This window comes from Moschus berezovskii, chromosome 23 (assembly GCF_049115385.1).
Source record: "Moschus berezovskii isolate FMDL1 chromosome 23, NW_MosBer_1.0, whole genome shotgun sequence".
Lineage (NCBI taxonomy): Eukaryota > Metazoa > Chordata > Mammalia > Artiodactyla > Moschidae > Moschus > Moschus berezovskii.
In genome coordinates, this window is record NC_142482.1 from 61133207 (window position 1) to 61203071 (window position 69865).

Sequence of the window (69865 nt, forward strand, 5' to 3'; positions counted from 1 at the left end):
TTTCTCTTGGTAAATGTCACATTGTACTTGAAAACATGTAGGTTACTTTCCAGTATCTTTTGATATTGATTTCTAACATAATTCCACAGTGATAAGAGGACATAGTCTGTATAATTTCAACACCTGTAGATCATGAAACTTTTGTACCTGGTTTAATGTCCCTGGTTAAGTTCCTGGGGCTCCTCGTTTATAGTCTATGGGAACTTGAATAGAATTTGTACCCTCCTGTGAAAATTGTACAAATCTTAATTATAAAGAAAAGATTGAAAATAGTGTACTTATTAATATTAAAAAGAATAAACATAAGAGAACTATAAACAGCAGTCACCAGGGCCACATCCATTACCACTAGTGATGCGTAACACATAGAGGAAATGTGACGGTTTGCAAGCCACCTCCCTGTCCGAGTTATAGCCCTGAGTTCCCAGAGCGGCAGCAGTCTTCTGGGTGAGTCAGTGTGAGTGATAACAGTAGCGAACGTCTGCGGAGCTCTCACAACCTTCTAATCACCCCGCGAAGTGCTGACCTGCATCCCTCCGTTCCTTCCTCCAATCCCTGCGACCACACCATGAGGGAGGCGCTGCTTCTCCTGTCTGTCCAAAGAGGAAATCGAAGCCTGAAGAATGCAAGCAGTGGCCCCCACGGTCACAGGGCTCTTAAATGTAGACTCCGGTTCAAACTCGCATCCGTCTATTCCAAAGTCTACAGACGGGCTCTTATTCTAGAGCCCTGATTGGTGTTTTCATTCAGCATCACTGTTACTCCAGTTCTGGGGTTGAGGAAGCTGATGTTCAATCACGATTGGTTCATCCAAGCCCACCAAGCTGGTAAAGGGGGAACCACACAAGGCTTCTTGTTCCATTACGCCAAAGGCTGAAGACGAGCAGCGACCGCTAAAAAGAGAACTTAGAGCGTGGGGTCCGTTGTTTAACTGCCTGATTCATCAGATGCCACCTCCTTATCCAAGCTCCCAAACACAGTTCAGTGTAGCTCGGCTGGAAGACCATCGTCTGGAAGGCAATAGATCTGGATCAGAATCTTGGTCAATTACTGAATCTCTCTGAGCCTCAGGCTCTCTGTTTGTGAAATACAACCTACTTCATGGAATTGTTGCAGGGATTACAAGAACCATTTCGTGAACTGTCTATAGTGCCTGACACTTAAATATACCCACCATCCTGTGCCGTCTCCACAGGCCATCTTTTCTTCCCGGTTTCCAGGAGGTTGGACTTCCTCCACCCTGACCCGGGAATGCTTCAGGAGGGCCGTGTGCTCTGGTTGTGGGCTTCCCACAGGGATTGACCAGAAGCCTTGGCACTTTTGATGTGTTTCACCAAATGCATCCGTAGAGCTTTGGGCCTTGTAAACAAAGATGTCTTACATCAGATGCCCAAGGCTTCATATCAGAGAGTAAATATTGATAGCATGGCTGAGCCAGCAATTTCACTTGTGTCTGGAAAGCAGAGATGGCTCCTTAAGTATCAGAGGGTCTCAAACCCAGGACTTTGCCTGATGGATAAAGACCAAAAGGCTAAGTGCCCGCTGACTCTTATTCACTTACTCTCTTGAAAGTGGATCCTGAAACTTTCAAATGACAGCAACAATTTGGTCATGTCTTCTTCCAAGTTGCTGGTGACCCAAGGCTGTGTCCCACATGGGAGTCTACAAGTAGGTGCATGGGCCCCTTCGTCAAGAGACTTGGGTGCCAACATCAACCTTCTAGACACCAGGTTCCCTGAGGGTGGGGCCCTGGTAGCCTGATACACAGGCCGTGTCCAGTAAATGTCCATGGGTGGATGGATGTTTCCAACTTCCTCAAAGTGGAGCTACCTTAGCGAGGAGACTTCCTTCCAGGCCTAAATGCCAAAGCTGCAAAAATAGGTGCCACTTCCTTCTGGGTTTTTTGGCAGAAACTTTCCCTCTCAAGTCATCTAAGCTGACTCATCAAACAAAAACCAGGAGACAGGAAGTGCGCTCCTTGGATGACATCAGTCCTGGCCACAGACCGGTCAGGGACTCTCCTGGGCTCCGGGGCTGGCCACAGCCATGGTGACAACAAGGCCACCTCGGCCATCTGAAGACTCCAGGTTTATGCCCCACCACCCATCGGGGGCTAAGAAGGAAGTGGCTCCAGAAGTCAAGACACCCACTTTAGGCTTTTCTTCTCTGACTGCCCAAGATGAATAAACACGAAGCAACATTTCCCTCAATTCTGCTGCAGCACTGGGCAGTTAGTTACAACTTCATTTCAAAATCCTGCAGACTTCAAACAAATCTGCTCTGGGAGTACTCAGCCACGGTTTGAGGACAGACAGGTGCAGTCCTTGACGGGGAACCTGCTGTGCGTCCAGAAACATGACTTTTCCTCACCCTCAAGACAGCCTGCAAGCTGGGCTTTATCTCCATGTTAGCAAAGGGCATTAAGACTCAGGTTTAAATAAGAAATATTCAGGTGAATTAAGACGGGCAGAGGGAAGGTGTGATGGGTTAGCTCACCTGCCTCTCGTGTAAACCACACACAAGAAAACACCAGCGCATCCATCTACACTTTCAATTATTATCTGCAGTCTTTTGATCACGTGTTTGGGGCTGCTTTTGTTTTTAGAACAGCAATAGATTTGTACCCACACATCCTCGTTGTTTCTGCTTGAGATCACCCTGCAGTGCTGGCCGTGACCTTTTCCATTCAGCAACTCCTGGACGGGTGCCTTGGAGAATATTTGTCAACCAGGTATTTCAAAATGGGACCCTACAAAGTCCTACTTAAACAAGTTTAAACTAAACATAACTAAAATTAAAGAGATTTATTGAATGCTTTTTTTCTTTGGGGGTCTTTAATCTGCCTGCTTAAGCGTCTGCCCCCAGTGCAGGAAACCCGGGTTCGATCCCTGGGTCGGGAAGATCCCCTGGAGAAGGAAACGGTAACCCACTCCAGTATTCTTGCCTGGAGAATCCCATGGACGGAGAAGCCTGGTAGGCTAGAGTCCACGGGGTCGCTTAGAGTCGGACACGACTGAGTGATGGAACAGAACAGAACAGAAATCTGCCTGCACATGTCATGAATTGTCCAGGGTATGTATGACCATATATAACATGTTCCAGTCATATTGGAGACCATCATCCACCCTGCCCCACTGTGATTTCTACCTTTCCTGAAAAGGAATATAGGACAGAGTTTGGGAAAGCAATGACTGAATGGATTTGTTGTTTGCAAGACCGGTCCTTAGAAGCCACTTCTATCTGGGAACTTGTCTACAATCCCAGAAGCTGCCATCAGATGAACCGTGAGCTGGATTTTGGTACCTCAGTGTTTCCCACTGGGACTAAATAAGCCTCTGAGAACCACTGTCCGGCACTACCGCCCAAGCTGTGGCCTCTCCGCAAATGTGCAGCAAGAATAACTTTCCATAGAAAGCAATTCAAGGTTTCACCGTTCTTTCCTCCAGGTACCCTGTCAGTTACCCACTACCTGTCTGACTTTCTACTGGAGCAAGGACCACATCTGCTTGCCTGTGCGCCTCCATCAGCAGCCCACTCAGGTCTGCTGGAAGAATCCTCATTTAGACACACACCCGACCCTCCAGGTGGACATGAAAAGGTGGGTTTGTAAGTGACGAAAGTCAGGAAGCAGCTCAGGGGGGACTAGGACTCAGGAAGAATCAGGAGCTGGATGATAAGACTATTCTGCTAAAGGCGCGCTCTCAATGGTTACTGGATAGTATCCTAGAGGGACAGAGGCTGAGACTCAGGGAGGGAGCAAATTGATGTGTAACTTGTGAACACAGACACAAAATACCCTGCAGAGAAGCACGCGCCCTCCTGCCAAACCCCTGTCTCTGCACAGACCTGAGGATTGTTGCCATCAGGCTGAACATGTTAACAGCAAAAAGAGGGAAACAAACTCACTCCAAGTAAGTGAGAACAGAAAGAGCCAGAACCATTCTGCCGCTCCCAGGGGAGGAAACAGACATACTGAAACCCCTGCCCTTGGGCAGGGAAGAGGCAGGACTTCCCTCTCACATCACATTTTCCAGAACTGAGACAGGGGGCTACCTGACCGGCCAAAATTCTACTCAATGACCGTCACTCCTTGGCCCCTCCGCTCAGTCCGGGGTGGAGGTGGGGTTAATATGGGACATAGGGAATCGTTTATAGATTTAATTTCAGTTCAGTTCAGTTCAGTCGCTCAGTCGTGTCCGACTCTCCGCGACCCCATGAATCACAGCACGCCAGGCCTCCCTGTCCATCACCAACTCCCGGAGTACACTCAAACTCATGTCCACAGAGTCGGTGATGCCATCCAGCCATCTCATTCTCCGTCGTCCCCTTCTCCTCCCGCCCCCAACCTTTCCCAGCATCAGAGTCTTTTCCAGTGAGTCAACTCGTCTCATGAGGTGGCCAAAGTATTGGAGTTTCAGCTTTAGCATCAGTCCCTCCAATGAACATCCAGGATTGATCTCCTTTAGAATGGACTGGTTGGATCTCCTTGCAGTATAAGGGACTCTCAAGAGTCTTCTCCAACACCACAGTTCAAAAGCATCGATTCTTCGGCGATCAGCTTTCTTCACAGTCCAACTCTCACATCCATACATGACCACGGGAAAAACCATTGCCTTGACTAGACGGACCTTGGTCGGCAAAGTAATGTCTCTGCTTTTTAATATACTATCAAGGTTGGTCATAACTTTCCTTCCAAGGAGCAAGCGTCTTTTAATTTCATGGCTGCAATCAGCATCTGCAGTGATTTTGGAGCCCAAAAAAACAAAGTCTGACACTGTTTCCACTGTTTTTCCATCTATTTCCCATGAAGTGATGGGACCAGATGCCATGATCTTTGTTTTCTGAATGTTGAGCTTCAAGCCAACCTTTTCACTCTCCTCTTTCACTTTCATCAAGAGGCTTTTGAGTTTATTTAGGGAGACTATTTATTCCATGTGCCTTGGCAGGCTAAAGGGACAGGCAGGGGACCTCTGCCTCCACTGTGGAGGGACTGTGAGGCGTGGAGGTGCCAAAGCCCCCAGGCTGGGCTGCGCAGGGGAGGGAAAGACCCTAACACTCCCAATCCTGCTCCTCCTCCCGGCGACGCGGGTCCGGGGTTACCTTTGATGACCCCAGCAGCAGTGTTAAGGTATCAAACGCATGATATAAGCGTACGTGTGTGTGTGCTCAGTTGCTAAGTCATGTCCGACTCTTTGCCACCCTGTGGACTGTAGCCCACCATGCTCCTCTGTCCATGGGATTTCCCGGGCAAGAATACTGGAGTGGGCTGCCATTTCCTCCTCCAGGAGATCTTCCCGAACCGGGGATTAAATCTACGTCTCTTGCATTGGTACATGGATTCTTTACCACTGAGCCACCTGGGCAGACTTAGGATTCTTTTTTTGTTTTTCAATTTCCAGCTGCCCTTCTTGGGGAAGGTGTACCAGAGGAAGATATTTGTTTGATTTATTTTTGGCTGTGCTGGGTCTTCACTGCTGCTCGAGGGCTTTCTCTAGTCGCAGACTAGTCGTGGTGAGCGGGGGCTTCTCTTTATCACAGTGTGCGGGCTTCTCATTGCGATGGCTTCTCCTGTTGCAGAGGACGGGCTCTAGGCATGAAGGCTTCAGCAGCTGCAGCCTGTAAGCTGGGTAGATGTGGCTCCCAGGGTCTAGAGTGTGGGTTCAATAGCCGTGGCGCACGGCTTCATTACTCCGAGGCATGTGGGATTCTCCCGGATCAGGGATCGAACCTGTGTCTCCTGAATTGGCAGGCGGATTCTTTATCACTGAGCCGCCAGGGAAGCCCTAGGGTTCTATCTGAAATGTCTGCTTGATGTCCATTAGTGTGGGTCTTGTTTCATCTAGAAACTGGACACTAAGTCTCTGCTTGCATTCTGTCTGTAAAATCATACTTTTTTTGGTTCTAAATTCTATGGAACTCAGTCCAAGTAAATAAAGCAGAAAATCTATAAGATACTGAAAGAGCCAAAAGAGGTAAACAGTGCGTTTTTGAAATTAGATTTTGAGACTGGAGTTAGATTTTTGACTGTGGTGGGTAATGAAACCAAGTGCAGCCCTGTGTGGCCCTCGGGCATGGAGGCATGGTGGGTGACTAGCCGTGCGCCCTGTTGGTGCCCTGGCCTCCCCGGCCCCTCCCCCAGCAACCCAGATCTCTCCATGGGCTCCAGCTAAAGGAGCTGGCCCAGCTAAGAGCCTCTGAACCCTCTGCAACTAGCATGCAGGCTGACCCCTGAGTGCCCCTGCCCTGCTTGCTGCCGTGTATTTAACATCTAAAGTTCCGTTTGCATTGATGGTTTCAGGTAAGAACAAACAGAAGAAGAGAAACTAATTGTAGCTGGGAGACCCACAGGGGACCAACATGCTGGCTGAGCCTCCCAGAGCCCTTCCACCAGCAGCCAGCAGGGCCCTGGGCCCCGGCAGGTGAGTTTCAGACGCTCACCTGCTGTGGCAGGGGGAGCCCACCCCAGCAGTAGGCGAACAGGGCCGGCGGCCCCTGGGCACCAAAGTGCTGCTGCCTCAGTGACAGCAGGCGACTCGCACAGGGCTTTGGGAAGCGTTCACCCACCGGGGGTGGGCAGCTTCGACAAGCACCATCTGGAAACAACACAAGCGCTGGAGGGAGCTCACCCCCGGGCCAGGGGCAGGCTTGTCCCGCCCGAGCGGACCCTGCAGAGAGGTGGCTCCGTTGCTGTGGTGCTTTTCAGGTCATTTCCAAGAGGTGAGCGGAAAAATGCTGCACACGCAGCACCGCTGTTTACCGTCAAATGCAGTCACCCACGGAAACCTCAGGCTGGTTAGGACACGCCGGGTTGGAGGCAGAGAACACTAAGGGCGGTTGACAGGATTCATTAGGACTGATATTGCCTTCCACGCCACGTTCTAAAGGGCAGAGGCGACTGGGGGCTGGGAACCACCGCTTGGGGGAGCAGAGCATCGTACCCAGATCTGCCCCACCCCCAGGGGGCGCTGTCCTGGGCCTCGCGCTGGCACCCAAAGCTTGGCTCATCCAGCAGGACGGGACTGCTGGTGTCCAGAGCTGAGTGCAGTGTGCGAGGGAGACTCTCTCTCTTACACACACACACACACACACCCTGTACTATACACACACAGAGACACTCACACCTATACACATACACACACTCACACACACCTGTACACATACACATTTACCTATATACATACACACCCATCTATACACACCCCTGTACATATACACACACTCAGAGACACTCACATCTATACACATACACACACTCAGAGATTCTCACACCTATACACGTACACACACTCAGAAATTCTCACATCAATACACATACACACACTCAGAGACACTCACATCTATACACATACACACATTCACACACACCTGTACACATACACACTCACTTATACACATACACACCCATCTACACACACACATCTATACACACACTCACACACCTGTACACATACACACTCACTTATACACATACACACCCATCTACACACACACATCTATACACATACACACACTCACACACACCTGTACACATACACACTCACTTACACACATACACACCCATCTACACACACACATCTATACACACACTCACACACACCTGTACACATACACACTCACTTATACACATACACACCCATCTACACACACACATCTATACACACACTCACACACCTGTACACATACACACTCACTTATACACATACACACCCATCTACACACACACATCTATACACATACACACACTCACACACACCTGTACACATACACACTCACTTACACACATACACACCCATCTACACACACACATCTATACACACACTCACACACACCTGTACACATACACACTCACTTATACTCATACACACCATCTACACACACACATCTATACACACACTCACACACACCTGTACACATACACACTCACTTGTACTCATACACACCCATCTACACACACACATCTATACACACACTCACACACACCTGTACACATACACACTCACTTATACACATACACACCCATCTACACACACACATCTATACACATACACACACTCACACACACCTGTACACATACACACTCACTTACACACATACACACCCATCTACACACACACATCTATACACATACACACACTCACACACACCTGTACACATACACACTCACTTACACACATACACACCCATCTACACACACACATCTATACACATACACACACTCACACACACCTGTACACATACACACTCACTTACACACATACACACCCATCTACACACACACATCTATACACACACTCACACACACCTGTACACATACACACTCACTTATACACATACACACCCATCTACACACACACATCTATACACACACACACACACCTGTACACATTCACACTCACTTACACACATACACACCCATCTACACACACACATCTATACACATACACACACTCACACACACCTGTACACATACACACTCACTTACACACATACACACCCATCTACACACACACATCTATACACGTACACACACACCTGTACACATACACACTCACTTATACTCATACACACCCATCTACACACACACATCTATACACACACTCACACACACCTGTACACATACACACTCACTTATACACATACACACCCATCTACACACACACATCTATACACACACACACTCACACACACCTGTACACATACACACTCACTTATACTCATACACACCCATCTACACACACACATCTATACACACACTCACACACACCTGTACACATTCACACACACTTATACTCATACACACCCATCTACACACACACATCTATACACATACACACACTCACACACACCTGTACACATACACACTCACTTATACTCATACACACCCATCTACACACACACATCTATACACACACTCACACACACCTGTACACATACACACTCACTTATACTCATACACACCCGTCTACACACACACATCTATACACACACACACGCACCTGTACACATTCACACTCACTTACACACATACACACCCATCTACACACACACATCTATACACACACTCACACACACACACACCTGTACACATACACACTCACTTATACTCATACACACCCATCTACACACACACATCTATACACATACACACACTCACACACACCTGTACACATACACACTCACTTACACACATACACACCCATCTACACACACACATCTATACACACACACACACACCTGTACACATTCACACTCACTTACACACATACACACCCATCTACACACACACATCTATACACATACACACACTCACACACACCTGTACATATACACACTCACTTATACTCATACACACCCATCTACACACACACATCTATACACACACTCACACACACCTGTACACATACACACTCACTTATACACATACACACCCATCTACACACACACATCTATACACACACACACACACCTGTACACATTCACACTCACTTACACACATACACACCCATCTACACACACACATCTATACACACACACACACACCTGTACACATACACACTCACTTACACACATACACACCCATCTACACACACACATCTATACACAAACTCACACACACCTGTACACATACACACTCACTTACACACATACACACCCATCTACACACACACATCTATGCACACACTCACACACACCTGTACACATACACACTCACTTGTACTCATACACAGCCATCTACACACACACATCTATACAGACACTCACACACACCTGTACACATACACACTCACTTATACTCATACACACCCATCTACACACACACATCTATACACACACTCACACACACCTGTACACATACACACTCACTTGTACTCATACACACCCATCTACACACACACATCTATACACACACTCACACACACCTGTACACATACACACTCACTTATACACATACACACCCATCTACACACACACATCTATACACACACTCACACACACCTGTACACATACACACTCACTTACACACATACACACCCATCTACACACACACATCTATACACACACTCACACACACCTGTACACATACACACTCACTTATACACATACACACCCATCTACACACACACATCTATACACATACACACACTCACACACACCTGTACACATACACACTCACTTATACACATACACACCCATCTACACACACACATCTATACACATACACACACTCACACACACCTGTACACATACACACTCACTTACACACATACACACCCATCTACACACACACATCTATACACACACTCACACACACCTGTACACATACACACTCACTTATACACATACACACCCATCTACACACACACATCTATACACACACTCACACACCTGTACACATACACACTCACTTATACACATACACACCCATCTACACACACACATCTATACACATACACACACTCACACACACCTGTACACATACACACTCACTTACACACATACACACCCATCTACACACACACATCTATACACACACTCACACACACCTGTACACATACACACTCACTTATACTCATACACACCCATCTACACACACACATCTATACACACACTCACACACACCTGTACACATACACACTCACTTGTACTCATACACACCCATCTACACACACACATCTATACACACACTCACACACACCTGTACACATACACACTCACTTATACACATACACACCCATCTACACACACACATCTATACACACACTCACACACACCTGTACACATACACACTCACTTATACACATACACACCCATCTACACACACACATCTATACACATACACACACTCACACACACCTGTACACATACACACTCACTTACACACATACACACCCATCTACACACACACATCTATACACATACACACACTCACACACACCTGTACACATACACACTCACTTACACACATACACACCCATCTACACACACACATCTATACACATACACACACTCACACACACCTGTACACATACACACTCACTTACACACATACACACCCATCTACACACACACATCTATACACACACTCACACACACCTGTACACATACACACTCACTTATACACATACACACCCATCTACACACACACATCTATACACACACACACACACCTGTACACATTCACACTCACTTACACACATACACACCCATCTACACACACACATCTATACACATACACACACTCACACACACCTGTACACATACACACTCACTTACACACATACACACCCATCTACACACACACATCTATACACGTACACACACACCTGTACACATACACACTCACTTATACTCATACACACCCATCTACACACACACATCTATACTCACACTCACACACACCTGTACACATACACACTCACTTATACACATACACACCCATCTACACACACACATCTATACACACACACACTCACACACACCTGTACACATACACACTCACTTATACTCATACACACCCATCTACACACACACATCTATACACACACTCACACACACCTGTACACATTCACACTCACTTATACTCATACACACCCATCTACACACACACATCTATACACACACTCACACACACACACACCTGTACACATACACACTCACTTATACTCATACACACCCATCTACACACACACATCTATACACATACACACACTCACACACACCTGTACACATACACACTCACTTACACACATACACACCCATCTACACACACACATCTATACACACACACACACACCTGTACACATTCACACTCACTTACACACATACACACCCATCTACACACACACATCTATACACATACACACACTCACACACACCTGTACATATACACACTCACTTATACTCATACACACCCATCTACACACACACATCTATACACACACTCACACACACCTGTACACATACACACTCACTTATACACATACACACCCATCTACACACACACATCTATACACACACACACACACCTGTACACATTCACACTCACTTACACACATACACACCCATCTACACACACACATCTATACACACACACACACACCTGTACACATACACACTCACTTACACACATACACACCCATCTACACACACACATCTATACACAAACTCACACACACCTGTACACATACACACTCACACACATACACACCCATCTACACACACACATCTATGCACACACTCACACACACCTGTACACATACACACTCACTTGTACTCATACACAGCCATCTACACACACACATCTATACAGACACTCACACACACCTGTACACATACACACTCACTTATACTCATACACACCCATCTACACACACACATCTATACACACACTCACACACACCTGTACACATACACACTCACTTGTACTCATACACACCCATCTACACACACACATCTATACACACACTCACACACACCTGTACACATACACACTCACTTATACACATACACACCCATCTACACACACACATCTATACACACACTCACACACACCTGTACACATACACACTCACTTACACACATACACACCCATCTACACACACACATCTATACACACACTCACACACACCTGTACACATACACACTCACTTATACACATACACACCCATCTACACACACACATCTATACACATACACACACTCACACACACCTGTACACATACACACTCACTTACACACATACACACCCATCTACACACACACATCTATACACACACTCACACACACCTGTACACATACACACTCACTTACACACATACACACCCATCTACACACACACATCTATACACACACACACACACCTGTACACATTCACACTCACTTACACACATACACACCCATCTACACACACACATCTATACACACACTCACACACACCTGTACACATACACACTCACTTATACACATACACACCCATCTACACACACACATGTATACACATACACACACTCACACACACCTGTACACATACACACTCACTTATACACATACACACCCATCTACACACACACATCTATACACATACACACACTCACACACACCTGTACACATACACACTCACTTATACACATACACACCCATCTACACACACACATCTATACACACACTCACACACACCTGTACACATTCACACTCACTTACACACATACACACCCATCTACACACACACATCTATACACATACACACACTCACACACACCTGTACACATTCACACTCACTTACACACATACACACCCATCTACACACACACATGTATACACATACACACACTCACACACACCTGTACACATACACACTCACTTACACACATACACACCCATCTACACACACACATCTATACACACACTCACACACACCTGTACACATTCACACTCACTTACACACATACACACCCATCTACACACACACATCTATACACATACACACACTCACACACACCTGTACACATACACACTCACTTATACACATACACACCCATCTACACACACACATCTATACACACACTCACACACACCTGTACACATTCACACTCACTTACACACATACACACCCATCTACACACACACATCTATACACATACACACACTCACACACACCTGTACACATTCACACTCACTTACACACATACACACCCATCTACACACACACATGTATACACATACACACACTCACACACACCTGTACACATACACACTCACTTACACACATACACACCCATCTACACACACACATCTATACACACACTCACACACACCTGTACACATACACACTCACTTACACACATACACACCCATCTACACACACACATCTATACACACACACACACACCTGTACACATTCACACTCACTTATACACATACACACCCATCTACACACACACATCTCTACACACACTCACACACACCTGTACACATACACACTCACTTACACACATACACACCCATCTACACACACACATCTATACACATACACACACTCACACACACCTGTACACATACACACTCACTTACACACATACACACCCATCTACACACACACATCTATACACACACTCACACACACCTGTACACACACACACTCACTTACACACATACACACCCATCTACACACACACATCTATACACATACACACACTCACACACACCTGTACACATTCACACTCACTTACACACATACACACCCATCTACACACACACATCTATACACACACTCACACACACCTGTACACATACACACTCACTTATACACATACACACCCATCTACACACACACATGTATACACATACACACACTCACACACACCTGTACACATACACACTCACTTATACACATACACACCCATCTACACACACACATCTATACACACACACACACACCTGTACACATTCACACTCACTTACACACATACACACCCATCTACACACACACATCTATACACATACACACACTCAGAGATTCTCACACCTATACACATACACACACTCACACTCACTTATACACATACACACCCATCTACACACACACATCTATACACACACACTCACACACACCTGTACACATTCACACTCACTTACACACATACACACCCATCCACACACACACATCTATACACACACTCACACACACCTGTACACATACACACTCACTTACACACATACACACCCATCCACACACACACATCTATACACACACTCACACACACCTGTACACATACACACTCACTTATACACATACACACCCATCTACACACACACATCTATACACACACTCACACACACCTGTACACATTCACACTCACTTACACACATACACACCCATCTACACACACACATCTATACACATACACACACTCACACACACCTGTACACATACACACTCACTTACACACATACACACCCATCTACACACACACATCTATACACACACTCACACACCTGTACACATTCACACTCACTTACACACATACACACCCATCTACACACACACATCTATACACACACACACTCACACACACCTGTACACATACACACTCACTTACACACATACACACCCATCTACACACACACATCTATACACACACTCACACACACCTGTACACATTCACACACGCTCTGCATGAGGCCAGGAGAGCTTCATACCTGGATGTCATATAGAAATAATAAATCACTGTGAGTGTGGATTAGGACATCACAATGGATTTCAGTTATGAATAAGGGGAGGAAAGCTGGCTGGACCGGGTTAACTCAGACTCGGGCTGCTTTTCTGGGAAAGAAAGGCTCCGCTTTCGAGCCAAGCGGGTGGCCTGGGCAGGGAGCTTCCTGGGGCTTTGGCGGCCCCGTCCCCCACACCACCACCCCTGCACCGGGCTCCCCACCCCCATGCCCGGTCCCCACCACCATGCCTGAGACCCCTCCCCCGTGCCCGACCCCCTCCCCCGTGCCTGACCCCCTCCCCCGTGCCTGGCTCCCTCCTAGGTCGTCTGTCTGGCAGCATCGAGCGTGCATGTCGTCACACGTCTTGCTGGCTCCATCTTGTTCTGTTTTCTTAGAAGGAACTTCAAGCTGCTGCATGAAAATTACACGTTGGTGGCGGGAAAAGAACCAAACCCCCAAAGCCACTTTCCTGAGCAGCTTTCCATGGAAGAGGGGGGCCTTATGGGAGGCTGAGGGCCGGGAAAGCTTTCTTCCTGCCCTGCTGGAGATTGGCCCTGAGAGGAGGTGCGGCCCTCGGGGCATGGCACCCACCCCCTGGGCCTGGAGGGTAGCTACTGCTGGGGGGCTGCGCCTGAGTGCCCTGGTGTGGGTCCCCCCATGGTGCAGAGCCCCAAGAAGCCCCAGCAGGCCCTGCTGGCCAGCTAGCCTACAGGCCCTGCTGTCCCAGGGCCCTGGGCTCTGGGCACCTTCCCTTAGTTTCTTGGCCACTGCGGGGTCCTGAGCGCTCCCTCTGGCACAGCCAAGGACCTGAGCTGGCGGTCGTCGGGCCGGCCCCGCAGTTCCCTCCCCGCTCTGTCCTCTCATCCCACGTCTGAACCTGAACCTCTGCTGCCACTCCAGTTTCCCTTGAGCGACGAGGGCACACGCATCCTCAGACTCAGCCTCACCCCAGGGCCTCCCCGCTCGGGCGGCCCTCCCCATCAGAGGCAGCATCGGGTGGGTGCGGCCCGCAGCCCCCACCCCTCCCAGGCCCGCGCCTGCTGGGGGCCAAACCCTGGCCTCAGCCCCTTCCCACGTTCCCTCTTGGGCCCTCTGCTACTTCTGTTTCCACAAGAACTTTCTGACTCACTGCCTGCCCCCCGCGCCCCAGACTGCCCCCCCACAGGGCTCAGGGTCCCAGAACTAGGGTACAGCCGCTACCAGAGGCCCCCCAGGGCGGGTCTGCCCCAGCCACACTTGCCCCCAACACACGCATGCCTAGGCAATGCACACACACCATCACACACACAACACACACCCAATACTCCTACCCAACTCATGCATACACAGCCACACACATCCCAACAGATGTCTACACAACACACACACATCCACACACACCCAACACCCAACATACCCAATACACCTACCCAACACACACACACACATCCACACACACCCAACACCCAACATACCCAATACACCTACCCAACACACACACACACACACACACACCACACACATCCACACACACCCAACATACCCAATACACCTACCCAACACACACACACATCCAATACACCTAACCAACACACACATACACAGCCACACACATCCCAACAGATGTCTACCCAACACACACACATCCACACACACCCAACACCCAACATATCCAATACTCCTACCCAACACACACACACACATCCGCACACACATGCTCTTCATAATACTTTGAATAAGACCTCTAAGCAATGCCCAGCCTGGCCTGCTAAGCTCCCACTGTTAACTCCAACCCACTCACCCAGCCTCCTCCCCCACGAGGCCCAGGCTCCACAGATGACACTTTTAGGGACTACTTGAATCATGGCTCGCAGCAGGAGAAGTTTCTGTGAACTAGTTTGCAGCTGCTGTTGTACAGACAACAACAAAAGCTGTGTGAGCATACACACATACACAAACACGCATGAAGGACCACACATCTATCACACATATTTTTGTATATTGTATATTTTCCCATGTAACATATCTGAGTGCACAGTGCAGGGGAAATGGCTCAAAGGCTATGCCCCGCTCTCGTCACCTTCGGCGGGGGCAGGGTGAGGACGCTGCCAGCAGCCGTCTCTGCTCTCAGCCTAGTGGCTGTGTCCCTGACCTACTTGCTGTCCTCAGGTGGGTGGAGGTGCCTGGAGGCAGGGCCACAGCTTTAGCTGTGTGTCCTGAGAGGTCAGTCCATTCTGCATGGGCTGGTGCAGAGCCAGCTCCCAGGAGAGGGTGTGAGTGGGGCTCGCAGCTCCTACAAGAGCCTGTCCTGAAGCAGGGCTGAGGAGCACCGCTGACCCGGGTCGGGGGCAGTGACGGTGTGCCCAGTGAGGCGGACGTGGCCTCCACAACCTGCATTTGCAAAGGTGTCACCTTTGGGACTTCCCTGGTGGCTCAGACGGTAAAGCGTCTGCCTGCAATGCGAGATATCCGGGTTCAATCCCTGGGTCAGGAAAATCTCCTGGAGAAGGAAATGGCAACCCACTCCAGTATTCTTGCCTGGAAAGTCCCATGGATAGAGGAACCTGGTAGGCTGCAGTCCATGGGATCACAAAGAATTGGACACGACTGAGTGACTTTACTCACCTTTACCAGTAACTTGCAGGCATATTTCCAAAACCCTTCGGGCAGGATACTTTTGTGGGTATGCGTGCCTCCCTTCAGCGTGCGGACTCCTTGAAGACGCAGAGCCCGGTGGAGATGGCCAGGATGCTGAAGAGGTCTCAGGTCTATGGTTTGATGGGCCCCAAACACCTTCCCCAACTAAGCCTGTCACAGAGTCTGATTCATCCCCTTGGGCTGCCTGTTTTCAGCCCAGCCACACCATAGATTCACCTGGGGAAGTATTCCTGACACTAGAAGCTTCCGCCTAAGAGCCTGGTTGAGGGGCTGGTCCTGGGTGTCCCACTCTGAAAAGCTGACCCAATGACACTGATGGGTGTCAGGACTGAGAACCGAGCTGAGGGAGCTGACTCTTCGCTGTTTCCAGGAGTGTCTCTGAATGCAAGAGGCTCATGTCATGGAGGTGCTGATGGCATCTGCTTCTGTTTTTTGGAAGATTTTATTTATTTTTTTATGTGGCCACTTTTTTAAAGTTTTTATTGGATTTGTTAACGTGTTGTTTCAGCTTTAGGCACATGGGATCTTAACTCCCCAGCCAGGGATGGAAGCCACGCCCTGTGCATTAGAAAAGCAGAGTCTTAACCACTGGGCCACCAGGGAAGTCCCCTTTACTTTCATTTTGAAATCATAAATGAACAAGATAACCACTCAGAGATTTCCCCTTTACTACCTGACAGCTTGAACTCAGGAGGCAAGCCGGAGGGGGGAGGTGGGGTGGGAGTTTGTTACCCGGTTTGCTGAGAACAGCTGGCCGTGTGGGCCCTCCTGACAGTCTCTCGGGTTTGTGCAAGTCTTCATCTTGGTTTTACACTGTTTAATTCACACTGGGTCATCAGGTAAACCAACAAAGCATTTGGGAAACTGACATTTAAATCCAAGTTTATGAAGAAAAATAACATCATCATTCCTCATATCAGCTTCAAAAACATTACTTTCAATGAATTGGAATTTTTTTTTTTGCTGATTCATGTTGATATATGGTAGAAAGTATCAATATTGTAGAACAATTATCCTTCAATTAAAAATAAAATAAAATTTAAAAAAAAATTGGAAATCTTATTGGAAGTCCATTCCAGTATCTCCAAATCATTGTCCAAAAGAGAAAAAACAGTAACTATTACATCCAATTACTTCTCCATTTACTGAAATTAAAATTTAACAAATGAAACACTCTCCCCATTGTCTTATCATTTTGAAACTAATCATAAAAATTCTTTAAAATTAGTCCATGGTCCATTTTTGATGCCCTTATCATGGTTAAATTTCCAACTTCATTGTAATATTTGTTGTTTGCCCAAACCAAACACAATACAAAAATCACTGTTAAAGTGAATTACTAAAAAATTGTGGGTTTTGGTATAAAATTATAGTGTTTACATAGCACAAGCCACCCATAAATTGAGAAAAAGTAAAAATGTATCTTACAAATTATAATCATCAATAATAATACATTCATGACATCCTTGCTATGATACTGATCTGAAATAAGATACTAAAATTAAAATAATAACTTTTGGCTAACACCATGTAACGGAGAAGGAAATAGCACCCCACTCTAGTACTCTTGCCTGGAAAATCCCATGGATGGAGAAGCCTGGTAGGCTGCAGTCCATGGGGCTGCTGAGGGTCGGACACGACTGAGCGACTTCACTTTTACTTTTCACTTTCATGCATTGGAGAAGGAAATGGCAACCCACTATAGTGTTCTTGCCTGGAGAATCCCAGGGATGGAGGAGCCTGGTGGGCTGCCGTCTATGGGGTCGCACAGAGTCGGACACGACTGAAGTGATTTAGCAGCAGCAGCAGCAGCAACACCATGTAAAAATATTTTTTCTTGATTTTGAAGGAGTTTTCAGGTTATACATGAAGTGTTTGTGGGTCTAAAACTTTGGGGAAATGGCATCTCCTTCCCAACTTGATTATCAGAATTACACAAAGAAACTTCTGGTCCCCTGCCTGCCCCCAGGGCCATGAATCGGTCTCCAAGAGACACTGAGGCACCTCTATTTTTTGGGGAGAGAATTTCTAGTTTTAATAAACACCTCCAGATGATTCTGGTGATGAGCCTGGTGTAGAAAACACCCTTCTTGTCAGAAAGCAGGTCCCTGAGGCAAAAATAAGGCCATAAAATGAAATGTCAGCTGGCAAAGCACACGGTCGGCAAAAGGAGGTTTGACAGGAGCGTGGCTGTGCCATGGGAGGTCTTAGAAACCTGGCATGAGGGCAGAAGACACCGAAGGGAGAGACCCAGGGCCGCTGACGATTGAGGCTGCACTTTATTGCAAGCCCACGACCCAGGGTCTTGTCTCTGATCCGTCTCTTCCCATGGGACTCTGCCTCTGATGCCTCATCAACCTCCAAGGATGGTTCAAAGAAATCATCTGGTCAAAGCATTGGGCCCCAAAGCAACTGAACCTACGTGAGAACCCAAGGAAATGGAAATGACTTGGAAGAGTGATTCTGACTCTATTTCAACCTGCCTTGGTGAAATTTTTATTTTCGTTTTTGTAGCTCTAACTTGTCTGTTGTCCTCTACTTCTAAGGATGGATGGTTTCTTCATGGATCCCGGCAATCTGGGGCCTCCTGCCATTTCCCTGAGCTGGCACTTGGCTCACTGAGCTGTCTCCAAGGCTGCAGGGGGGGAATCAAGTGAAAGCAGCTCGGTGAAGGGGGCTAAACGGTGCTGTCTTTGGAACATAGAGTCTGCAAGGTTCTCTGGGCAATGATGAATATTCTAGAGAAAGAGAATTTACTTGCCAGCCTCCACTGAGCAAGCAAAGCAGCCAGGCCGGCTTGGGGGGTGGGGTCACTCCTCCTGAGGTCTTTGATTTATTCTCCCCACAAAGTGCGCTTTCATTGAACATCTTTCAGAGATGAAAATGTAATTGTTAGCTCGGCTTACAAATCGGAGGTGCTGTTCTGAAGCCCAGAAAAATAACTCAGTGGAAGCACACAGGCTGGTAATGAGATTAGAGGTTCAACTTTCAGAAGTCGCACAGAATAAAATGCATATTCAGGAAGCTCGAGATGGGGTCCCATGCGGACCAAAAATATGTTATGCAAATATAGTGTGTCTGTATTAGTCAGGGAAGTGATGAAAAATACAAAGAAAGCCTTTCTGTTCCTTAAAGAAAAGACATGAAGGGTTCAGAAGAGACCCCCTCCCCGAGAGGGCATCTCCTCTCCAGGCTCCTGGCTGGTCTGGGAGGCACCTGGGAAAAACCCTGCATCCCCAACGTGCCCCCCCAACCTTGGCACTGAAGATGCAACCAAACCACACGCTAGGGTGAGAAGGAAGGGGAGGAACGAAACGATTATTTTCATCTTTATTCTCAGGGTTCACGCGTTTACTGTCCATCTATTGTGAGAGCTGACTTCCTATCTTTTCCTTCCTTTCAGACACAATGCTCTTAACTGCTGAAAATTATTAGTGCGGTTTTAGCAAAATTCTAACAGCAAATGTTTACCATGTGGGCCTCACTTCTTTTTTTTTTTTTTTTTCCATTGAAAGAATGAAATTGGAAGTTTGGGACATTCCTGTTCATCAAGTAACGTATCTATGGTGTCTCTCCTTGATGAGCTCTTCCCCTAGTCTAACGGGCTAACTAAATCCAGGACAAGACTTGTGTATGTGAATTTTATAAGGAGAACAGGAGGTGTCTGCTGTGACAATCTGAACGTGCTGTTTTAAATTTACTAGCGAGGTCTAAAACAGGGGCCCCTCAAGATGTCAGTCTGGTGAGTGAGCTCATTACCAGGGAGACGGTCCCCTGAAAATGGGGAGGAGACTGGTGTCTGCGCGTGGGGCGAACACCCCAGGCCTTATCTCCAGGGAGCATTCCACAGATGGTGCAGGCAGAATGGCCACTTCCTAAAAGCGAAACCGGGTTCCGAAGAGCTCACACCGACCACAGCCAGGGAGACGGCAGCTACGGCTTCCAGTCTACTACAAACCTCTACTGTGAAACTAACCCCTGTTGGCATTAAAAATTGATAGATGGGGCTTCCCTGGTGGCTCAGGGATAAAGAATCCCCCTGCCAATGCAGAAGACACAGGTTCGATCCCTGGTCCCAGAAGATCCCACATGCCGTGGAGCAGCTAAGCCCGCGCTCCACACCTGCTGAGCTTGCGCTGCAGAGCCCGGGAGCCGCATTGACTGGAGCCTGCGCCCTAGAGCCCGCGCTCGGCACCAAGAGGGGCCACCGCAACGGGAGGCTGGCGCCCCGCAACGGGAGAGTAGCCCCTGCCCCTCACGCCAGCGAGAGCCAGCACGTGGCAGCGAAGACCCAGCAAAGCCAAAATAAATACACAAAATTATCTTTTTAAAAAATTGATAGATGGAGTTGTCAGAGGTACCTGATCAGCTTCTAGAATGTCATCTTCCCTGCATCCCAGTCCTCAAGGGTCAGGAACTCCTATTTAAAAAACTAAAAGGAAGGTTTACATACAGAGAAAACAGACTTGTGGTGGCCAAGGTCAGGGCGGGGGGAGGAGGGAAGGACTGGGAGTCTGAGAGGAGCAGGTGTAAGCAATTACACACGGGATGGATAAGCAAAAAGGTCCTACTGCAGAGCACAGGGGACTGTAGTCAGTATCCTGTGATAAAAGCATAATAAAAATGAAAAAGAATATATGTGTATACATGTGTAACCGAGGTCTTTGCTGTACAGCAGAAATCAAGCGAAACATTGTAAGTCAGTCATATTTCAATAAAAGTTGAAAATAAATAAAAGTGAAAAACCTAAAGGAAAGCCCTGACCACTTGGTTACTTCTCAAGATCCAGAGAATTTTTATCTTCTATGAAGAACCTCCAAAAGCCAGAGGAGTTCCTGCTCACTTCTGTGCTGCTGCTCCCAGATCTCCCAGCAGGCAAGAAAAATCTGTGGGATGAATTAAGCAGTCAGTGGTGGCACTGCATGGACATGTGACAAGCGGGACCTTTCCAGGGAAGAGAGATCGTGTGGGACGAATACTTCAAAAACTTAAACTGAAGGGGTGAAAAAAATGACACTAAACGTGGCTGGCTCACTGGGTAAATAGTCACACGTTTTGAACCTGGATTCAGAGTCAGCGAACTGAAAAATGAAAAAGAACAAAACACACAAACGGAAAAACTCTCCTCTCGAGATCACCAGTAAAGTCACAGAGGCTTTTAGGAGTTTCATTTCCTTAGGAAGTCTGCTCATTCATACCAGGTTGTCATAGAAACATTTTTTAAGTGTTTTCCGGCCATTTTGTTGTTTCACTGAAGAACCTGGGCAACCACCAAGTACTGGATCCAGAGGAGAGAGGAGTCCCCTCCTGCCCACTCCCCCAGCTGAAAGAATCCTGGACCCGTTCTTACTTAAGAGTTCCTGGAAGTGCTTTTTGTTTGAAAACACTGATTGTCCCTCCCAGCTGGGGGCCAATTCAGAGGAAAAGTTGAGCTGTTAAGAACAAATCTTGCAGGGAGAGGAAGTGGACAGTGCATGCTTCCTGAACGAGGGGACATCTAATGTGGGATGTTCGCAATATGTGTAAATATTTTTACCCACCTTGTTAAAATGCTTTTAATTCTAAATTTGTAACAGTTAAATTGTGCAAAAAATGGTCTCAACAACACACTTAGACTGTTTTCCTGTGAGTCTGTGACTTAACCAGGGTATTTTGTTGTTGCTGTTCAGTCGCTAAGTTGTGTCTGACTTTTCTGACCCCGTGGACCGCAGCATGTCAGGCTCCTCTGTCCTCCACTATCTCCTGGAGTTTGTTCAAATTCATGTCCATTGAGTCAGTGATGCCATCCAACCATCTCATCCTCTGTCGTCCCCTTCTCCTCCTGCCTTCAATCTTTCCCAACATCAGGGCCTTTTCCAATGAGTCGACTTTTCACATCAGGTGGCCAAAGTATTGGAGCTTCCGCTTCGGCGTCAGTCCTTCCAATGAACACCCAGGACTGATTTCCTTTAAGATGTACTGGTTGGATATCCTTGCAGTCCAAGGGACTCTCAAGAGTCTTCTCCAGCACCACAGTTCAAAAGCATCAATTCTTCAGCACTCAGCCATCTTTTATGGTCCAACTCTCACATCCGTACATGACCACTGGAAAAACCATAGTTTTGACTCTATGGACCTTTGTCGGCAAAGTGATCTCTCTGCTTTTTAATATGCTGTCTAGGTTGGTCATAGCTTTTCTTCCAAGGAGCAAGCGTCCTTTAATTTCATGGCTGCAGTCACTGTCGGCAGTGATTTTGGAGCCCAAGAAAATGAAGTCTGTCACCGCTTCCAGGTTTTCTCAGATTCATTTTCCACGGACGGCCACTCTTCCTTTTTCCTGGTGCCCCTTGAGGTGAACTGAACAGCCAGAGCAATGGAAAGATGAGACGTCCTAGATAAGCTTGGTTTCTGCCCAATACCCTTAGCTGTCAATTTCATTCTTTTATTCATTGTTTTGGAAGACACTTCAAACCTTTTTTGGAATGAAAGGATTGTAATAAGCAATCAAACCATCCCTCTGTGTTTGTATTCTATGAAGAATTGCATTTCTTCTAACATAAGGCTTAAGATTGTTGGGTTTAATTGGAAAACGGTTTCCTCAATTCCATTTTCTCTCAATTTGAAAGACACTGACTACATGTCAAAAGCCGTTACCCTGAAAGCAACCCAAACCAGCAAAATTTGGAGAAGGAAACGGCAACCCACTCCAGTACTCTTGCCTGGAGAATCCCATGGACGGAGGAGCCTGGTGGACAACAGTCCATGGGGTCGCAAAGAGTCGGACACGACTGAGCGAATTCACTTTTCTTTCTATTATCATTGGATACTAGACAGTGCCTAACTCCAGGAGGGCACGGTTACAGCAGTGAACTGCATGGAGAGCATGTAGACCTTCTGTTTGCCTGGAGCAGGTCCACAGAGCCACCTGGGTAGACCAGTTCTCCCGGGGAAGTGGTCTTTAACAAATTCATCCTGCGAGGGGCTGTCTGGGCTCCGCCATGGCAGCTGCTTTGGATGGAATCTGACGTTCAAATGCAGTTCCCCAGCAAACCAAGACAGCAATCTCTCTGACTGTCAGAGCAGGATCTGCTGACAGTGAACTTGGAGGAGCTTTAGGAGTATAATCAGAATCAAAGGAGGTGCCGGTCTGCTGAACTTTAAATAGATTATTAACAAAAAGCAGAGCCTGACAGAGCACTCTGCAATGGTTTACCTTCTAAACTGCAGCTCAGCCCAGGGCTGGTCATCAAACTAGCCCTGGTTTTCTAGAATATGTATATCTGGGAAGGTGGTGGAAAGATCTCAAGTGTGAACTTTCCCGACATGCTCTCTCCTAGGTCGGAGGGTCTATATGAGCAACTTAAACAATTTTTTAACTAAGAAAGAAGCAAACATTCCATGTATCCTGGCTTGTCTTCAATCACTGGCCCGAATCAGAAAGCAGTGGTTCCTCCATCTCTTTAAAAATATATTTACTTATTTTTTCAATCTTATGACTTCTGCCCTTGGCCAGCTGAGGCCAGGTCATTTTGAATGTTTGAATTAAGGAGCCCTTGGGAAAAGAAACTTTCATTATTTTCCTGTCTGGGTGAGTGTCAGAACGATTCATCATAACAACTAATACAAATGTACTTATTTCTATAAAAGTCAACTCCCTGAACCGAGACGTGGGCATTTGTGCCGTTGCCCTGAGCTTTTTTCTGGTTTCAGTTCACTGAACGCTTTGTGTCTGTGTATGCCGCATTGGTGGGGTGCTCGCAGGCCCGAGACAATGAACGGAGGGCAGAAATTTGACAATTAGCTGGAATACTTGGGATGTGCAGACAACAGTGAAGTCACTGGGGCTGCCGCTTGGAAGCTAATACCAAGGCCAACCCGAGAGACAGAGAGAAGACTAAAATCGGAGGCTTTATGAGCACGGCCTGGCCTGCACGGAGCACATCTGGGAACAAGACGACAGATGTTCGCGAAAGCCAGAGAGGAAATCGGGAAGTGGCTATCCGCTCTAGAAAGGAGGGTCACCTGTGAGTCCTCTGTAAGACAGACACCTTCAGACATTATCTTGATGCACATTTCCCCCCATTTTCTCAGACTCAGCCTCAAGAACTAGGATCATCGTACCAAAAAGGAAAAGAGAAATAAACAACGGTTTCCCACCTCAGAAGGATGCGCTTGAGATTCCAAAGGAGGGACACAGAAGGGGCAAGTAAAAGAGTTCATCCTTTGGACACAGAGGAAAGGAAGACGCTGCCACCTGGGGGGCGGGCAGGGCGCGTGGGGCAGGGCTGCTGGGAAGTGAGTGGGGACGGAACAGGCATCGGGGTGGGGGGTGAACGGCAGCCACACACGCTGACCGGCAGAGGCTGAGCCACACGGGCGGGCAGGTTGGGGAGCTGCCCTTTCTGCCCTCTCTGGGCCGGGGCTCCCGGACCCCCGCCTGCCCTCTGTTGTGGACGGGGTGCCCACCTCTCCAAACACCCGCTGAGCCCCAGAACTGCCACTTATTTCCTTTCTTAAATAATTCAAATCATGTAATTCCCACCCCCCCCAAAAAAAAAAAAAACAGAAGTCATACTCAGCAAAGCTGCTGGGGACACATCAAGCTCCCTATGTGTGTGAGGCTGAATGGCCGAATACATCCCCCGATGGCAAATTTCTGTTCATTTTAATCAAATTTATAGAAACTTAGTCCACATATTACAGAGATGTCGGCTCCGTAAAGTGAGGGGCAGTGGAATTCAGCCTCGGTCTTAACCAGCAATTCTCGCTACCCTTGTGCTAGTGGCTGATGGTGAGTGTGGAGTCCGCGCCAAGTGGAGGGTGTGCTGGGTGTGTAGGTGTGAGCAGATGTTAAAGGAAGTGAACGCCGGCCCAAACCTCCCCCCACTGCCCGCCCTGATTTCTTGCACAAGCCCGGAGTACCTCCATCTCCATTTCATTCACCATGGGATGAAATGTTCCCTGGGTACCAACCCAGAGTCCGTGTTGTGGGATGCAGCTCATGCAAGTACATTCAGGACAGCATCTCTGCCCCAGGAGCACGAATAATTTTACAACCAACAAGCATTTTACAGTTAAATGATCATTATTTACTGAATGGCAGCACCTGAAGAGTATAGAACTCCAGCAGCCCTTCCCACTGGGGCTATTCAGTGCTGTGACGAAGGCTAACAGTCTTAAACAGTCAGGCTTGCATTCATTTTTTTCAGTGTCATGTTAAAAATGACGGTGACGAGCTGATGCACACACCTCAGCGGCAGCGGAGAAGTCTGCTACTGCTGCTGTTCATCACTAAGAGGTGTCCAACTCTTTGCGACCCCACGGACTGCGGCTCGTCAAGCTTCCCTGTCCTGCACTGTCTCCCAGAGTTTGCTCAGATTCATGTCCCCTGAGTCGGTGACACCATCCGACCATCTCATCCGCTGCTCCTCCCACCTCCAATCTTTCCCAGCATCAGGGTCTGTTCTTTGCATCAGGTGGCCGAAGTATTGGAGCTTCAGCTTCAGCAGTCTGCTACTCAGGCCTTAACTAACAAATTCCATCCTCTGAAAAGGGGCCTCCTGGAATGGTATTCAGGATGGCAAGAACCCACAGAGATGAGGTTGACAGGAATAGGGTCGGGGCTCCTCAGGAGTGACGGGGATGAGAAGGAACTCACAGAGAAGATTACAGATTCAGAGAGAATTCATGTCTGCGTGAGCCTCGGTGGTCACGCGCAGCCCTGCTTCCTTTCGAGGCTAGAAGTTGCGACACCAGACACACTGGCTGACCACAGCACGGCCACTTGGCTTCCGCAGTGACAGAGGAGGGGTGACCAAGAGAGTCTGCTTGGATGAGTGTTTACACATCCGTTGAATTACTGCAGGAGCGCTGGCTTTCCACATTAAATTCGGAAAACATGAAAAGTTCACAAAGGAAAATAAACTCTATAATCCTGTTCCTGAGAGATGATCTCTATGAATCCCTTCTAGATGGTTTGATGCCTGGGATTTGGATCTCCTGGAAGATCTGGGTTTGGTGATAAGATTAGAGTGATAAGAATAGAAAACTCTCCAAATGTCTCTTTTGGGGGGTTGGGGATGGATCACTTTGGTGGGAAGGACAGTGATGGCTCAGGCATTCGTGCCCCTTGCTCACTTTATTCTTTCAGCGGGTACTCAGCATTTATCACGTGCCAGGCCCCGGGTCAGGCGTTGGGGAGATAGATATGCAGGAGACAGTTACAGGGCCCATCCTCATGGAGATGAAACTCCAGCCAGGAAAATGTAATTAACACTTATTTACAGTCAGGAGATGAGGACACCCTGGGCGGGTACATCCTGGTCTCCTGACACTGTCCAGACTCTCTTGGGCTGAGGCTAGGATCAGCCTTGCTATTCAGAGCCGCCTGCAGAGAAGGGGCTCTGGGACCTTCTGGGGCCTTGTCAGAAATGCAGACCCTCCGGCCCCGCCCACCAAACTTGGATCTGCTCTTTCACAAGCTCCCAGGGGAGTCACAGGCCCATCAGGGCTTGAGAAGCACTGGTCTTAAGTGTGCGGGCATCAGGAGTCGCCAGGGGGCCCAATACCCATGGCCCCTACGGGATGACGGGAGCCAGGGAGGAAGCTGGTGCGGCTGTACCCCAGCCAGAGGAAGCTGTGCGATCAGCCGGGAGGCCTGGGTAGGGGGCAGCCCTGGGTTTGGGGGCACTTCGGCTCCTCCCCAAGACCCAGTTTCCTCTCCTGCAGGGGCAGTTGTTCTCCCCACCCCCGAGGGCCATCCTGAGGGCTGGACCAGTCAATGTGTCCGGCAGACTCACTGAGGCCCTGCCAAGACTATGCATTTGCAGAGAACAGAGAAGAGCTGTGTTTGCAGGAGGTGTCCTGAACTGCAACCCGTGTCCAGAATCACCCGTGAGGCGGAACTCGGAGTAAATTATTACCCAGCCATGGACAAGTATGAAATAGCGCCATCTGCAGCAGCATGGACAGACTCAGAGGACTGAAGCCAGACAGACACAAACACCAAGCGACACTGCTTATACGTGGGATCTGAACAAATGGTGCAAGCGAACTCACATGAAACAGAAACAGGGCCAGAGAGGGAGAAGACAGTTCCCGGGGTGTATGCGGGAACTGATAAATCGGGAGATTGCGGTTGCCATACACAGATGACTATTAAAGACCTACTGTATAGCATGAGAAACTTGACTCCGTGATGGCCCACATGGGAAAAGAGTCTGAAAAAGGGTGGAAACATGTGTATCATAACTGAGCCACTTACAGCATCCTCGAAACTAACACAACGTTATAAATCAACTATACTCCAACACTAATTTAACAAAAATAATGCTGCTGCTGCTAAGTCGCTTCAGTTGGGTCCGACTCTGCGCGACCCTGTAGACGGCAGCCCACCAGGCTCCCCTGTCCCTGGGATTCTCCAGGCAAGAACACCGGAGTGGGTTGCCATTTCCTTCTCCAATACAGGAAAGTGAAAAGTGAAAGTGAAGTCGCTCAGTCGTGTCCGACTCTTCGTGACCCCGTGGACTGCAGCCCACCAGCCTCCTCTGGCCATGGGATTTTCCAGTCAAGAGTACTGGAGTGGGGTGCCATTGCCTTCTCTGACAAAAATAATCATGTCCCCATACCTAGTTTATCCAATTCATTGCAAGCACAGGCAGTGATGAAAACAGCGCTTTAGCTCCAACTTTGCTTATGGCGGAGGCGGGAGGGGTGACAAACGGCAGAACAGTGGGGTTAGGGTCCTCCTGGGGCCAGGAGGGCTTCCCCAACCCCGGCTCACTTCCTGCCTAGAGCCTCCAGCTCCCCACCGTGCTGTCTGATGCAGGCCGGGAGGGACACGGAGGGTGGCCTGGAGTGACCACCAGCCTTTGCTCTTTCTTTTCTTAACTGCCAGGGTTTGGGAAAGGATAGAGCTTAACAAAATAATCTAAACCCAAACAAAACTGCCACCGAAGAAAAATAAACAGAGAAACGATCATCCCCTCAAGGGTAAAGGCCTTGCGTTTCATGCAGTCTTTTAGTCCCATTTTTCCCTCTTAAGAATCAGATTAAAGTGTCTGGTTTCCCAAGTGCTTGCCGACAACCAGGGCTCCTCAGACACACCTGTGCAATTCAAGCTGCCTTGGCAGCCCAGCGGGTGACCCAGAGAGCGGCTCTTTGTTCCCGCTTCACGTGTATTATGTGGCCCCAGGCGCCCAGCCACCCAATCAGCCCGATCCACAACCTGAAACCACCCCACCTCCTCCGTGCCTGTTCCTGACTTTATATAACATGGGTCCTCGGAGGTCTGACAGCACACTTTCTGCCCTTTACCACCCAGCTGGCCTCAGAGACGTGGGCTTCTTACATTTTCGAGTTCAATTCTTGGGCTTCCTTGGTGGCTCAGAAGGCAAAGAATCCGCCTGTGGGAGACCCGGGTTCAATCCCTGGGTTGGGAAGACTTCCTGGAGAAGGGAATGGCTACCCACTCTAGTACTCTGGCCTGGAGATTTCCATGGACCGTATAGTTCATGAGATTGCAAAGAGTCAGACACGATAGAGGGACTTTCACCTGATACCAGGAAAGGCAAATCCAGACCGAGGGCTCAGGTGAGCCATGAGATGACACACCGGACTTGGCGACTGGGCTGGACCAGGCTTGACTCTGGAAAGTGGGATGAGATCTGAGTGAGGTTTTCTTCTCAGGCTTTTTCTGTTACCTCACTAGGACCTCATCCCACTTTTCAGAGTCAAGCACTGGGTGCACTCCGGCTATTCATTAGGTTGGCCAAAAAGTTTGTCGTGACTGTTGATAGCACCATGCTGTACCCATCAGCCATTTCCACCTATAGCTTTTCCATTGACATGGTTTCCGGGGCTTCCCCTGGTGGCTTAGCAGTAAAGAATCTGCCTCCCAGTGCAGGAGACGCAGGTTCGATCCCTGAGTCAGGAAGATCCCCTGGAGGAGGCTATGGCAACCCGTTCCAGTATTCTTGCCTGGAGAATCCCATGGAGAGGAGCCTGGGGGTGGGGGTGAGGGCTACAGTCCATGGGGTCGCAAACAGCCAGACACAACTGAGAGACTAAACAGCAAACAACAGGTCCTCCTTTTTGGACTGATGCATTTTCTGGGCTGTATAGTATTCTGCCTCATGCACCCACCACTGTCTGTGGGGGAAGGTATTCATTCCACTTTCTTACCGCGTCAAACACTGTACGTTTCTCTTCGTGTTCATGTGGAAGTGTTTCTCTGGGTTGACTCTAAAAGAGGAACTGTTGGATCACGAGTGCTGCACGGTCTTCAGTTTTAACAACAATTGCCGAACTGCCTTCCAAAGAGCCCTTTCCAAATGGGATGCCCCAAATCAGTACTCAGGGAGGGTACATGTTTCTCCATACTGCTACTGCTAAGTCACTTCAGTCGTGTCCGACTCTGTGTGATCCCATAGACGGAAGCCCACCAGGCTCCTCCGTCCCTGGGATTCTCCAGGCAAGAACACTGGAGTGGGTTGCCATTTCCTTCTCCAATGTGTGAAAGTGAAAAGTGAAAGTGAAGTTGCTCAGTCGTGTCCGACCCTTAGCGACCCCACGGACTGCAGCCTACCAGGCTCCTCCATCCATGGGATTTTCTAGGCAATAGTGGTTCTCCATAACCTGGCAAAAACTCCCTTTCTTGTCAGACTTTCCCAGGTTTCCAAATTAAACACGACTCTCAAATCTTTCTACAAATATGGCATGCACAGGTGCCAAAAGTTTATTCAGCTCATTAATTTTTGAGGACATTTATAAGATGAAAAAGCTGATTCAAAGACCATTTGTGGAATGATTCGTAGAGTCAGATTATATTAAAATAAGATTGCAAGGCTAGATATAAAAATGGTCAGTGTCTTACAGAGCAGTACATTATAACCTTTGACATTAACTTTACTTTGGGACAAAATTTATTTGTATCTCTTCTGTACACAAATCAACAAGTTGGTATGCCTTTCATTAATAGTAAATAGCAGCATCAAACAACGGTACATTCGACTAGAAAAGGAAGTAATCCTTGGGCTTGAAAAATATCCTTTGATAGGACATTGAAATGATCACTGTTTTTCTGGTCTCATTTTCAGATTTTGGATAATTTTTCTTAATGGATTTTTAAAAATCTGTATCAAAGCAATGGATTAAAAAGTGTTTTACCACTGTGTTTTACCCAGAATTTCTGTAATGATTAGTAAGTTCTGGGCAGTTGCTATTTTTACTCTCTGGTTCCAGGTCTCTTTAAACAAACATGGCTGACAGGAAAAGGCTTCCTTTTCTTTAGTGACCAGAGTGCCTGGCTTAGGTCTCCTAGGCAACAGGGAAAGCAAGACCTGATTGCTCCCAGGAAAGATTTGGCTGGATGCCTAAAAGCTCCTGGGCTTCCCTGGTGGCTCAGAGGGTAAAGAATCTGCCCGCAACGCGGGAGACCCAAGTTCGATGCCTGGGTCTGGAAGATCCCCTGGAGAAAGAAATGGCACCCGCTCCAGTACTCTTGGCTAGAGAAGTCACTAAGAGTTGGATGTGACTGAGTTACTTGACTTCCTAAAAGCTCCTGCACTCTGGTGGGAGAGATGCTGCCCAGCGGCAGAGGGGGAAGGGGCAGAGGTGGGAGGCCTCAGTGGGGCTTTGGTGGGGGGGGACTCGGCCCTGCCCGCCTCCACCCTCTGGTCCCTCTTGCAGACCCGGCGGTCGGCCCTCAGTCACCAGCACCGACGGCTGCCCCCACTCTGGGGGGTCGCCAGCCTGTGGAAAACACCTTCTCTTCCCAGCTCACAAGGCAAGCGGGAGGCAAAGATAAACTTGGATGAAAACCTGGAGGAAAGCTGACGATCTGATATGGGCGAGTCACTGGAGCCGGCTGAGCAAAACTTGGAGATGGTGATCGTGTGTGAGGGTGTTTTGGGGGTGTGGGGGACACACCCCGCGGACAAGTTGCGTCACGTGACCGGCGACCGGCCCTCGGCGCCCACCGTTTCTGCTGAGCTTCTTGAGACTTTCTAGAAGCGCAGAGCCCTGGAGGGCCTCGCCCTGGGTCTGTCCACCCCGCCTCGCCCAAGACACTCTGCAGCCGAGTTCCAACGCCTGAACTAACTTCCGAGTCTTGAGTTCTGGCTTGAAGTTACCTCCCTGTGAGGACCACCCTGCGGCGCGAGCGGCCGCGACCCCCGGTTCTCCCCCGGGGCCACTCCCGAAACCCCGCGGCTCAGCTCGCGCCCGGCGCAGGCGGGGAGCTCTTCCCCGGGGCCCTCTCCCACCGCCCGCCCGGCCCGCTTCTGGGCAGCGGCTCCCGCTCCTGCCGGGGGTGGCGGCCCTGGGGGCCGGCGCGGGCTCGCCGCGTCCGGGCAGAGGCGCCACGGGAATGCGCGCGGGACGCGGGGCGGGCGGCTCCGGCCCGGGGTGGACGCGCGGGCGGCAGGAACCCGCCAGACCGTCCCGGGCCGGGTCCCCGGAGCGGTGCGCCCGCCGCGCCGAAGTTCAGCTTCCACTCCCGCGCGTAGCCCCCCGACCCGAGTTTCCCAAGATCGCGAAACGAGCCGCGAACAGTCGGCACCCGGGGCCCGGCTCAGACTCTTCCGGGCCGGGCGGGCGGCTAGCGGCCCGGGGAGGGGGTGGCGGGCGGGCGGGGCGCGGAGGCGGGGCCGGCGCTCGGGTTTCCGCTCCGCCCCGCGGCCCGGGGACCCGCGGCCCCAGCGGCGCGGGCTCTGGAGGCGGCGCGCGGAGCGGCGGCCAGGCCACCCCTCCGCCCGGAGGCGGGGACGGCGGAGGCGCCCTCGGCCTCGACGTTGGGACCGCGCCGCCCGCGGTGGGAAGCGCCTTATAAGCCTGCGGCCGCGCCACCCCGGAGAGCGCGCGGATCCCGGCCCCGGGCGGGCCCCTACCGAGCCGGTCTCCGGACAGGTTAAGGGAGGACCTCGGCCCGGCCCCGGCCTCGGGCGAACCCAGACCCCGGATCGCTCCGACTCTGGATAGACCTCGGACGGACCCCAGCGCGGGATAGATCCCGGCTGCAGACGGCTCCCGGCCCCGGACGGACCCCGACCAGATCCCGGATCGCTCCGACTCTGGACAGACCTCGGACGGACCCCGGCCTCGGACAGACTGCGGCCGCGGGTGGACCCCGGACAGACCTCGGCCCGGAATAGATCCCGGCTGCAGACAGTTCCCGGCCCCGGACGGACCCCGCGCGGACCCCGGCCGCGGGTGGACCCCGGCCCGGGCGGGCGCGCCCCTGCCGGCCGGGGATGCGCGGCCCGCGGCATGGCCTCGGCGGTGTTTGAGGGCACGTCGCTCGTGAACATGTTCGTGCGCGGCTGCTGGGTGAACGGCATCCGCCGGCTCGTCGTCAGCCGGCGCGGCGACGAGGAGGAGTTCTTCGAGATCCGCACCGAGTGGTCGGACCGCAGCGTGCTCTACCTACACCGCAGCCTGGCCGACCTGGGCCGCCTGTGGCAGCGCCTCCGCGACGCCTTCCCGGAGGACCGGCCGGAGCTGGCGCGCGCGCCGCTGCGCCAAGGTGGGCGCGGGCCCGGCCTGGGGAGGCTGGGAGTGTCGGGGGGCTCGGGGACCGAGGGCCTCGAAGGCTGGGAGGTAGGAGGTGGACTCGTGTAAAGTGCGAGGGGGTCCCGCAGGGGCGCTTGTTAAGCCGGGATGGCGACCCCACGGCCCCTGGCACGGGGCAGGGATCCTCAGATCCCCGCCCGCCCCCGGACCGTGAGGAGCATTGGCTGGCGGGCTGGAGTCTGCGTGCGGGCCGAGGCAGGCGGGACGGGTGAGCCACCGGTCAGTCCCCGCGCCCGCGGCCGGAGGGGCTGCGGGAGCGTTGGGGAAGAGTTAAGGACAGCGTCCCGTGGGGGGCGCGCCCTGTCTGGCGGCCCCCCAACCCCGGCGGGGCCGCTGCCCCTGTCCCCGGTGGCCGACAGCCCGAGTGCGAGGTGCCACGCGGCCTCTGTCCCTCCCCGGGAGGGGCTGCCGGGGTGGGTCCGCCTTGGGTTTGATTAACCCAGCCGCCTCCTCCAGGCCTTGTGACTTTCCTGGCTCGCGGGGACTGGGTGGCTTCCCATTTCCTTTCCGCGGCCCACGGGCTGGCCCTGGAGGGAGCGCAGAGGAGGCTGGAGGAGAGGGAGCGGAGGCTGAAGTTGAGGCTGGAGGGCTGGAGGGCTGGGGCCCCTCCCCACCCCACACTCGGGACCACCTGCCCCGCTGAGAAGACAGGGCCCGTCCTCTAAACGCAGCCCAGGGGCACCTTCCGGGGGCGTTTCCCTGAGGTCTTGGGATACTCTCCACCCCCCTGGTGACAGCCCCGCCCCGAGTGTGAATTATCTGGGTAATTAGCTCATTCTCATGACACATCTTCTGGCAGACGCGTCACTTGGCAAGTCTCCCAAGGCTGGCAAGTTTGCCGGCCCTGCCCCTGGAGTCTCAGGCTGTTGGCTGCTCTGGAGGGAGTTTAGTGCCATCCCAAACAGGGCAGCAGTTTACCTTGACTCGCTGTTTGGGTGTGTGTGTATTATTGTATTTTCAATGTATCAAATGGATGCCCAAATCAGGAAAGCTTAGATGAAGGACCAGCGCTTTATTCAATGCTTTTCATCTTCTCTGGAACGGGGAGGGCGGTAAGCAAACAGGTGCCCCCGAGAGTTGGCCCAGGGTCTGCCCTCCCCTCATCCCCTCCGGGGCCTCCGGGCTGGCTCCTCCCCTTAGCGCGGGACTCCGCACGCACTTTCCTTGTGCGGGATGGTGCGAGTACTCCGTGTCTGGCAGTAGTAAGCCCTCCAGGGATGTGGCTTCTGTTGTCACCCTCAGCGGCTTCTGACGAGGGTCACAGGCGGTGGGGAGGAGGGTGCAGCTTCAGTTGTCTTGGGACCTGGTGAGGAAAGGGCCTTCCACAGAGCAGAGGCGGGTGAGTGCAAGGCACGTGACCCGCCGTGCACACACACACCCGCTGTGCACACACACACCCGCTGTGTACACACATACCCGCTGTGCACACACACACCCGCTGTGCACACACACACCCACATGGTGCAGAAGGCGGGTGACTGTGAGGCACGTGACCCGCTGTTCACACCCACATCCCCCATCGTGCACACACACACACCTGCCTTGCACACGCACAGTCCCATCATGCACACCCACACCTGCCTGGCACACACACATACTCCCATCATGCACACCCACACCTGCCTGGCACACACACATACTCCCATCATGTACACCCACACCTGCCTTGCACACACACATACTCCCATCATGCACACCCACACCTGCCTGGCACACACACATACTCCCATCATGTACACCCAACACCTGCCTTGCACACACACATACTCCCATCATGTACACCCACACCTGCCTTGCACACACACATACTCCCATCATGTACACCCACACCTGCCTTGCACACGCATGCTCCCATCATGTACACCCAACACCTGCCTTGCACACACACATACTCCCATCATGTACACCCACACCTGCCTGGCACACACACATACTCCCATCATGCACACCCACACCTGCCTGGCACACACACATACTCCCATCATGTACACCCACACCTGCCTTGCACACACACATACTCCCATCATGCACACCCACACCTGCCTGGCACACACACATACTCCCATCATGTACACCCAACACCTGCCTTGCACACACACATACTCCCATCATGTACACCCACACCTGCCTTGCACACACACATACTCCCATCATGCACACCCACACCTGCCTGGCACACACACATACTCCCATCATGTACACCCACACCTGCCTTGCACACACACATACTCCCATCATGTACACCCACACCTGCCTTGCACACGCATGCTCCCATCATGTACACCCAACACCTGCCTTGCACACACACATACTCCCATCATGTACACCCACACCTGCCTTGCACACACACATACTCCCATCATGTACACCCAACACCTGCCTTGCACACACACATACTCCCATCATGTACACCCAACACCTGCCTTGCACACACACATACTCCCATCATGTACACCCAACACCTGCCTTGCACACACACATACTCCCATCATGTACACCCACACCTGCCTTGCACACACACATACTCCCATCATGTACACCCACACCTGCCTTGCACACGCATGCTCCCATCATGTACACCCACACCTGCCTTGCACACGCACATACTCCCATCATGTACACCCACACCTGCCTTGCACACACACATACTCCCATCATGTACACCCACACCTGCCTTGCACACGCATGCTCCCATCATGTACACCCACACCTGCCTTGCACACGCATGCTCCCATCATGTACACCCAACACCTGCCTTGCACACACACATACTCCCATCATGTACACCCAACACCTGCCTTGCACACACACATACTCCCATCATGTACACCCAACACCTGCCTTGCACACACACATACTCCCATCATGTACACCCAACACCTGCCTTGCACACACACATACTCCCATCATGTACACCCACACCTGCCTTTCACACACACATACTCCCATCATGTACACCCACACCTGCCTTGCACACGCATGCTCCCATCATGTACACCCACACCTGCCTTGCACACGCACATACTCCCATCATGTACACCCACACCTGCCTTGCACACACACATACTCCCATCATGTACACCCACACCTGCCTTGCACACGCATGCTCCCATCATGTACACCCACACCTGCCTTGCACACGCATGCTCCCATCATGTACACCCAACACCTGCCTTGCACACACACATACTCCCATCATGTACACCCAACACCTGCCTTGCACACACACATACTCCCATCATGTACACCCAACACCTGCCTTGCACACGCACATACTCCCATCATGTACACCCACACCTGCCTTGCACACACACATACTCCCATCATGTACACCCACACCTGCCTTGCACACGCATGCTCCCATCATGTACACCCACACCTGCCTTGCACACGCATGCTCCCATCATGTACACCCAACACCTGCCTTGCACACACACATACTCCCATCATGTACACCCAACACCTGCCTTGCACACACACATACTCCCATCATGTACACCCAACACCTGCCTTGCACACACACATACTCCCATCATGTACACCCACACCTGCCTTGCACACGCATGCTCCCATCATGTACACCCAACACCTGCCTTGCACACACACATACTCCCATCATGTACACCCACACCTGCCTTGCACACGCATGCTCCCATCATGTACACCCACACCTGCCTTGCACACACACATACTCCCATCATGTACACCCACACCTGCCTTGCACACACACATACTCCCATCATGTACACCCACACCTGCCTTGCACACGCATGCTCCCATCATGTACACCCACACCTGCCTTGCACACACACATACTCCCATCATGTACACCCACACCTGCCTTGCACACACACATACTCCCATCATGCACACCCACACCTGCCATGCACACCCACACCCGCTGTGCGCATGCACGCTCCCAGCTCTGTCTGTGTGCGGGCTGCACTGGGTCAGTCCTGAGTTTCCTCAGTGTCAGCACAGAGAGAGCCTCTGCAGAGAGAGGCACCCACAGGGAGACAGGCAGAGGGTGGGCACCAGGGAGAAACCAAGACGCAGAAGGGATCTCATAGCTTCCTTTAAGCGTCTGAAGGGGAAAATCAGAAAGACGTGGGTATTATGTGCGATGAGGCTCGGGGCAGTCAGATGAGGACCAGGGTCGGGTGTGCGCGCTCTCTAACGGCCCGTGATGGGCTGTGGGAACCATCTTCTTGGCTGGCGTCCTGACAGTCGAGACAAGCGGGGAGACCGCCATCTGACTGGGGAGCCTCCTGCGAGGCCAGCTCAGTGCCTCTGGGGCCGAGGGGGGGTGACATTAACCCTCTGTCTGGGTCTTGCTTCTCTGCTTGGAGGCACGCCGCTGCCCCCAGCACCACCTGCGTGTGTGTACACCCACGGGAAGGCCTTTTCCTTCCTTCAGTCTTCGTAAGTCTGGGGAAGTTGTTTGCTAGGTAAAATACCTCGCCATAATGTCAAAGAAGAGTTCACTTTATTTCCAGGCAGATTTATTGTTTGCATAAAAAGATGGACTGGATGTCCAAACCATACACGCAAAAGGCATCCAGAAGTGTGTGTTATGTTGAGATGGCAGGTTTTCTCAGGATAATTCCCCATCAGAGGCCCTCAGTTTAAACTTATTGCGTATTTCTGGGCTAGGTTAGATTGGCCCTCTTGTCTCTTTCAAAAGTTCTGTGAGCAAGTCTGGCTTTCAGAGCTCGTCCTGGGCTGGTGGCTGTTGTCAGCGGAGGACTGGACACCTCCGGGGCATGGGGGCCCCCGACCTGCCTCTGAGGTCCCGTGTGCACTCGGGATGCTGTGCCCTCTGTCGTGGGCCCTGGGGAGCTGTGGTGGGAGCGTGTTCTGTGCAACGTGTGCTGTCCCTGCATTCTGCACGCGCTGCTGCTGCCTTGGCCGTCTGTCCGTGGAATGTGTGTGTTTCCAGTGAGGCAGTAAACCCCTGTGTGCAGTGGCGGCTCGGGGCTCGCCGGCCCACCTCCCTGGCCTTCCGTCTGGGCGAGGCGGCCCTCGGGACTTGTCCAGCTTCCTCTGTCCTTTTCCTTGGCATCTTGACCTTACGCTCCTCTGCGTCCGGATCTGATGCCCGCATCCTTGCTTCCTTGTCCCCCTGCCAGGGGAGGGAGGCGGCTGCTTCCTGTGCATATTATCTCTGGGTGACCAAGGCGTCCCTCTCTGCTTTTTTCCACCCTCTGACACAGGTGGGCCAAGTCTCCAACTGAAATCCCCGCTGCATAATACGTTGGTTCAGGGCTTCCTGACCAGATGTGGCAAGGTCACTTGCCTGTTACATTGCTCATGCCTGGAAAGGTTTATGCTTTAAAAGACAATCATGCAGAATTTCCCAAAGACTCCTTGGAGTTTTTGAACTATTTTGATTGTGTTTTTTTTTTTTTAATAGCACCCATTTCAGGCCCTATACAGTCATCTCTACAGCAAGAGATTCTATTTCCAAAGTGGTCGGGTGATCTATGGTTCCTGATTACTGTAATACCAACACTTTGGCTTTGTGTTCACTCCACGAGTATCTCCCAGCCGCCTCCCCTGTGCCGGGCAGCTTCTAGGTGCTGAGGACACAGCGGAGAACAAAACAAACCCCTGCCCTCATGATTCTGTGTCTCGATTTGAAGAATCTGATAATAATCAAGATAAGTTAAAAACATGGTAGATGGTTGTACATGTTCAGAAGAAAGGAACTCAAGGAGGGCGGGAGAGGAGCTGTGACTTGTTGGGGCAGGTGAAGGGTTCACTTTCAGATGGGCCGGTGCGGGGAGAGGGCAGAAAGGGACGTGAGCGCCTGGGATGGGGCTGCCAGCACACGTGCAAAGGCCCTGAGGTGGGCGTGAGCCCCAGTATCTGAGTAATGAAAGGGCTGCTGTGGCTGGAGGGCAGGTGGGGGGTGGGGAGTGGGCAGATGGCACTCAGTGCGAGGCTCTTGCTGGAGATGGAGAGCTTGGAGCAGAGGGCCTGGCTTTGAACGCGGAGTTTTCAGCGTTTCTCCAAGTGAGGCCCCTCCTTGAGAGCCTGGGTGTGTGTTGGGTGATGTCCATTCACCCTTGCCCCCAGGGGACCTGGATCTGCCTGCATTCTCGCAGACCCTCTGTCAGGGTGGAGGGAAGGTGTCCAGCACCTACCAACTGGGCCCAGACACAGGCCTACTGGCCAGGACACCCCCACCCACCAACAACTCCAGGGACGGCGCTCACTCCCAGGCCCTGCTCTCAGGCGGACGGGGCAGGAGCTCCGTGCTTTCCCCACATGAGCGGGGAGATCGCTGTCTGATTTGGGGGCCGTCTGCAGGACCCCGAGTTCACTTTCTTGGTGAAAGTGGCTGAAGATGCAGCAGAGGCCGCAGGGCTCCAGGCCACGGAGCAGCGGTGTGAAGGCCACCTTCTCCCGCCCAGCGGGTGCCACACTGGGATTGGGGTCCTGCCCTGCCCGCTCCCGGTATGGCTCCCAGCCTGGCTTCCCTGCAGGGGGTCCCCCTCTTCCAAGGAGGGGGCCGTTTTCCCTTCTCTGGGGCGTTTTGGGGATCTGTCTGCTTCACAGACCTATTTTTGAACCTCTTCCATATATAGGGCTCCTGGCTCCGGCTTCGGGGCTCTGCTGTCCCCTGGGTCCCGAGTTGGCCACACCCACCTCCTGGGAGCCGCTGTCCCTCCCTTCCTAATGCTGGGTTTCCTTCCCGAACCCACACCCGGCTGTTGCTCCAAGCTCCCTGTCCGGGCCCCAGACATTCCGTCCGCTGTTGGTGGCACGTGGCCCGTGGTCTCAGCTGTGCTGTGGGCCCAGGTGACCCAGGCCAGCGCTCTGTTGGGGAAGGAGTGGTCAGAAGCTCACGGCTGTCGCTCGCTCTGGAGCTTCTCAGCCACGGTCACATCCCACCAGATGTCCATGGAGAGGCCTGGCTCTGCCTCTCAGCACCGGGCCCTGCTGGTAGCATCCGACTGCCCTGGGGCTGGCCCCCAGGACACGGTCCTCTTCTCTTTGTAAAATAAGCGTGGGCCTGCTGTGACTCCGCTGTGTGTTTTTAGCTGCGCTTTCCCAAGAGGCAGAAGATACCTGTGGTTGGGGGTCTTCAAAGCCAGGGAAGGTGGCTGTGCGGTGAGAGGTGACGGCAGAGCCCTGAGACGCGGGCTGGGTGTGCCCGCCCCGTGGGGCTCTGCCTGGAGCTACAAGAGGTGCCACAGGAGCGATGTCCCCCGTGGGGACCCCGGGTGCCCCCCGGTGCAGCCCAGCGGCCGTCAGCAGTGAGTCGGGGACCGTGAGCAAGGACTCCGCGTTCCTGGGGCTTGGGATTGTCGTCCCACTGAAATCATTCTTATTGGCGCTTTTGTTCACGTTTACTTCCCTGGGTGACCGGAGACTTCCCCCAGCCCTCTGGTCGTCAGCGCTGAAAAGAAGGTCCCGAAAAGTCCCCTGCCACGCCCCCCGGGGACGCCTCCCCGTGGTCACGTCGGTCTCCTGCCCGTTGTCCCGGCCAGCCCGGGCCAGGGTCTTGTCACCCAGTGCCCGTCACCTGACACAGCCCAGGGCCTCCTGTTTGAGGGCCTGGCCTGGGGCGGGTGCTGTTTATTCCCTAAATTCCTTCCGAGTTTTAAGACAAACTAAGGCTCAGCGAGTGGCTCTTTAGGCGTGCTGAGTCCGAAGTGGAGTAATTCTGCTCAACTTGGAGGAGAAGGAGGCGGCCTGGGGAAGGAGGTGGGAGGGGAGCACCTCATAGGCCTGGGAAGAAGCCGACACGAAGCCTTCCTCAGCCGGTTCCCAGGTCTCCAGACAAGTTACCTCGTCTCTGCCCTTCTGCCTCCCTTCTTCGTCCCTGGGAGGACTGGGGGAGACATTCCTGGCCTCCAGTGTCACCGTGAGCATCACTGGGCCAGGGAGGCTGATGGTAGGGAGGGCCGAGCCTCGTGCGCAGCAGGGAGAGCTCAGGGCAGAGACCGGAGCCCCACTGCTGGGGTGGGAGGCCGCAGTCCACCTGGGGAGAGCGGGCTGCGGTCTGGACGCTGAGTGTAACCAAGAAGAATCACCTGGGTTAGCTCTTGAGCTCACCGAGTGAGTCCCCGCTGCTTTTACCCTGTCTATACAGACAACACATATTTAGGAAGTTATCATGGAGGATTTTCCTGGAAATTTTAAAACGCTTTGTTTCCAAAATTTGTATTACACTCCCTGGTGGCTCAGTGGTAAAGAATCTGCCTGCCAATGCAGGAGACTCACACTCGATCCCTGGGTTGGAAAAAACCCCTTGGAGAAGGAAATGGCAACCTACTTGGTATTCTTGGCTGGAAAATCCCACAGACAGAAGAGCCTGGTGGGCTACAGTCCGTGGGGTCGCAAAAGAGTCAGGCACGACATAGCAACTAAACAGCAACAACAGCTTTTAAAGCTTGTGTATCTCTTGTTCAGGCAAGGTGACCCTGCGTTTCTCACTCTTCCAGCCCATCTGCTTCTCTGGACAGTGAGGGGTGGACTTTTGAAACACAGTGTCTTACTTGATTCGGTCGGAGAGTTCACGTCACAGAAGTCCCCGGGGCTCTGTCGTGGGTGTCCAGTCGAGAGACTTGTGTTCTCTGGGTAACGGACTCGCCTTCCCGACTGACCTGAGAAGGATCTGTGTTCACACCCAGAACTGAAGGGGCCCCAGGCGCTCAGCCGGATTCAGCCCCAAGCCCATCCCTGGAGGCCGGCACGGTCTCCGGAGCCTCCGCCAGGGAAGTGGGACGTGGGGCCAGGTGTCTGCAGCGAGGACGCTGGTCTGTGTCCGCTCAGAGCCTGATGTTTATGCTCGTGCCAGCGTGTTCAGTTTGGGTTCCGAGAAGGAGCTGGTGCTCGTGTTCATATGAAGGCCTACCCTGGAGCTCACAGAAGCTCAAATCGTGGTCTCGCTTCTCAAGGCTGCGCCAGTTTGGACAGAAAGGGCACCCTGGCTGCTCTCACCTGAATTTTAACCCCCCAAAAAGGATGTGAAATCAACATACTGAAATTTAGTATGTTATCAGTCTTTGGGTTTCAAATTGTTAACTGTTTTGGGCGACGTCTGGATAAATTTCTCACATCAGAAGCTGTGTAGAGTGAACTTTTAAAATTGAGGTTGTATTAGTGACTGTGCTTTATCAGAAATAAGACAGTTTTCCGGAACGGCGAAGTGTTCCGAGCCAGTTTCCTGTGAGGACGATGCGGACGCGGCGGCTCCTCGCGGGCTGCTGGCGCCCCCTGCTGGCTGGCCCTGGAATGACAACAGCCCATCATCTGCCCAGCCTTGCAAATTCAAAACCACCACCTTACCCTCTTGGAGTTTTTTGAACCGCGATCTTAGACAGTAAAACTGGGTCAAACAAAATTGCCACAGTTTTTGCTCCATCAACAATATTTGGAATACAAAAGCTAACATTCCTAAGATAATCCCAAATTATTGTATGTCAGCACATTTTTTAAACTAAAATTTATAATCCTTACTGTAAACAAGTGACATTTGGAAGAGTGGTACCAGTCAGTAAAGGCCAGAGCTGTCGGTCACAGAGGAAGAACAGGGCAAGTAGAGCAGGAAGCCCCAACTGCGTGTGCTTGGTCTGGGATCTCGATGGGCCATCTGTCCTGGGTGATGCTGGCTCCAGTTTCCTGTTTTGTCCCCCCCCACCCCCTTACCTCCCCACCTCCCCACACCATCCCCACCTCTACTTTACAAATAACCTCCTTCCAGGCCAAGGAGAGGAGGGAAATTTGGGCCCTGGAGTTTGGAGAGGGCCCGGCCTTTGGAGGCCACGTGGCTGGTGGTGACCCCTCCCTGCTCTGATGTGAGGTTGGGACAGGGGCTCTGTGGGGGTGGGGGGACAGCCTCTCAGAGGCACCCAGCAGAATCTATTGCTTGTGAATCTCCACCTTTGGCCACAGCCCTCACGCCCTGGGAAGAGGCCAGAGTCCTGGTCATTCGCGTGGATGGGCTCCCTCAGAGGAAGGAGGGCTTGCCTCAGGAACGTGGTCCCAGTGGCCTTGGTGGTCTCTGGGCATCTGTTTAGGGGAAATACAAGTGCCCCAGCAAAAAGCCAGAGTGTCACACAGTCGCCTGTCCCTCTGTTCTTGCCGGAGGGATTCCGGCAGCTTCTTTCCCCGCTGAAATGTCTTCAGCCCCTCTTGTCTTGAAGTGTGTTTTCGTTTCCTAGGAGCACCATTTGGCTTCCCCTCTGGGGCTTCCCAGGTGGCGCTAGTGGTCAAGAACCCGTCTGCCAATGCAGGAGGTATAAGAGACGCGGGGTCAGTCTCTGGGTTGGGAAGATCCCCTGGAGGAGGGCATGGCAACCCACCCCATTGTTCTTGCCTGGAGAGTCCCATGGACAGAGGAGCCGGGTGGGCTAGAGTCCACGGGGTCACAAAGAGTCAGACCTGACTGAGCACACGCGCTCACACACACACGTCATCCTGCTGGGGGTTTCAGTGTCTGTAAGGCAGCTCATGGGAGGTGGCTCCGAATATCATCTGCGGCCTTGAGAAGAAAGTACAGCTCCTTGACCATGCTTAGTGACTGTCATTCTTTAGTGTCCTTTGGCTGTTTTCCTTTTTTCCCCTGCTTGCTCTCACCTCTCTGATTAAACTTACTCATTGGCTAAAGTTCTTCCACAGACAGAATTCAGGCTGAGGACACAGGTGGGGCAAGAACCGCAGGGTCCCACTCAGAATGAGGGCGTGGGGGGTCACAGGGCCAAGCTGATGAGGTGGGCTGGGGAGGGTCCCCAGGGTCTGTGCCCCAAGCCGGAACGCCGATGTGTTACCGGAAGTATGACGAGGCACTTGCTGCCTTTCTCTGCTTCCTTCTGGAAACAGGTCACCGGGAAGGTAAAGCTACAGGGTACCCAGTAAGTCTGAATGTCAGATAAACAATGAATGGTCTTCGGTGTGTCCATCGCACGGCTGCCTTGTTCACTGTGTCTGAAGTGCTCGTTGCCCTGGGCGTCCTGTGCGCTGCGTCCTGATGATGGAGCCTGAGGGAAGGTCAGCGGAGAACAGAGCGTGTTTATCGGCTCAGTGGCACCCTAGGTGGCTATCCCCAATGGCGGGCTTCACATCCTAGAAAGCGGGTATAAGTGTGCTGTGTGTGTTGGCCGTGCGCGAGGCTAATCTTCATGTGTTGTCCTTACAGAATATAAAAACACGACAACTGTGTTGTGAACCTGAGTGGTTTAACAGCAGCATCCTCAGTGTCATAAAGACTGAAACGTGAGGGTTTTCTTGTCTTAGAACAAATAAGCACTTTACGGGGATGATTTATATAACTGTCCTCTCTAAAAACAACTTTTCAGAGGATTTTTGCAGTATCCCTCTTTCCCTCTGTAAACTTGCCCTCAGCGGGAGCAAGATCACAGAGCTGTGTGTGTGTGTGAACTTCTAAACAAGCACACAGGCCTGGGAGGATGTGTCCTGAGACCCTGAGACTCTGGCCCTGGGTGTAGCTTCCTCCCTTCCTGCTGCCCCCAGCCTGCCGGGTGGTGGTGGGGTGGGCAGCCTGGGAGAGAGGGGTGGCTCAGCCCTGTCTCTGCTGACGCTGGGGCGTCACGTGGGGGACGGCACGGGGTGTGTGGACCGGAGTCTGGGGTCTGCGGCCGGCTGCCTGGGCCCACGTGGCCGAGAGCGCTGGTCAGGACCAGACAGTCCACTGAGGAGCAGACCCCTGTGTCAGCAGGTGAAGGGCCACTGGCCTGTCTCCAGGAAATTCAGGGACCAGTTCCTGACCTCGGCTGAACCTTCTCGACTCTGGCTGATGCGAGGGGCCTCTGAATTTCAGTCAGGCAGTTTAGGAAGTTAATTTTATCTCAATGTGGACTTAGTGAGTTGCCTTCAAAATGAACAGCCATTTTCCTATCAAACAAAACCGGAACTTCTGAAAACTGAGATTCAGTGACCGAAAGTAGTTCTGGGATGCCAGCCTCTGTGGTTTGGATCCCAGGTCATGTGAAATGTCCTGGGAATCCGAGTTTCTGCTTCCCTGGGAAGCTGATGTGAAGGACCGGTCCTGGGAAGGTTGATGTTCCACACGGCTCATGGGGAGACAGAAACACACCCCAGTTCTGTGCTGTTCAGTTCAGTCGCTCAGTCGTGTCCGACTCTTTGCGACCCCATGGACTGCAGCACTCCAGGCCTCCCTGTCCATCACCAACTTCCGGAGTTTACTCAACTCATGTCCATCGAGTCGGTGATGCCATCCAGCCAGCTCATCCTCTGTCGTCCCCTTCGCCTCCTGCCTGTTAGCTCTCATAGTTTAAAGACAAAGCACTGTGCTTTCTAGTAGCCGGTCAAGATGTCTGGTAACTGGAGTGAGCGGTAGGAGCTCAGATTCCTGGAAGATGCCATGAGTCCTGCCCATGCTGGTTTTCTCTGATTTTTCCCTTCTAAACCCCACATCTTCTCTAGTATGGGCTCCATTTCCAAGGGCCCTGTGGTCACCTTGGCTCTGTCACTGGGGCCGGGGGAGGCAGCTTCCCTGGCTGCAGCCACCATACTGGCACAGCCAGTCCACATGTGGACCCCAGGGTGGCATCCCCGCTGTGGGCTACCTGTTGGTCTCTATTTCATTTGGGAGCCCACGTCCTGGTCCGCTTCTCTGATGGAGGCGTTTCTGCTTCGACCCCAGGACTGGTCGCCATAAAGGACGCCCATGACATTGAGACCAGGCTTAACGAGGTGGAGAAGCTTCTCAAGGCCATCATCAGCATGCCTCGCAAGGTAGGGGCGCGGGCGCGGCGGGGCGCTGGGTGGGCAGGTGGGGTGGTGGGCGCCCTCCTGGGGGGCGGGGGGGCCAGGAGCCAAGGAGAGGGCGCCTCCTTGGGCTCTGGGAGCTCCAGTGTTTTCTCCCCCCGGGAAGAAGCGGAAGCAAGGGGCTCACGGTTTACTGGAAAGTGAGGGGGACGTGTGTGAAACGCCAGCACAGACCTGGCCAGCGTTGTTCCCACGGTCCCCATCCCACCTGCCCCGGGCCCCAAGCCCCCCGAGCCCCTGATCAGGGCGCAGGGATGCAGTCCATGCCATCCCGCCAGCAAAAGGAACGTGTGTAGGAAGGAACATGTTTCTTCCCAGTACTCCAGGTCAGAAGTCGTGCTCACCTTCTTCGAAAGATCGCCCCTGGATCAGGTGTTAAAGAATGACAACGTGCATAAAATTCAGCCCAGCTTTCAGAGTCCGGTGAAGATCTCAGGTGAGAGTGCGGGGAAGGCGTCGGGTGGGTGTGGGCAGCGCTGCCCTGTGCGGCTGAGGATTCCGGAAACCTTCCCAGCCCCTGTCCCCATGCTGGGCACGCCTGCCCACCTCGGGGCCCGGAAAGCAGACCCGACAGGAGGATGGAAGCAGAGGGGAGGGCCTGCTTCCAGATCTTGTGAAACGGTGTGCTTCCCCCTGCGGCTTGCTGCTTGCACGCTGCCTGCTTCCAAAGGTGTATAAACCGGAACTTTAAAAAAAGGAACAGTCTATGAGGAAAGCGTTACTGAGGCGTCTTGAAGCGAATGGCTGGAATCCATCATCCAGCACAAAAACACGAGTTCGGCTCGCGTGGCATTGCCTTTGCTCTGGGCTTTAGGGCAGGTGGGACAGAAAGGGACACTCAGGGTGCGGCTCCTCAGTGTGGGCCTTGGGCCGCGCCTTCTGGCAAAAGTCAGCAGCGGTAGGAGATGGCCAGCCGTCCTGCAGGTCTCAGGGGAGCGAGGGGAGCCAGGGCTCAGCCCGCTGGCAGCTTCCTCTGATCCAGGCTGCGCCTGTCAGTACAGCACTAGACTCTTTCCTCGGCGCTGCAGGCGAGGCTCTGGGGAGCGTTTCGTAGGGAGAGATCTGTCCCGGGAGCCCAGGGACTGGTCTGGGCCGAGCGAGGTCGTGCGGGACCACCCCCTCGGGGGCGGGTGCTCCTGCTGGAGGTAAGATGTGAAATGAACGTATCCAGATGAGAAGAGGGTCAGTTCACAAGTCCTTTCTACGACACGGTTCCTTCCGGCAGCGCCGCCAGCCCCTGAGGTCCTGGCCGCCGAGAGCCGCCCCACTCCCCAGTCTCGGGCCGTGTTCGGGGTGTGCAGACTCGGGGGTCCCCAGGCACGGAGTCTGCAGCAGCCGGGCCTCCCCCCGGGGACGCGTCGTCATGACCCTCGGGGGCCACCCCGGATCTGACTTCCTGGCTCGTTGATTTGTTGACTTCCTGTGGTCCTGGGCAGGTCGGGATGTGGCCTGTCTGGGCCTCCCGTCACTGCAGAGCCCACCTCGGTCCAGGCCCTCAGCCTCCTCCCCGCCGGGCCTGTCTCCTCCCTCCCGCAAGCCCGCCTGTGCACGTCCACTCCGGTCCTACTAAATTCCCCTCGCTCCTGAAAGGGCCCTGGCCCGCCCTCACCACCCTTCCTCCCAGACTTCTCGGCAGCTTCTGTCACCTCTGAGGTGGCCTCTCTGGAGGCGATGCCGCCTGCGGGGCAGCCCTGCCTTGACTCACGCAGGCCTCCAGGTTGACTGGCTGGGGGCCAGGCCTCCACTAGGGGGCGCCAGGCGCTCGTGGCATAAGGACCTCCCCGGGCCTTGGTTCTGGCAAGTGCTCTGGCTTCTTTGGCGAGGCTTTGGGTCGATGGAACCGGAAACATTCTTCACCCCATGTTAATCTAAAAGCTTGTTACCAACTCTTAAGAAAGCTGTGAAGCTTAAAAGGAAGTATACACCTCAGCCTTTATCTGATTACTTAGATGAACCCGGAGTATTCAGGTTTGGGAAGCCTGGAAATATAATTTAACTTTTTATTAGCCAGGCATTTGTACAGTCTCAGCCTTAATTTTCACCAGCGTTTGTTAGACTCTTTATAAAAACTGTCTCACTTAACGCCCCCCCCCCCACAGTGCCCCTTAGGATAGACACTGTTATTCCCATTTTACAGGCTGCTGCTGCTGCTGCTAAGTCGCTTCAGTCATGTCCGACTCTGTGCGACCCCATAGACAGCAGCCCACCAGGCTCTGCCGTCCCTGGGATTCTCCAGGCAAGAACACTGGAGTGGGTTGCCATTTCCTTCTCCAATGCATGAAAATGAAAAGTGAAAGTGAAGTCGCTCAGGCGTGTCCGACTCTTAGCGACCCCAGGGACTGCAGCCTACCAGATTCCTCCGTCCATGGGATTTTCCAGGCAAGAGTACAGGAGTGGGTTGCCATTGCCTTCTCCGATTTTACAGGCTAAAAAACAGCAGAGTAACCTTCTTCACAGGCTTAAGTGGTAGAACTGGAGTTTCCTGGAGGCCCAGCTGGCTTCTCTTCACCAACAATTAAGGAATGATTTGCAACAAATGTGCTTTGGGGTCTGGTTCTATTTTCTAGATTCCATGTTCTAGAATTGCAAATCTCACATTTAATAAAGACTAGGAGATTCCTATACGAGGTGACTCTATTTGCAACACTAATGTTTGTTTTCACTTGTAAGGTCCTTCCCACCCACCCCCAATTCCCCTGGAGAGGGTGGGAGAGGGTTTGGGGTTGTCAGCTGGCTGTGCTGAGGTTGCTGAGGTTTTACGTGCTTTCTGGGGCAGATTTGAGTCAGTTAATAAAAGCAGAAAAGAAGGTGGTCCTGGGGGCTCCCTTGGTGGTCCAGTGGTTAAGATCCAGACTCCCATGGCAGGTGGGCTGGGGTCAGTCTCTGGTCAGGGAACTAAGAATCCACGTGCTGCACAATGCGGCCCCCAGAATTGTTTTTTAATTAAAAAAAACAAGTGGCTCTGTGCTGCCCCGCGTCTTGAGCTGTGAGGTTGGGCGTCTTTGTCCCGCTGCTGGGGGTCGCCCTCTGTGGGTCTGTCTGCCCACTCAGGCTCTTGTCAGCCTCTTCTTTGCACCTGGAGGTGTGGTTGACCCTGGCAGTTCCCAGCACCGATTTCTCACTGGTTTTCGGCTCCTTCTTCTGACTCAGGAGCCGTCTCAGGCCGTGAGCTCTGGGTGGGCTCCACCAGGAGGAGAGGTCTGGGACGAGCCACTTGCTGGTGCGGATCCAACGGCCCTCCTAGAAGGGCCAATGAGACATGCGCTGTCCCTTCTCCAGAAAGTCAGAGGAAATGTCAGCCATTACTCGGCAAACCTGACTGATGAACAGTCATTTTGTCCTGGGAGGGAGAGGAGGAAGTCTAGTTCTCTGCCTTCTTTGTGTAGTTTCCCTAAGTGTCTTCCTACGGAGAGAAACTGAGAAAACTGAGAACCAGGTACCTAAAATACCTGTAAGGATAGTCCCACTCGTTTAAAAAGAGCAAATCTGTCCATGGGAATCAAATAATCTAAATGATGATTACAGTATAAGGAATAAAAGGAAACAGTGCCCCCAGACAACCAGGGCATCAGACGCCCGCTGAGACGGCGGCATGGGTCGTCCTGTGGCCTGACCGGGGCAGAGAACACTGCTGTGAGCTGTCCGCATGCGTCAGGGCCTGCGTGGAAGACGGTGGTAAAGCAGCAGGAATCTGGAGTGTTTTTAAGCACATTTTTAAAGTGAGGTAGGTGGAAGGCCTGAGCATGGGGCTTGCTGACCAGGGTTGGTGGCTGGAGGCGAGCCAGCTTTCAGGCAGCTGCCGCCCTGGTAATGCCCCCCAGCCCCACCCCCAGTGCCTATTCGTGGGGCCTGTGGTCTGCTGAGGGAAGGACTGGGCTCACAGTCCAGCAAGTGTCAGCCGGAGGAGGTGGACGAGAGGAGATGCGTGAGCCCCAAGTGTCAGAACTTCAAACCCGACCCCCTTGAGAATTACCTCCCTCATTGCTCTGTTTTCAGAAATCATGAGGTCCAACGGATTCTGTTTAGCAAATACGGAAACGATCGTTATTGACCACAGTATTCCGAACGGCACAGACCGGCACAGCGCCGTGGAGCCCGCGGAACACCTGTAAGCGGGCTGAGTGTCGCTGGCGGGGCCCGGGCTGGGCTCGCGGGGTCTGCCCTGTCTGTGCCCACGGGGCCGGGAGCCCACGCTCCACAGGCAGCCCTTCTCCTCCTGGGGGCTGGCTTGGGCGGGCGGGGGTCAGGTGCCCGCCCAGCCTTACTGCTTGCCTTCCCATGCAGGTTTGAGAGCGGGGGCGAGTTCCCCGCCGAGCTGGAGGACGGGGACGACCCGGCGGCCTACGTCACCAACCTGTCCTACTACCACCTGGTGCCCTTCGAGACGGACATTCTGGACTGAGGCTCCCTCAGGGGACCTCCCCCAGCCTGCCCACGGCTGAGGCGCCACTGCCGTTCAGGAGCCGGGGGCCAGGGGCCTGGGGCCAGGCCCACCCAACCGCTCGCCCCCAAGGGAACCATGTCTCCAGCAGCTGGGAGTCGGGTCGGGGGTCCAGCACCCCTGCTGCTTCTAGGGCTTTTCCCGCCTGCGTCTGCATCCCAGGACGTGACCCCTCGAGCCTGGAGGGACCACAAGTGCCTGCAAGATGGCCCAGCCAGCACTGGACACCCGACCCTCCCCTGGGAGGGCACCCGGCCACCCTCCCCTATGTGCCCCTCTGGACCAGCACACAGGACGTTTCAAGTGAGACCTTGCTGGGCCCCCGGGTTCTGGATGACACGGGGGGCGCTCTCTCACCCAGGTTTCCCAGGACCGAGATGCATGGCTTCCAGTCCTGCCTCCTGCCTTCTTCCCGAAAGCCGCGGGCTTCGTGTCAGCCCAGGGGTGTTGGCGGAAGGTTGGTCATGAGTGGGGTGTCGGCTGCGGGCACAGGGGACCCGCTGACCAGTGCCCATGTGGGGGACACAGAGAGGATAGAGCCCACCTGGCCTCCGTGAGGGGTGAGGATGCTGGGGCCCCAGGTGGCCGGGGGCCATTCCCTTGCCCGTCACTAAGCTTGCGATGATGCAGCCACTGTGTCAGCCTGAGAAGACAGGAAGCAGGAGGTCACTGAGTGTCCCTGGTGGGTCTCCCACTGCCCTCAGGGAGGGTCTGGGTTCTGCGTGTTCATCTCCTCACAGAGTCTACTAATGACCAGAATTTGCTCGTGTAAATAATAGTAAATTATTGAGAATCCTAATTCTTTTACACAGTCTGTTTTTTAATCTATTTTCATGAAATAAAACGCATTGCTCTCCTCTGATCTGTTTATCACATGGCTCTTGTCCCTGCCCCAGGGCGAGGGGACCCCGCACAGGGCCCGGCCGGCCACCCCACACTTGCTGTCCTTTAGGAAGTGTATTCTCATCTTGGGGAGTGATCTGTGCAAAAACGAAGTGAAAGTCTTTCAGTCGTGTCTGACTCTTTGTGACCCCATGAACTATCCAGTCCATGGAATTCTCCAGGCCAGAATGCTGGAGTGGGTAACCTTTCCCTTCTCCAGGGGATCTTCCCAACCCAGGGATCGAACCCAGGCCTCCCGTATTGCAGGTGGATTCTCTACCAGCTGAGCCACCAGGGAAGCCCAAGAATCCTGGAGTGGGTAGTCAATCCCTTCTCCAGGGGATCTAAACTGGAAAGGAAGCAGGCGGTGTATGCTTTTGACTTTGGGTCTCCCCTTCCTGTGAGCTCCCCGCTGGCAGCCCCGGGAAGCCCCTCCTGTGACCCGGCGGGCAGCAGGTGGCCTTCCCGCGGCCCCCGCACCTCCCTGGCCTCCACCCGCTTCCCAGTAGGCAGTCGGGGGGCCGACGGGGTCAACAGCTGCCTTCCTATCTTGGGGGTCAAATTCAGTTCTGAATGGAGGGGGCTTCCTCCTGGCAGGGTTAGAATCAATCATGCTCAGACAATCAGCGTCCAGGTTCCAATCGCTGGTTCCTGGGTATCTTCCTCGTTATCCACATTCCACAAGGGGCTTCTCCCCAGCTGTGGGGTCACGGTGGCAGCTCCCTTAGCTCCTCAGCTCACGGGGACCATGTCACCCCTCAGGGCTCAGCTCGGCTCCCCAGGACCACCTCAACTTTCACACAGAATGCTTTCCTGGTTTCCAGTCAGTATGCATTGAGATCTCTAAGGTAGGGGTCAGCTTTTTGCATGTTTTCCTATAAAATACATCAACGTTCTCTGACTCCCTTTTTTTTTTTTTATGGAAAAACATGATCTTCTCGACCCATTTGTTGTGTGCGCACAGTTGAAAGACGCACACGTACACATCAGTGTTTTCAAGCACGGCAGTAAACGGGGACTGTGCAGATTCCTGGTGAGGACGCCCCTGTGGGCAGTGGGGACTTGGGCTCGTGCCCTGTGTGGAAGCTGATGGTCACGTGGATGTTGTGTTCACAAAGCAGCCAGTCCACCCGGCCCTTCAACAGAAGCTGGAAACCTGACTTTCTATGTCAAGTACCCAAGTGTAGAGATGTTGCAGAAAGCAAAAGTAGCAAGAAATGACCAAGTAAAAGAATCAGGAATTTCGGGCCTCTGGACTAGAGAATTGATGCCCCAGGGCTTAGGTGGCCGTGGGCCGTCTGCTCGCTGGCCCACACGCCCTTGTGAGTGGGGAAGCCCACCAGTGAGTTGAGCCTGTTCGGTGAGTGTGGACATGGGAGGCAAGGGAGGGAAGAAATGAGATCAAACACCAGAGTGTAGATGCCTCGGGATCAGGGCTGCAGCATTGATGGAAAACGCCTGATACCACAAGAAGTCAGCCAGTGCGTTAGGAGCTTGGGCTTGGCAGATAGAAGCTACTGCATGAAGAAGAGATCGACACCGAGGCCCTGCTGTACAGCACAGGGGACGCTACTCAGTGTCCTGCGATAACCTGTGTTGGAAAAGACCCTGGAAAGGACTAGGTGTGTTTGTACTACTGAATCACTGCTGTACACCAGAAACTGCGCCAGTTTGCACCCCCAGCGACGGTACAGGCGGGTTCCTCGGTCTCCCCACCCTTTCCAGCATCTATTATTGTGGACTTTTTCACGACGTCCATTCTGATGAGTGGTGATGTCTCCTTGCAGTTTTGATTTGCGTTTCTCTGATAGTCATCGAAGCCACGCATCTTTTCGTGTGCCTCTTGGCCTCATTACAGTCTCCAGGCTGTTGGGTGGGTTTGGAGCCGCGGGTCGCACAGTTTCCGGTCGAGAACACAGGCGTCTTCCGCTGACGTCCGTTTCTTCTGGGAGAAGCAGGTCTGGCCAGTGTGTGGGGCCCGGAGACACGGCTGCCGTTGACCTCCTCTTCGTGGTTTTGAAAATATGTTTTTATTTTTGGAACTGTTTGCTGTCCTTTCCTGAAAGGGAGCTTAATGACCAGGTACCCCTCTGGCGTCCCACCCCACCCACAGGAAGGGTTTGATTTTTGCCCGTTTCAGCTTCTCGAGTATTTCATGGAAACGGACAATGTCAAAAGTAGGGCTTTGAGAAGCTTGGAACAGCCGGATGACAGGAGTGCGAAGTCCTCCCGTGACTCGAAACGTTGACTCGCTGAGAGCAGTCTGATCAAGCCTCTTCCTCCTCCCACTGTACTGTTTTGTTTTGTTTTTTGTAATTTGGTGAGTGGAGCTGCTTTGACTGAGTCAGCCTGCTGTTTTGCAGAGAGAAGACTTCAGCACAGTCCGCCAAGTCAGTTCTCTGAGAAGTTAGGCAGGGCTGCCCTGGCCTGCCAGCCCTGAGGTCGCGATACTGGGAGAGGACTGAGGTCACCAGCTTCCAGGCGGCCGGGAGGCCACCGCGGGGAGCAGGAGAGGAGGGGAAGACATCATCCAGCGGGTGGAAAACTCTGAACGGAGCGTGAGGGAGGCCGGGGAGGCGGGGCAGGGTGAGCAGGAAGGACTGTGGTCACAGGGAGGCAAGGGCCACGGACGAGCGTGAGACTCAGCCCTGGGCCTGAACGTGTGGAAACGGGGCCTGACGGCTCAGTCTCCGGGCAGCTCACAGGGCAGTCTGCATCCCTTCCAGGCTGTGGAGGGGGACACACAGGTGAGCGTTCTCTGCTGTCCAAGCTGGTCCCAGCGCCGACTTGAGCAGAGTTCCTTTCTTAGGGCTGGACTCCGGCCTACAGATAGGAGCTGAGCTGTTTTGTAGCCCCAGGAGCCCCCCCGGGGGCCCTGGGATCTGGTTAGAGGACCTCAGAGTCCTGGTGTGGGGGGCTCACGCTTGTCATCCCAGCCCCTCGAGGATGGTGTGGGGCCTCCTCTCCCCCCAGCCGGGCAGGTCAGCCTGCCCCTGCCCCCACCCCAGCTGGGCGGTGTCCACTCCCTCGGGAATCTGTCTCCACTGGACCTGCGGGTGTGGGGTGGTGGTGGGGGATGGTCGTGCCAGCGCTTCCCAAGAGGGAAACTAAGAGAAAGGAATGAGGATGTGCAACCAACACGCTCTGTCCGGCGCATTCGCAGGAGGAGGACAGGCGGGACCCGCCCCTGAGGCTGACCGGGGCCCGGGGGCCAGGCCATTCGGCTTCCTGGGTCACTAGAAGCCAGAGGCAAGTTTGGATTTGGAAGGTCCCAAGTCGTCCAGGGAAACCGCTAGATTTAGGGGACTCCTCCCCGCGGCAAGGGGGCCATGACCTGGGTGCCCTTGCTGCTGCTGGCTGGAGGCCGCCCGTGCCTCATTTGCTCCCAGGGGAGCCTGGACTGGGATGTGCTGTGGCCCCCAGGCCCCAGACCTACAGGCCTTGCCTGACCCCACTGCTCTGTGTGGAGCCCGGACCTCCTGCCCTTGTTCGGCAGGGCTCCGCTCCCACAGAACCCCATGGCTGGGGCCCCGTCCACGCACGGGCACAGTGGCATGGCTGGCCCGTCGGTCCTCCACAATCACCCTGAGGGGCTTCCGGTCGCCGGTGGGCTCATCACCTCTACGTTCTGTTTACAGACCTGTGTCTCACTGGGCCCCAAGCCCTCTGTTCAGAGGCCACATAATCCATTCTGTGTGGCCGGCTCTGCACAGGGACGTGAAAGCCAGTTTGGGTGATGCATTGAATAGAAACTGGTGATAAATTGAATGGAGTATCCCAGAGAATTCTCTCTTCACGCGTCTTTTCCGAAAATCTAAGGAGCCTGAATATGCTCCACCATTTACTTGATTATCGTCCTGGTAATCAGTTTCGAAAATGAGCTCTGAGCGGGACTGCGGGTGTGTCTGGAAGATTCGCACGCAGCCCGATGCCGGGGACTCCGTCCTCTCGGGAACTCGGCTCTCTCCTTCTCGCACACGAGGTCGCCAAGCCCGCCGTGCTTTCTCACTGTCACTCCCTGTCCTGATTCTCCACCTGGAACAGGTTCAAGTGCTATGACTGACGTTAATCACTGTTCGTGATGGTTATTACCGTTCAGGAGTGAAGCGGTTCTGGCTGTAATTCTCCTCTTCACAGTCGTGTACTAGGGATAAGGGTTGCAATTGCTGTGGTAAATCCCGAGGCAGCAGCTGTACCGTCTTTGGAGCCAGGTGGACAGGGTTCAGATCTCTGCTACACCCCCGGAGGGTGACTCCGAGCCAGTCCCAGGAGCACGCTGCGCCTCAGTTTACCCACCTGGAAAGAGGGGTGATTATAGGTTCTTCACAGTCTGTTACCAGAATCCAGTGACAGAAGGCATGGGAATGCTTAGCAGGGTCTGGAAGACAAGCTGTGGCCGATAGGTGATGGGTTCTGTTACCGGACCACCCATGCTAGGGGCGGTTCATAGTAGACTTTGCCCAGGGAGTGTTCCCGACCGGTTTCAGAGGGAAGCATCCAACAGGCGCAGCGTATGCCAGGCTCTGCGCTGGTGGCCACTCGCTGGGCAGATCACTGACCCGACCAGTGGGCATTTCTCATGCTTTCGTGGATGATTCAGACAGAAGTACCCAGTATGTACTAGAAATACGCCCAAGGAACGGCACAGAGAAAAATACGGTGAGAAAAGGGTGACGGGCTCTTTGCTCTGACTTAATCCGCTTGGCTCATCATGTTCAAACCCAGAGAAGCACAGTCTTCAGTGTCAGGCAGAGCTGCAGGCTCGAAGGTGACTGGCCTGCACCGTCACTCCGTCTAGAGGTGCACCTGCTGGGTCGCCCCCCGAGCATTCTCATGGGCAGAGTCACTCTCCCAGCTTCCCTTCCGCTGGTGGAACCTGCCACCTGGTTGCTTCCTTACCCTGAGGTACAGAACCCTCATCACAGCATAAGGAGCATCCCCTCCCTGGGGACCAGAAGTGTGACCAGGGACCAAAATCCGGACCCCAAGGAAGGGGCTCTGAGGGTCGGATTCCAGGGCTCAGTTGTGAGAGGGGTGAGGACAGGGTCCAGTGTCAGAACAGTACCAGAATCTTCCCTGAGATACAGTGTTGAGCACGGCCCCCAGCTGGTCTTAGCAAAGCCGAGATGGGGTGCCAGGCTCTGCCCTGGGGCCCATGAGACGAGGACAAGCAGGCTAGGGGGGCCCTCACTCTGCTTCACCTGCAGCTCACAGCTCTGGGTCATTTCTAGGACACTAAGATGTGGGTTTAGATAAAGCTGGAAGCTGTGGTCACAACCTCTGAAGTCCTCCCTTCCTTCTGCTGCTAGTTGAAGGAAAACTGGGCTTTGGAGGCTGACACGTGTTGTCTGAAAGCTTCACTCCTGCCCGCGTTTGGGCAGCCCTGGGGTCTGCAGGACTTTCCTGAGATAGAGACAGTTAAGCTGAAACGTGAAGGGAGGACTGTGGGGAGGGGCGGGCAGGAATGAGCCCAGGAGAGGGGACAGCACCTGCAAAGCCTGTGAGCAGAAGGAACGTGGCCTCGAGCAGCCGCGCTTCTGTTGACCAGCTTCTTCCCCAGACTGTCGGAGAGCAGTGAGGGGGAGCGAACAGTGAGACCTCAGAGGCTGGCGCAGGGTGGCCTTGCTCCTTTCCGAGGCCATGGGCGCCCATCTCCGTATGAAAGCCCTAGAAAATCTTGCTCCCCTCACAAAGAAAACATGTTCTGTAATTTAAAAGATTTTGCAGCAACACGGATCCAGGAAGCCAGAGCCACGCCCAGCAGGAGAAGCCACCTGTCCAAGGGCTGGACTGTGAGGAAAGGGGGAAATGCTGTTATTCAGCCAGGGGAGGGGCTTCACGCAGGGGGAGGCGGTTCTCGCAGGGGGGAGGGGCTTCACATAGGGGGAGGTGGTTCTTGCAGGGGGGAGGGCTTCACGCAGGGGGAGGTGGTTCTTGCAGGGGGAGGGGCTTCACGCAGGGGGAGGCGGTTCTTGCAGGGGGGAGGGCTTCACGCAGGGGGAGGGGGTTCTCCAACGGGGATGGGGGTTCACGCAGGGGGTGGCGGGGGGGGTTCTCGCAGGGGGGCAGGGGGTTCACTCATGGGTGGGTGGGGGGCTCACCTACGGGCTGGCTCCCTGGCGATGGTTCCTGGTCTGTCCCTGCTTTGTCTCACGGGGAGAGGAAGCCAAAGGACTATAGGATTTCTCCACTGTGGGTCCCAGCTGAGCCTGAATTATTCAAACGCACTGGATCAATTATTCAGGGCGATGAATTGGTGTGTGCGGAGCGGGTTTGCTAGTAAACAAGAGGCCTGAGGTGCACTGGTCAGGAGACAGAAGCCCCACCAGCTCTTCGCTGATGGCATCTGCGTCTTGCCCTGACTTCAGGGCTCTTGCTGGAGACAGCAGTGACCCCACAGACACTCCCCAGACAGATCCAGGAGTGGCGGGAGTGGCTGAACCTTGTCTCCCGGCCCTGGCTCCCGAGGCCAGATTGTATTTGATCTCAGATTGGCCGTAGGTCTGCCCGGACGTCTTGTGAGTTTGCGTTCTCCATCGTTTGTTGTGAAATGTCTTCGTAGTAGTTGTGAAACTGATCTTTGGCTCAAGTCCTCGTCCCAGCGTGGAGGGTGTGAGATTGAAAATAGATGGGGCCCAGGCCCCAGACGAATGTGGACCCTTCAGCTGACGCGCTGGCGGGGTTTTTCTGAACCACCCCAGGGATGTCCGGAGCCTCCCGCCTCGCCCCTGTGCCTGTTCAGGCCCCCAGGCACCCAGAAATTCTCCTGATTCTGTGTCCTCCTCCGGCTTAATGCGCCCAGAGCAGCCATCTCTCTCCTCCCCAAGACCTGCCCGTTCCCAGCGATGTCCAGCCGGGAAGGCAGGGACTGTTCTTGGCCCTCTGTCCCCCCACCTTCAGGCCATCGTGAAACCCTGTCTCCAGACTACCTCATCTCCATCCCCGCTGCCACCTGCCACCCACTGCCTGCCAGTCCCTGCCAGGCCACCAGATCCCAGGGTCTGAGCTCAGCCCCAGTCAGGTACCTATGCCCACAAACTGGCTCATAGCAGGCGTATCAGCCACGTCCCTCCAATCTTGGCAAGAATCCATCACAAGGCCAAGGGCAGGGGGTGGGAGCGGGCACCAGGTCCATCCTGGCCTCGAAATCTCCTTAAAGGAACAGACTTCCCTTTGCTGGGGATCTGTGGATTATTGTATCTGATTCAAATTGAGTTTTTTACCTAAGCTTGTCTGAGTGCTTCCAAACTTGCTTCTCTCTTGATCTGAGTGGCTGGCTACCTGGGGCTTTGGCCCTTCAGGGGTCCAGGGGTCCAGGGGAGCAGCAAAGGGGAAGCTACTCGGGCGTCTGTTTCCAGAACTATGTGGGTGAAAGGAGAGACCTCCTCTGAACGATGGATTAGCCCGCCTGGGGTCATCAAGTCACATCTACCTCCAGCCCACATGGGCGTGTTCACGCCCAGGGTCTCCTGGGAGAGCTGGAGGGGAGCATGTCCAAATAGGCGACTTCTGCTCCCACTCATGTTCCCAACACACAGGGACAGACATGGACACTCCCATGGACACTCAGTACCTGGACGTCAGAGGGTTTGTGTGGGCGTGTGTGGTTTTTCATGCTTTGTTTTGTTTTAATTCAGAAAAATATCCTGACAGTGGAGGGGAGCTCTCTCTGCAGCAGGAGAACCGGATTGGGTGGGGCTCGTCTGATCCCCCGGGGGTCTGCAGGCCGTCCTGTGGTTCCTGGCAGGACAGTCCCTGCTGACAGGACAGTAGGCGCTTGGCTCCATCCCTTCCTGGAGAGCCTGGCATCCTGGTAAGGACGGTGGCCGCTCAGAGCAGCCCGCAGTCCCGCGGTTGGTCTTCTTGGTGACCAGACCAGACCGGAAGCTCCCTGGGGACCCCCCCACCCCTGGGAGCCACCTCATTAGCATACCAGAAACCACTCTTGGATAAAGGAGATTCCAAAGGGTTGGAAACTGCCGGGACCTGGGGCAGACTGTGTTCGGCTTCACTGCTTTAGTGTGTGTGCTGTGCTTCCCGTGGCTGCGAGCGACGACTCACGCAATTCCGTGTTTACCGTTTGTCTGGCCCACTGGACCGTCAGCTCCGTGCAGACAGGGGTCTGGTTGCGATGCCCCGGCCCCAGAGCTGCTCGCAAGATGGTTACACAGAGTTTGAGCGGTGGGGAGCGAGACCAGAGAGGCACTTCGGGGCCAGACTGCAGGCCTCCTGTGCCCCGTAGCCTGCAGTCTGCAGCCTTTCTCACCTTTTATTTCAGAAACCGCTGGCAAAATGGAGCCAGGAGTCGTAAGTCCCCAGGGTCCAGCTTCACGAGGCCCCTTTGCAACACAGTCCTTGGAAGCCTGGGGGCAGCGGTGGGAGATTCCTGTGACCCAGGGCTTCATTGCAGGGCGGGGTGTGACTGAGCTCTAAGTCAGGGAAAAGGGCCCAAAATACAGAAGGTGGTGAGATTCATCTCTCTCATGCTCAACAGCCTGAGAAGTGATAATAAAAGGCAAGAAGAAGGGGAGAGCCGGAGATGGAGGAGAGCCGGGGCCGCGTGGGGAGTCGGGGACCAGCCGTGCTGCCTGCTAAGCATCTCTCATCGTTGGGAGTCAGGGGGAGAGACTGTGGGGAGGGAGCCAGCTCCTCCAGGGGGAACTGAGGAAGGCTCAGGTCACAGGCTTCAGCATCCCCTGCTGACAGCCAGGGCAAGGATAGAAATACATCAAAAAATATAAATATACAAGAAACATGTTGATGTCTACTGATGAAAATAGCAGAGCAGCAGAGCCAGATGACATCATGCTGTGAGATGGCCTGCTGGTCAGTGCAGACTGGTCCACGCACCCCTCTTTCCAGAGCAGACCGGATGGCCTTTACATTGGCAGACAAAGGTCTCTGGCCTTCACTTTATCTGCTCAACTAAGCTGAGCCTGCTCTTCAGATCCATTGTACTTTTATTGCAAACAAGAACAGAAGCTTTAGCACAAATGAAAGTGAAAGTCGCTCTTGTGTCCGACTTTTTGCGACCCCATGGATTGCAACTATCCAGTCCATGGGATTCTCCAGGTCAGAACACTGGAGTGGGTAGCCTTTCCCTTCTCCAGGGGATCTTCCCAACCCAGGCGTCGAACCCAGGTCTCCTGCATTGCTGGCAAATTCTTTACCAGCTGAGCCACAAGAAACATTTAGCACAATGACCAAACACAGACATTTCTATGTTGTCAAATAAAAATATAGTGTGCAAGTTGTTTAAGCCCATAAACTGAGAGGCACATTTTAAAGAAAATGAGCTATAAAAACAAAGTCCTGCCACCTTGAAAAAGGCCAGGTGGCGGGTGAGGAGAGCAGAAAAGGAGGAAACAAAAGGAGAGAATCACATTTCTTCCAGGGAGCTGCAGCCAGCGACTTAGGGAGCTCCCCTGGGCGGGGCGAGGCTGGAGAACCAAGGCCTTGAGAAAACGCTGAACGGCTTGGTCGTTACTAACACCTAGATGACCATCTAGGCTTTTCAAGGTAACGGCTTGCATTTTTGTGTTCCAGTCTTTTAAAATCTCGCTCTAAATGGAATACTCTATGCTTCCGCCTGGAAGCAGTTACTCTGCACTTGGGCGGCTGACAGAATCTTAACCATACCTAGAAGAAGCTGCCAGTCTTGTTCAGATATGATACCAAGTCCAAACTAAATGTATCCCCACCTTAGCTTCCCTCAGAGAATCCTAGCAAAGCCCTGGCACGCCACCCATAGGAAGAGGGGCGTGGGGGGTGGTTGAGTGGGAAGAGGTGGCGGCCTTAACCGCCTGCAGGTACAGTGATGCACTTGGAGAAGTTAAACGCACAGATTGTCTTTCCTTTCTTTTCTACATTTCTTTTTGGTATTGATAACGCTTGACTTACATTAAGCAGTTTATTTTCACTGCATGTTTGGTTCTTAGGTTGACTCTATATTTTTATCATCCTAAATATCTAAGAAGGATATTATACATTTGAAAAAAATAAAGTAAAATACCGTGCTTGGCAAATTTCACAGGAGCATGTGAGTTTATGAACACCCTGCCAGAGCCCTTCCTGGGACCTTGGAAGCAGGCAGTGTGAGTCAGAGGCTTGAGGCTTTAGCATCACAGTAAACCCACGGTCCACAGTCAGGTTCCAGGTACAGAGAAATGCCTGTGATCTGGGCCAGGTCTCTGGTTTCACACCCGTGGTGACTGTCAGCCAGCAAAGGGGTCACGTACAGTCTGTCTTCCTCCCCACCAAGAGGTCTAAGTGGGGGAGGGCGGGGACCACACGCCAAGAACATCTCTTGTCCCCAAACAACCTCCTCCTCGCTGCTTTCTGGACAAAGTCCCCCAGTCACTCGGGAAGTCATGCCCTTGGTACACAGAAATCTGCTGAGCGTTTGCTCTGAGCCAGGCATCCTGCCAGGAGGGCCTCCAGTCTGCAGCCTGTTCTGTGGCTTTCAGGCTTAAAGCTCTGCTTGCTGTTCTCTGTGCCCCCGATACTGCTCCTGTGCGATGGGCTGTCTCACAGGCAGAAGGGCGGGGTCCTGGATGCCACTCAGCCCCCCAGTGCAGGCGGCCCCGGGGCACTGGCCACGAGGCATGGATGCAAGTCCCAGCTCTGGCCTAGCAAGGCGCATCCCTTGGGCAGTCAGCCTCCCTGAGCGCTGTGTCTTCATCTTTGTACGTGTCCGTGGACTATGTCCCCCCAGACTCCTCTGTCCATGCAATGCTCCAGGCAAGATTGCTGGTGTGGGCTGCCATTTCATACTCCATGTATCTGTAAAGCCCAGCGTGTAGTACTGAAGAACTCCTTAAAACCCAGGTAGATTTAAGTTCGGGAGGGAAAAACATTGGCAAGTAGCTAATAAACAAAGCACATCATGTTTTCGGCCGCTGACAGATGACAGTTGGTGGCAATCGGATGCTTCCTCACTGAATCAGTGGCTGAAGTCCTTTCATGGGGCTCGGTCCAGGTAGGGGACTCTGAAGAAGAATTAAGGTAACTTGTGATCTCAGGTCTGTATCAACACACAGAGTCCAGATGAAAGGGGAGTTTGCCTAAGACTCATTGGAGGGGCACAGATTTGGTGAAAAAGATCTGAGGGGCGGGTGGACTGTGTAACTCTGTGGGGGTCGTGGGGGCCTTAAGAAGAGTGTGACTCAGTCAGAAGCTCGACACTTACCATAAGGAACTCAGAATGGGATGCCTCATGCACCTCCAATGACCCCACGCCCAAAGCCCCTGCTATCCTCACCTGTGAAGCTTAGACATCTGTGTGGCTGAGAATGGCCCCTTCCCAGGGGCAGGAGGAGGGCAGGGGCAGAGGGGAGAGGTCTGTGGTCAGGGCCATCGTCACTAGGAAATGTGTGAAATCTGGAGGCACAAAGTAATGAATTAAAATGAATTAAACTCATGACCGGAAACCTAAGCTGGCAGTGAGAACTCACAAAAATTGTGCAGTCTCCATGCGAGGAAGAATGTGTAAATGAGAATCTGTATCAGATGTGCATTGTGTGTGTGTGTGTGTGTGTGTGTGTGTGTGAAAGCTGACAGGACCAGCTGGGCTCTGTCACTCTGATTTGAACTTGGTTTGAGGATTTGTTGTTGTGAGGTCTTCCCTTGGACCGGGGGAAAGCCCCCGGGGACAGCAGAGCCCCTCATCTGGAATCCGCAGATTACTCTGGCCGTGTCTCCCCGCTTACTCCCAGACTCGCACTTTGCTCTTCTTTTTAAAATCATTTGTTTAGTGACTGCGCTGGGTCTTAGCTGCAGTGCACGGGCCCTTCCCTGCAGTGTGAGGGCTTCTCTAGTTACGGCATGCGGGCTCAGTAGTTGAGGTGCTTGGACTTAATTGCCCCATGGACTGTGGGATCTAGTTCCCTGACCAGGGATCGAACCCATGTCCCCTGCATTGGGAGGCAGATTCTTAACCACTGGACACCAGGGAAGTCCCCCTGGGCCCACACGTTTCCGTGACTGTGTGAAACGCTGCCAGCCCCGCACGAGCGCAGGCTTGGAAACCTAATCTTTAGCTCACTGTGCTCAACGCCTTAGTAAGTGCTGAGTGAGACACCGTACACGCCATAACCACCTCAGAGCAGACAGAAGTATGGGAGCCGCTGAAACACTTAATGACATGTGTCCCTTGGTTAAGGTGCGAGTGGAGCACCTCTGCGTGCATTTTACAAGCTGGGATTTGCCCAATTGGACTGTGGTCACGGGTCCACCCAAGGAGATGTCCAACCACAGGTCCACCCTCTGGGCCGCTTCTCCAGGAAGAGCTGGAGAAGGATCCATCTTCAGCATTCAGATTTCTGACGGAAGGCGTATTACTGTTGTTTAGTCACTAGGTCGTGTCCAATTCTTCGCAACCCTCTGGACTGTATCCCCCCAGGCTCCTCTGTCCGTGGGATTCTCCAGGCAAGAATCCTGGCGTGGGTTGCCGTTTTCTTCTGAGGGGATCTTACTGACCCTGGGACAGAATCTGCGTCTCCTGCATAGGTGAGCAGATTCTTGGCCGCGGAGCCACCAGGGGAGTCCAAGTATAACCCTTCTGAACTCTGCGCCACTCAGTCATCACACTGGCTATGGGTTAAATAATACACATAACTTTTTTTGACCCTAAAGATCACATGCATTTTAGGCCTCTGCAAGATCTGCCCATGTTCTATTACTGGAGATGGGCAAGCGTTTTTAGATCTCTCACGGGAGTGGGCACCCTCTGGGTCTCCTGCCCTACAAACTAGTCAGGTGCAGACAGGGTGGCCTGCATGGAGGCAGGGAGAGATGCCCCCGGAGGACAGCGGGGCTCTTCCTTCCTCCAAGGAGAAGTTCTCCGGGCCCTCCCTCCTTCCCTGCAGCCTTGGACTCAAGACCCAGCAAGGGTGCGCCAGCTAGAAGCGCCCCGGGAAGCTTCCCTGCGCCTGTGCCGATGGAGAAGAGTCAAGACCAGAAAACACAGGGATGGAAACACTCCCGCACATGGCCCCCATGAGATGAGGTTTCCCCAGCAAGCACTGAATTGATTTTCTCTGCCAAGGGATAAGATCAACATGCCTCACGTTTTGTGAGTTTCTTGGCGAGTCTTAAGAGACTGACCGCAGTTTCAGACAGTGCACTCTGATAGGGAAGAAACCCAAGGAAGGGCTTCTGTGTGCACCCCCCTGGCTGGAGCCCAGGGGCCCAGGGGGTGCCAGGACAACAGGGTGCTTTTTTTTTTTTTTTTCCTGCTGTACTAATGTATTCCATCTTTCAAAAAGAAAGACATGATTTTAATATTACTTAACAATATGTTAAAAAAGTAGCCAGGCAGGCTCCGTGTTAATACAGTTGTACACTCTACAGACTTCATGGTGTGAGTACTGGTGGGCGCTTGCTCGGAACAGTCTCGTTCTGCGGGGTCTTACACAAGCTGGCTACAAGTCGGGGGTCAGACACGGACGCGCGACGTGTACACTCTGGACAGTGGGCTGTGGAGGACTGCAGGCCCGCCCGCCCGGGCCCTCGGGTGGCCGTGGGCGGAGCTAAGCGGAGCCCCCCGGGGGCAGGTGGCGGGGCGGGGCGAGATGCACACGAGCTCACAGCGTGGCCGAGCAGCAGGCTCTCGTCAGGGGGGCCGGGCCGGCCACGGAGCCGCCCTCTCCAGCATCCTCGTTCAGTGGGCAGCAAAGGTGGCTTTTTTCAAGCTGAAGTTGGACCAGTTGATGGACAGTCTCTGTCGGGTCTGCCTGGCAGAATCCAAACAGAACCTTTTGAAAGACTCCACCTCCCTCTCCGTCTCATCCATATCCACACTGTCCAGGTCTATATCTTTCGGTAGAAAGACGTCATCGATGGAGCTGCTGGCGCACTCCCCCTTCTTCTTCTTGCTCTTCCTGCTCCGGCCCTTGGGCTGCGGGGACTCCGCGGGCGCCGGCTTGCCGCTCTGCAGGGGCTCGCTGGGCGTGGGGGGCTCCGTGGGGCCCGGGCTCGGCTTCTCCTCGCGGACATGGTTCAACGGTTTCCTGTTGTTGTTGTTGGCCTTTGTTTCTTCCCTCCGGGTGCCCGCCAGGGCCGGGAGCTCTGGCACTCTGGCTTTGGGCTCGGGCTGTGGCCGGGGCCGGGCCAGGCCCTCTGTGGCCCGGGGGTGCTCCGCGAGCTTCCTGGCGGGCTCACCAGCAGCCTTGCTGCCCGGCCGCGGCTTCTGTGGGGGACAGTCCATGGAGCGAACTGCCCTATGTGCAGACTCCACAGCTGGCGTGTAAGGCATTAAGGCTAACCTCAGTGTGCCGTGCTGAAAAGCTAATGTCACTTCTCCCCTTCTGCCAGACCAACAATTTGTTGTGAATTCAGATGAGGCAGAGGAGAGGTACCCCAGGGAAGGAGTGAGGGGCCCTGTGCCTGCCACATGGTCCCCGCCTCGTGCCCTGCTCCCAGTCCAGCCACCCATTCCTGACAACCAACATGGGCAAAGCGTTTTACCAACACATTCCTTCATTTTCACTTGAGTTCTGTGGTTACCCCATGTTACCAGGAGGAAAACGGGGCCCAGAGAAATGGATGGCTTCCCTGCCGGGGGCCACTGCCTGAAAGTCTTGAGCTAGGCGCCCAGTCAAGAGCTTGGCAACCTCAGTGGTTTCTTGGCAGAGAGAGCCATTTCCTATAAGATGGAAAATGGAAGGCTCTAGAGGTATAGACTTTCTAGAAGGAATGACAGAATATTGACTCTCATACCCGGTTGCCTTTAAGAAACTGCTAAACATGTTAATGGAAGTAAAAACAGAGGCAGATCCTAGGATATTTACATTGCAGTCACACTTACTCCTCTGGATCTGTGAGCTTCCTGTGAGATGGAGTTCCCAGGTGTGCTCCTGGTAAAGACTCCACCTGCAGGAGACACAGGAGATGCGGCTTCTATCCCTGGGTTGGGAAGATCCCCTGGAGAAGGCAATGGCAACCCACCACAGTACTCTCGCCTGGGAAATCCCATGGACAGAGGAGCCTGGCGGGCTGTAGTCCGTGGGGTCACACAGGGTCAGACACGACTGAGCGTCTGAGCACAGCACAGAGAGGGAACGTTAAGCACCCTTGCGTTGAGTGGTCGTCTGACTTGGAAGCACCCACCTCTATTTTTGGAACATGATCCAGGGTCAAGGTTCCTTCCACATGTCGCTGACATGACCAAACATACAGGTTTTTTTGTGTGTGTTTTAAGAATTTTTATTTTTTGGACCATTTTCAAAACCTTTATTGAATTTGTCACAATATTGGTTCTGTTTTATGTTTTGGTTTTTTGGCCTAGAGGCATGTGGGATCTTAGCTTCCTGACCAGGATTTGAACCTGTACCTCTGCACTGGAAGCATGGAGTCGTGACCACTGGACTGCCAGGGAAGTCCCTATATGTGGTTTTAAACTCCCATCTTCGCCTAGCTTCAGGCTCCCAAGAGTGCATATTTGACTAATGGGAAATCAATACACACCTACCAGAGAACGCAGCCAGTGATGGGTTTTGAGATGTGAAAGGTGTGCTTGGCCAACCCACTTAATTAACTGCTCAGTAGTAAAGAAAAGTCCAGGCCCCGTGGCAGCCTGGGGTGTGAGGAAGGAGGAGATGAAAGCCCTGCCTGTGTCAAGGAGGCCCTCAGAGACCCTGGGTGTCTTCTCCAGCGCCCGCCTGCAGATCCCCACACTCGAAGGCCGGCGAGGCCCCAACCACCCCTGTGGGGGGATGCCCTGTGACCCTGGGCTTCACTTGGAGCTGTGAGCATTTCAGATTTTACTCCCCGAGTGACTGGCCAGGGGTCCAGCAAGCTCAGGGAGCGAGGCCCTGCTTTGCTGCCCTCTGAACGTTATGTCTCAGAAGGACCTGGCCCAGAGCCGTCAATAAAGAAGGTCGGACCAGGTGAGGACCGCAAGGCACGTGGTCCCCTTTAGGCCTCGGTCACCGCTCAGTGTGGCAGTAACTCAGAAGAGGCTCGAACGGCCCTCTAGGAAGGATCGATGGAGCTCTGGTGGAGCAAATGCGTAGTGAAGGGGCACACGGGTTCAGGACGGGCCTGGGGGGGCGCTCATGTGAAATCTGCCCGGGAGGTGACTTGCTCCCGCCACGGCCCGTGGAGGCCCGAGGCACGTTCAGCCCCTGCCCTCAGCCTCACGCTTACGAGGCTCCCGATCTTAACCCTGAAAGAGGGTTGATAACGCTGCCTCCTGGGACGCAGGGGAAACCGCCTGGGGCAAAACTGAGAACTAGTAATAGGAATGATGGCAGTGAATGGCCATGGGCTCCCCGGTGGCTCAGACGATAAAGAATCCGCCTGTCAATGCAGGAGGCCTGGGTTCGATCCCTGGGATGGGAAGATTCCCCTGGAGAAGGGATTGGCAGTCCATGCCAGTATTCTTGCCTGGACAATTCCACGGACCGAGGAGCCTGGCGGGCTACAGTCTGTGGGGTCGCAAAGAGTCAGATACACTGAGCAACTAACACTTTCACTTTCATATGTGACAAAACACACTCACAGCCCACGACTCGCTTGACCTTTCAGCTGGACTGTGAGATGGGGAGGTATCGCCCGGTTACCCTGGCGGGAAGATGGAGCTTGTGGAGGCTCTCGGACCTGAGTTTACAGGCTGTGTTGGGGCGAGCGGGGGTGGGCCGGGGTCTCTGAGGGCGAACCCAGGGTCCCCTGCCCTCCCCTCAGTCATGCGTCTCCATTCTTCCAACCTCGAATCTGCTGACCTCCCCTAAGACACCAACCAATAATGAATACCTCACGGAAGCCGCACTAGGAGCTGGAAAATTCCAGATGGTTGAAAATGAGCCACCGTATCTCCTTTCCCCCAGTGGAAAGTGAAAAATTGAGCAACTGCCTGCCCCCGGAGCCCTGCTCTGCACCATGGAACCAGCGTGTGGCTGCCAAGCGGCCCTCTCAGGTATCGGAGTTTCTAACTCAGTGGAAAGGAGGGTCTGTGTTCTGGGGCCGTCCCAACACCTGGCATGCTGCCTGGCCGTGCTGGGCAGAGTGGCCCTCTGAGGCCCAAGGTGCCTCGTCTCACTGCCCTGGACACACCTGGCGGGAGTAGGGAGGGTCCCTCGCCCAGGGCACCCCGTCGCAGCCGTGGCCATGTCAGAGCCGGGCAGAGACCAGGCCCACCCAGCCCACCTTGGCTGTCTGGGCCCTGGACCTGGGCGATTGGGGCAGAGGGGTCGTGCCCCTTCCTGGAGGTGTTTGGCAGCCAGCGAGTGCGTTTTGGTTGGTTTGTACATGACAGGCTCCCTGGCAGGTGGATTGTTGACTGTCTCTAGGCACCGCTGACCCTGGGAGGGGTGGTCCCTGCAAGGTTATCAAGGTCTCAGAAAGCAAAGCATCACATCGAGGATTAAAAGACACGATTGATAA

The 69865-nt window shown here is 53.1% G+C and overlaps 1 protein-coding gene across 1 annotated transcript; it reads left to right on the plus strand.

Annotated features, from left to right (window-relative positions):
- Nucleotides 1-33513: 33513 nt before the first annotated feature.
- On the plus strand, nt 33514-52463 carry PXDC1 (PX domain containing 1). Its single transcript, XM_055406638.2, has 5 exons — nt 33514-34351; nt 47036-47127; nt 47479-47596; nt 51157-51268; nt 51445-52463. The coding sequence occupies exons 1-5, from the start codon at nt 34096-34098 to the stop codon at nt 51560-51562; spliced, it is 696 nt and encodes a 231-aa protein (XP_055262613.1). The 5' UTR covers nt 33514-34095; the 3' UTR covers nt 51563-52463.
- Nucleotides 52464-69865: the final 17402 nt, after the last annotated feature.

What these genes read in the sequence shown, in the direction of transcription:
- PXDC1 (XM_055406638.2), top strand. Translation starts at nt 34,096, where the DNA reads ATGGCCTCGGCGGTGTTTGAGGGCACGTCGCTCGTGAACATGTTCGTG. An exon ending in TCATCAGCATGCCTCGCAAG is followed by an intron (nt 47,128 to 47,478) that starts GTAGGGGCGCGG and finishes GTTTCTTCCCAG; the next exon opens with TACTCCAGGTCAGAAGTCGT. An exon ending in GTGGAGCCCGCGGAACACCT is followed by an intron (nt 51,269 to 51,444) that starts GTAAGCGGGCTG and finishes CTTCCCATGCAG; the next exon opens with GTTTGAGAGCGGGGGCGAGT.